The sequence below is a fragment of the Tachysurus fulvidraco genome, chromosome 18, assembly GCF_022655615.1.
Source record: "Tachysurus fulvidraco isolate hzauxx_2018 chromosome 18, HZAU_PFXX_2.0, whole genome shotgun sequence".
Taxonomy (NCBI): domain Eukaryota; kingdom Metazoa; phylum Chordata; class Actinopteri; order Siluriformes; family Bagridae; genus Tachysurus; species Tachysurus fulvidraco.
Window position 1 is genome coordinate 15,914,071 of NC_062535.1, and position 52,500 is coordinate 15,966,570.

At 39.6% G+C, this 52,500-nt stretch overlaps 4 protein-coding genes across 6 annotated transcripts in view; 3 read left to right on the top strand and 1 right to left on the bottom strand.

Moving 5' to 3' along the window:
* Nucleotides 1-5,567: 5,567 nt before the first annotated feature.
* otx2a (orthodenticle homeobox 2a) lies at nt 5,568-12,162 on the top strand. The gene is made up of 4 exons (XM_027179066.2): nt 5,568-5,983; nt 8,065-8,235; nt 9,668-9,819; nt 10,790-12,162. The coding sequence occupies exons 2-4, from the start codon at nt 8,139-8,141 to the stop codon at nt 11,603-11,605; spliced, it is 1,065 nt and encodes a 354-aa protein (XP_027034867.1). The 5' UTR covers nt 5,568-5,983; nt 8,065-8,138; the 3' UTR covers nt 11,606-12,162.
* Nucleotides 12,163-32,472: 20,310 nt separating this feature from the next.
* mdh1aa (malate dehydrogenase 1Aa, NAD (soluble)) lies at nt 32,473-38,965 on the top strand. Its single transcript, XM_027178890.2, has 9 exons — nt 32,473-32,622; nt 36,058-36,156; nt 36,237-36,333; nt 37,269-37,444; nt 37,682-37,804; nt 37,914-38,090; nt 38,193-38,306; nt 38,409-38,498; nt 38,617-38,965. The coding sequence occupies exons 1-9, from the start codon at nt 32,569-32,571 to the stop codon at nt 38,737-38,739; spliced, it is 1,053 nt and encodes a 350-aa protein (XP_027034691.1). The 5' UTR covers nt 32,473-32,568; the 3' UTR covers nt 38,740-38,965.
* Nucleotides 38,966-41,878: 2,913 nt separating this feature from the next.
* On the top strand, nt 41,879-51,382 carry LOC113663677 (UTP--glucose-1-phosphate uridylyltransferase-like). Of its 3 annotated transcripts, none has more exons than XM_027179073.2 (10): nt 41,879-41,975; nt 43,444-43,571; nt 44,669-44,776; nt 47,841-48,026; nt 48,767-48,900; nt 49,107-49,404; nt 49,505-49,702; nt 49,986-50,228; nt 50,528-50,632; nt 50,895-51,382. In XM_027179073.2, exons 2-10 carry the CDS (start codon nt 43,473-43,475, stop codon nt 51,000-51,002), a joined length of 1,479 nt encoding a protein of 492 aa, XP_027034874.2. In that variant the 5' UTR covers nt 41,879-41,975; nt 43,444-43,472; the 3' UTR covers nt 51,003-51,382. The 3 variants fall into 3 exon arrangements, with proteins under 3 accessions (XP_027034874.2, XP_027034872.2, XP_027034870.2); XM_027179071.2 differs by lacking the exon at nt 41,879-41,975 and adding an exon at nt 42,515-42,881; XM_027179069.2 differs by lacking the exon at nt 41,879-41,975 and adding an exon at nt 42,944-43,328.
* A 1,038-nt stretch (nt 51,383-52,420) lies between these two features.
* Nucleotides 52,421-52,500, bottom strand: part of spast (spastin) — a 13,894-nt gene continuing 13,814 nt past the window's right edge. The window contains exon 17 of the mRNA XM_047803424.1: nt 52,421-52,500. This exon is cut by the window's right edge and continues 1,104 nt beyond it. The gene's annotated coding sequence lies outside the window, so the exon portion shown is untranslated.

Sequence of the window (52,500 nt, forward strand, 5' to 3'; positions counted from 1 at the left end):
TACAATCCACCGACTTAAGGGACGTTTTCAATCAGGAAAAAACAAAGTGTCTGATGTTGTGTGTGTGAGTCTGATCTAAAATAAATCAGGACTCTGTTGTTCTTTCAGCATGTTTTAGACGTCTGTTTGTCCCTCTGTCAATAGTCTTACGCTGAAGATAAATCTGAGCTGCTTTTAGATGAACAAACACTTGGAGCATCTCAGAGAGCAGAAATGGGTTTACTCTGAACGTACAAACATTTTTTGTGGAGAAAAAAAAATGTATAGTTGTTTTTTTGGCACTTTTCTATAAACATATCATCTAGTATTGTAGATAAAAAGAGAAATAGTGATGAAACACTAAACATTCTTAAAGCCCTGAGTGTCTACTTTCATTTGAGCTTCATATTAACACCGCTGTGGAATGAGACATGATAAAGACATGTTAAACATATGTTTGTGGTGTTGACTCTCCTCCAGTGAACTTGGCTCTCTCATGGCTGAATGTAACACGTGAAATGTTTCATAAAATGATGGTTGAACGCAGGAGTTGAGTTGAACTCTATACAAATACAGAGCAACTTGGTGCGGCGACGACCAATGGGAGTGAACACCTTAGAGGTCACATGATCTGTGGCAAAGAGCACACTGCTTCTCTTCTTCTCCAGAATGTTCCAGAATCTTCCTCCAGAATGTTTAAGTTTAGCCGCAAGAAAACCTGATACGGAAAGGCAGTTTATAAGCAAAACCCGCTGACAAACCTTTTTACCATGGCAACCAGTCGTGTAGGCACTTGATAGCACAGCCACTTGTGACATGCAGCAATTAATGTATGAGTATGTGTAAAGGAAGCATTAGCATCTCTTCCATCATTACTAGCGAGTCATGTCTTCATCGCTGGGAGACTGTTTGTACGGGTTCTGAGGTGCCGATTACGACGTGGTGTGTGTTCGCGTGGTTCTTGTTCACAAGAATGGACTGCATGAGAAAGCCTGTCGTTTTTGGCCCTTTTTTTGGATAGTTTTGATCGTCAATGACAAGAAATAGTATTTTGCCTCAGGAAAACGAACAGAACTGAAGAGTTAACATGACCCGCCTTCAAAGTCATTGAAAAGTACAAGATCCTGAGCAGTAATTACGATGTTGTGGTTGCGTTCTTGCCCTTGCATTATTCCCAACAGCACTTTAACAGATCAGAAAGAGTGGAATTTGAGTTAAACAGTGAGGCATGTTTAGGTGACGGGACTCGTCTCTGTAGAGACTTCAACAACGCGAACCTTTTGCATGTCACTGTTCAGTTCAGAGCCTTAAATCTACTCTGAGGTTCTGATTTGTCACAGAACGTGTTGAGTCAGCACCTCCAGATCTCAGGTTTGTGGGTGAAGTTAGTGCTGGTGACTTGGGAATCATTTTGTAAATGTTCCTCACATTTGCTTTCACACTAGCAGTTGACCCTGAAACAGAATACATGATAAATTAGTAATGTGAAAGCTGTAGTGTGGCAGGTACCGAACCTGAGACTACCTGTAGTAGGTGGTGTGACCACGAGCTTGTTTTACCCAACGAACAAATTGTTTGTTTCAACAACACACATGTAGTGTTAGGGGAACTAGGCACAGAAGATAGTTAACTTACCGTGCATAATATAATAGCACCAAAATAAAAAATAAACTTGTGGTGAGTCACGATATGGTGGATAAAATACTGAGAAAATAAACACGGAAGCAAATTCACGTCCTCAGTTCAGAGGCAAATATCTGCTCATTTTAATTGTACTTCAGTATTACAAGTAATATAAAAGTAAACTAGTGTTGAAATTAAGAGAATTTCTGTTATACAAAACATTTTTCATTTTCTATACTCACTAAAAATCATTCGGTCTCTGTAAAATGTACATGACTAGTGGTTAGCAATTTGCTAAGCACCTCCTCAGAACTAAAAGCTCATGTAAATGACAACACAGTAATTTTGACCTTTAGCTTAAGTTTGACTTGCTGCCTACATATTAGCTAGTGGAATCAATGCTAATCATCCTGGCAAGAAAGCAAGTTAACTTCCTTAAGCGTATATATATAAATCAAATAAGAGCAAAGAAGAACATTTTAAGCGATCTTTCAATCAATTATTTTAAGTGTTTTAAGCAGGCATCTTATGGCAGTAATTGTTAAGAGTGTAAAAAACGTATGATTATATTATAAAGAATACTTAAGGATCTCCAATTAGAATCCACTTCAGTGCTGAAATCAGTATATTTACTATCTCTCCACACAAATCCTAAAATTGGAACAAAACAGAGAGCATGGCAAGGATCATGCAAAATTGTGACGTGTTCCCAAATTTACTTATTGTCATTTTGTGATTAAAGATTTGTGTCTTTTTTGTTTTTACTTTTCTCATGTCCTTATGCTTTATAAGCTTCTGGAAGGATTCACAGAGTACGAATTTACTGTGTGATGTAACAGACAGTTTTCTGTACACAGGACAATAAACTCTTAATTATTTTCTCTTTCTTTCATTGCATGCTCTGATTTTCAAATTCATAATTTTTTTAAAAAATCAGACAACTCAAATAAAATGCCTAATCTAGCAAGCTAAAGGCAGGAGCTAATAAACTTCCAAGTCACTATATAATAGATGCAAACTGATGGCAGCTATTCTGATGCTTGATACAATTAAATGAAATTCGTTTTTCTGTTGTTTTAAAGGGGGAAAATACCCAAAACATATAATACAATTATGTATTATTAATTATGGTAATTTGACATGAGGAAGGGATCAATTCCACTTCTGGGAGGATTAGAAATTATCCCTTTTCTACACCTGTATGCTGTAAAGCCTGAGTGTGCTGAAGGATGTTCAGTGTTACGATTACAGCAGCAGACTGTAGGTACATGAGTAAAAGTCTAGTAAAAGAAAATCTGAATATCCACTGAAGAAAAAAAAATCCTATAAACTATTTTGTAAATCTTTAGGGAGTTGCAAGTGAAATAATCCACAGCAGGAAGTGCAGAACAATCCCAACAGGGCATTTTTACAATCCCACAATCCTAATAACTCTTCACCCATATCCTATACACTATAGAATTTTTAGCATAAAATAGTATGAGGTTTGGGAAGCAGTATATTATCTTCCGTTGGCCGGAATTTTGCATTTTATTTTTAAACTTTTTAACTCGTCACCTGTTCTGTCTCCTTGGTGAAGTTTTTGTTTTTAGTTTATTTGCCACTTTTTGAAGTGATTTGGTTTTTGGTGAGTGTCGGACGAACCATCTTATTGGGAATACACACTCAGGCCAACACACACACACACACACACACACACACACACACACACACACACACACACACACACACACACACACACACACACACACACACACACACACACACACACCTACACACACACACACACACACACACACACACACACACACACACACACACACACACACACACACACACACACACACACACACACACGCCGTATCTGCGCCTCGTTCATTATGGTAATCAGGGCTAGTTGTGATTTGGCTTTGCACAAACCAAATTAAAGCCCTGTCGGTGTGTGTGTGTGTGTGTGTGTGTGTGTGTGTGTGTGTGTGTGTGTGTGTGTGTGTGTGTGTGTGTGTGTGTGTGTGTGTGTGTATTGAAATGTCACATTAGCTTACCAATACACACCTAGACCGACGTTTTCACTTGTCAGCGATTCTCTAGACTTGTTTAATACTGTGCCAGATTTTCCGTTTCAGTTTTGCAGTTTAATTAAAGCGCGCGCGCAAAATCAACTGATCCAGACAAACTCGTTGGGTGCAGACAGAGGAAGTCGTTTATTTTTTGCTTATATTGTCATCAACTGCAGTATTACATAATATACGTGAACAAATGTCGCATTGTGCGTGCGTTTTATTGCATGCATTAAATAAACAACGAGCAATTTAATGTAACAGCATCATAGATTGACATTATAACCAAAGATCTATATTAACTTTAATTAGCTATAATAAATTAACTATCAATGAGTAAACACGGCACAGTTTGAACAGCATCTTACCTGTGTCAAAAGCACAGCTGATGTGGAAAATTTGTCTTTCTTTTACAGCTGCGACTTGTTTTATTAGATTGTTTCCCGTATTGTTCCAGAAGTCTGTGAAAACTCTTTCCAGTCTGTTGTGGCTGTAATGTTTGAGCTGTTCCGCGTAAAAAGTCTACAACTCGGCTGCGGTAATGGATTTGTTCCTCAGCGCGTCTCCGCAGGTGTTCAACTGGCTGACAGCCTCCGAGAGGAAGAGGAGGGTGTTTAAAGATAAACCTATCCTCATGCTTTCCGATAAACTCGGGGATTTAGCTGGGGGATTTTATGCATCGTCGTTTTAATAAGTGCAGACAATTTTACAAGCAGAAGTAAAAGGGTTCTTGAGGAGGCCAATCCCAGGCCGGGGCTTTAGCGGCTTTAAGGGCTGAGGAAACTCCGGGATTACACACACACACACACACACACACACACACACACACACACACACACACACACACACACACACACACACACACACACACACACAAGATACAATAGCTTAATGCTGCTCAGATATCTTTATACACGGACATATCGATTCCACACTCCTTAAATCAAAATTTTTTTCATTATATGAACTTGTGTTCATGTGTGTGTGTGTGTGTGTGTGTGTGTGTGTGTGTGTGTGTGTGTGTGTGTGTGTGTGTGTGTGTGTGTGTGTGTGTGTGTGTGTCTTGGAATTTTTGCCTTTAGTAGCATGTCCATCATACAGAATTTATAAGTGACATGTGTTCTATTCTCTAAACATACTAGTAGAATTGTTGTCTAATATGAATATGCTTTAAAATGTACTTTTAACTAAAATCCAGTACCACCTAAAGTCAGTCAGGTTGGGTATTGGCGCTGTAAAAGTGTTTGTACTGTTAAATCGCAGTACAAACACTTGTATGATAGACACGTGATTAACAGCCAAAATGAAACAAATTTAAATAAAGCACGTGGTTAAATAAAACGTAGGTCTGAAGTGCGCTTCCTTGTTTTTGTTTTGTTTTAATTTATTTTATTTCCCCTAAAAATAATTAATAGAAACGGCACTCGGTATGAGTGAAAAAAAAATAAACAACGTAACAAAAATGAGTTGAAACTGTATTTTAAATTTAAATTGTCTTTTTAAGTTTGAATGATTTGTTTTTGTTTTATTTTTTTAGAACCTTTATACTCTAGGCAGAGACATTACGACACTTTTGAGGCAATTCGTCTCATTTTTTTTTTGTATTTTGTGTCTTGGTTTGTTTGGTTTGAAAAAGCGAAAATTTGATTTTTTTTTTCAATGTAATATTTTTTTGCAAAGTGTAGAATTATTACATGCTGTAGGCCCATAATACACTCTTTTATTTAAAGGTGGAAGTTTTTTCCACTTCAGATTCTCTGTACTAATCATCCGATTCTGTAATATATCAGTTTTTTAAACCGTGAATATTTTGTGTGTGGTTAATTCGCGTTGTTGGTGTATTACAACAAATCGTCCGTTTAATGAGTTTAAATAATTTTATCGTTTTAAAAGTGTATGCGTGTTGTTGAGCTTGATTTTCGATTCGCGCGGCAGGTCACCGTTACGTCACAATGAAACAATGCCTCTCTCACTCGTGATTGGCCAGCTCGCTCGATCGTAAAGAACCGCGTGCGCTCTGATTGGCTGAGGCAGGCGGTCCCGCAGGTATGCTTTTACTCATAGACGGGACAACGCACCAAAAAAGTGATCAATCTCAATTCGACAACATTGGCAGTCATCTATAGCGCGGCGCGCGGATGTGAGAGCAGATTGGGGCATTTGATCTTTTTTTTTTACAGCCAAGGAGTATGTTGGTGTTTGAGCTTATATTGTATTATTATTTTCTCTAATTTATCCTTAAACAAACATTCTGTACCGTTGAACATAGCCAGCCTCGTGGATATTCTTTACAGAAAGTGGATACGCGAGAGGTTCACCAGGTAAGAGACATTTTGCTGACGTCAATCGAAATTACGCATGAGTTTCTCGTCTCTACAGGACGAAATGGTTCGTTCGAAATCTGATGATAACATGTCATAAGGGTTATAATTAAAATGGGTCTAAATTTCAGCTAATTATTCTGTTCGTTTGCGTCAGAAAACCATTATGCGATATACAACGTATTTTCAAATGGTGTGTGAATACGCTTGGTTTTGCAAATTTGCGTTTTTTTGCAAATTAATTGTGCAAATGTGTCATTGTTTATGCAAGACGGAACGCATGCGTGATGCAGCTAGGTAAGTTTGGGTTTTGGGGGTTAACTCGTTTACAGAGTCGATAAGGTTTCTCGCTCTAAATGGAGTCCCCTCTGAGTCTAATCTAAATGGCTAAGACGGATAATTTGCACAGTTGCTGCTGATTTACATTTGGTTACAGCTCGTCTCGCAGTGTATTCTTTATCTGCGTGCTCTTAATGGGGCTGATCCATACCAATGTGAAAAGCGCACCACGTCATTTAACCAAACTTTTGTCTTTAAAACATTTGTACTAACTCCGCCATAACAAAACCTGTGTAACGAGTTCAGGTCCTCCCAAGTCATTTAACAAAGCAGCATATTTATATAAAATGAAAGTGTACGTGAGAACATTTTTGCTTTATACCCCCCTCAAGTCGAACAATTTGAATAATAATCATTTTGAGAAATTTTAGATGTAGTTTAACTTATTCACTGACGAGACACTCGTGTGCTTCTGTATTTATTTAGAAAATAATATATTTCAGATATTTACATGAAAAGTTTCTAGTTTTATCTATGACGCTAATTTTGCACACTAAATGCTAAGTAAAAAATAAAAACCATATTACATAAAATAAAAAGATACAAATATTTCTAAAATTTCCATGAGAAATTTGTCAAAAGAATGTTGTCTTTTAAATACAAGATTTATTATCTATTTGTAAATAAAATAAATGCATTTGTGATCTGATTCATTGCTTATTACAGTAAAGTGTCACTGGTCGAATTTTTCTATATCTAGAGGAGGTGTCTATATTTATTTCTATACACACACACACACACACACACACACACACACACACACACACACAAAAAAAAAAAAACAGTTTCGGCCATGACAGTGACAAAATGATCAAAGTTTGAGAGTTGTGCTTTAAGAGGTGCAGAAAGTGGGAACGACTAATTAGTGTTTGAAGTCCTCTTGATTAGTGAAGTGTGAAATGAGGTGATTAAGACGCTGTTTATATTTCTGATTGATCCTAACCTAAAGGACAAACTGGGATTTATTTCCTTACTTTTTTTCCTTACTTTTTTAATACTGCAGTAAGTCGTTAGCATAATGATGGAGATTGTATTTTTTGACCTGCACGTTGTCCTGAAACTCAAATTGAAAACTTCATACATTTCAGAAAATGTTGCCAATAGTAACTACACTAAATAAATTAAGAAAATATCTTAATCTAGTGAAAAAGCGGCTTTGATGTTGAGTATCGAGCTAGCTTGTGGTTTATTAACCTTCATCTGTTGATCAAGATCATCTGGATTTGTGACTCTTTTTTTTTTACTTTTATCGAAATCAACCTATACATCTGCAAAATATGCCCCACACTCAAAATCGGATTTATTAGTTTATTTTAATTAACATTTAAATTATGTTTGAATAATAAGTAATGTTTTATTAATTTGCGTAAAATTTTGTATGAAATTCAAAAAGAGTTATTCAATAAAACAACCAGGGAGCTTGCATTTTTATTGTATGACTTAACCTGGTCACAATAATAATAATAATAATAATAATAATAATAATAATAATAATAATAACAACAATAACAATGATAATTGTTATTGTTGTTGTTATTATTATTATTGTTGTTGTTGTTTTTATTGTTATTATTATCATCATCATCATCATCATAATTAACATCATTATTATTGGCGTGAATATTTCTATTTGGCATAATTTACTCAGGACCCCGTGTTCACGGCATATTTAAACATGACCTCATCTGCTGATTAATTGATGAAGTATTTTTGCAGCTCATCCTCTCCGCCCTTTTCCTCAGGTGTGTGTGAGCTCTGCGGGGAGACTCCGACTTTTCGGCGCGGACTCCGCCGTTACCCCACGCGAGCTGCTAGAATGATGTCATACCTCAAACAGGCCCCGTACGGCGTGAACGGCCTGGGGCTCGGGGGCGCGCCCATGGAGCTCCTGCACCCATCCGTTGGGTATCCAGGTACGCGCACATTACCATACGCAGGAAAACACTGTATTAACAACAGTAAAACAAATGAATAATTAAAACGCGAAAAATGAAACGAGAATATTCTGTAAGATCTTTTGAGGGACTTCTCGAGTATTACTGGCGAAATTGCAAACAGAATCGTGTTACAAAATAAAAAGTTTTTTTTTGTCAAGAACCTCTAAAATTTTACAGTTTCATTTGTACATTAAAACAGTATTATTACCAAAAGAATACATACATAAATTAATAGATAATATGTTTAAATGATACATGTGTTGACAAATATGTTTAACTGAACATGGCATGTTGATATTTATGTTTTATTGTTTATTTAAATATAAAATAACTGGTTCGTAGTTTGTTACACTAGTATCTGTAATTAGTTTTTATTTAAATTAAGTCGTCATTTTTTTCAACATAAACTTGTTTTCCGCCAGTTAAACAATCCAAAAAGATGTTATTTTTACTTTATGGTTGTTAGAACATTTAAGCTCGTTTTGACTTTAAGGCACATAAAACAGCTATTGTGACATAATATGTGTATTCTGCTCCATAGCCTTCACACACAACCTCCTGAACCGAATTCATTATTAACGCGGATCTTTGGTATGCAGTTTGACTTATTCTACACTTTTAAATCCAAGAGTTCAAGAGTGACTGGGTGTGGTGTTAAGTTCACACCAGAAAACAAACAAACAAACAAACAAACAAACAAACAAACAAATAAACAAATAGATAAATAAATAAATAACATACAGGTTAACTTTTGACCTTCTTAAGTTCCTTGCAAAATAATTGAAATATAATTTTAAGGCACAGAAGTCCAGACTAAACTCATGCAGAATTACATGGAATGGAATTCACACTATATGTGTGAAGTGTGGACTTTATAGACTATTATTGGTTGTGAAAAGCTCAGACCAGGGTTTACTCCAGAAGAGAGAATCTGTAAGAAAGAAAGTATTTAGTAAGACACGAATTGTAATTGCACAAATATATATATATATATATATATATATATATATATATATACAATGAAAATAATAAACATACAGACCAGGCTTTTCAATCCGTTTATCGTCAGCACGTATAATGACATAAATAAATGATTAGCGAACTCTTACAGGCATAGCGCTGTTTAACGTTTAAGGATTTTCTAAAATCCTGGAATACAAAGGACACAAAAGCTCAAAATTGACCCCTCCCCCCCCACAAAAAAAAAAACAAAAGAAAAAAAAACTAATAAATAGAAAGAAGAATTGATCATAGGAGAAAAGTTCAGATTAGTTTCAATAGTGATTGCACGTCTGCGTCTCATTGAATGCTCATTATTTCATTGATTTATTTAAACTTTCATCCCACGCGAGACTTTAACCATTAGACGAAAGCGTTATAATTCTTCTGCTCTTTTACGTTTTTAAAGCCAATCCCAGGAAGCAGAGGAGGGAGAGGACCACGTTTACGCGCACGCAGCTCGACATCCTGGAGTCTCTGTTCGCCAAAACGCGTTACCCCGACATCTTCATGCGCGAGGAAGTGGCTCTGAAGATCAACCTGCCGGAGTCCAGAGTACAGGTGTGTGTCCGTATCTGTGTGTTCACATGAAATTAAGACGTGCACAATTTCACCTGGATCTGCAGGAGAACTCAATGAAATGCGTGTCAAACTTTACTTTCACCGCCAAAAAAAAAAAAAAAAAAAAAAAAGACACGGATGTGATGGAAATCAAGAGATTTAAATATTAGACGAGAAAAACATTTCCTTCTGAACTGTCCATGCAAAAACCACAAATATATCTAGAGCTGAAACATTATGCAGCAAGCTCAGGCTTTCACGTGACACAATATGATTTTGTTGTGATATCTGAGATCTACAGCCCGACATGACTGTACTCGTACAAAAGCCTTATAAAGAACAATGATCCACAGACAGAGAAGAGTTACAGTCACCTGACAAGCCCTTAAATTAGTTTAAACTTGAGTTATTTTGTTCAAGCAAGTTATTTGTCCCTTTTTGATAATAAACACTTGTGATTGTTGAATTGAATAACTTCAATCACCTTGAACACTGAAGTTCTGTGTGTGCCCATCATACCAATGCATCTGATTTAGTCAATATGCCTTGTAATTTTAACATTTAAATAATAACTTTTACTGACAGGACTATGTAAATAGATAGATAATCTCCATTTAATTACAGTTTCTGGATGAGTTACCATTTGTGATTGATAACCTCAGCTATCTTCCCTATTGTATGGATCCCATTTTACTATTTTCCATATAATTAAGAGAAAATAAGTCTCAGTATTAGAAAATGTAATCTTACATAAAAATGAAATACACTGTACACCTGTATTTGTTGCCCAACTTTAAATATATCTAATATTAATCTTGAATTTTGTATTCTATTAATCTTTATATTAACATTTTGTTCTATGATTATGATCTGTAAACCTGCTTTGAGACAATGTCAATTGTAAAAAGTGCTATGCAAATAACCTTGAATTGAATTGAATGAACTGATATTCATTTCTCTCCTTGGCCAGGTGTGGTTTAAGAACCGGAGAGCTAAGTGCAGGCAGCAGCAGCAGAGCAGCAGCAGTAGTAACAGTGGCAGCAGTGCTAAAGTCCGGCCTGCGAAGAAAAAAGCCTCCCCATTGCGTGAGAGTCCTGGTTCTGAGAGCAGCGGCCAGTTTAGTCCTCCTGCTGTGTCCAGCACCAGCTCATCCTCATCATCTTCCTCCTCATCCTCTTCAAATTCGAACCTTGGTGGACTGGGCATGAGCAGTAGCTCCGCCTCTGGGGCCACGCCTGTGTCTTCTATCTGGAGCCCTGCCCCGATATCACCTCTTCCGGCTCCCCCCACAGTCCCAGATCCTGCACCTCCTAGCAGTGCATCCTGTATGCAGCGTGGTGTTTCAGGAAGCGGAGGGCCAGCTGGAGTAGCCTCGTACCCAATGTCTTACAACCAGACACCTGGTTATGCCCAGAGTTACCCCAGCACTGCGTCCAGTTCATATTTTGGAAGCATGGACTGTAGCTCCTACTTGGCACCCATGCACAGCCACCACCCACATCACCCTCAGCTCAGCTCCATGACAGGCACCGGGGTGTCTGGACACCACACGCACCCTCATCACCCCCACCACCTTGGACAGAGCAACGGGCACCACCACCCTCACCATCACCCGCATGCACACACACACCAGAGTTATGGTGGTGCTGCGCTGCCCTTCACCTCCTCAGACTGTGTGGATTACAAAGACTACAAAGACCAAGCTGCTTCACCATGGAAACTAAACTTCAGTGCAGACTGTTTGGACTACAAAGACCAGGCGGCTTGGCGCTTTCAGGTCCTGTGAGGAGAAGCTGTTTTTTTGTTTTGTTTGTTTGTTTTAGCATTTTAGTTTCGTTTAGAAAGCCACCACACCATAGAACAAAACAATTCCTGATTGTGCTCTAAAGACATTTAAAGAGCCATTTGGGAATGGATTTCAAGGTGGAAACCTTCTAAAAGAGGAGATACTCTAGACCACTCTGTACTGGTGTTGCAGGATTAATCCCATGCCAAAGGTCTTTGGCTATCAGCTCTGCTGTCTCTTTGCCCACACCGCCTTAAACAAGAGGATCCTCTGAAGACTTTTCTCTCTCTAGCTTTTGCTAATTTGTGAAGGGAAAAATACTATCTCCTCCTGAAACATAACATGGTTTGGCCATAATTTGGTATTTAAAAGACTAAGAGATCCACAAAGCCCTCTACATCTCCTTGCCTTCCTCAATCCACTGCAACTCGCTGCACTTGGACTTCTTGTGTGTCTATGAAGGCAATACATATAAACTACAATTATACAATATGATTGTCCTGCAACAGAGTAAACAAAAATGTGAACCAAACCTGTTGCCTGTGAAATGTTAAAAAAATGAGCTGATACTTTTTTGCATTATGTTCATTAAATAAAATATGTTTTAAATCAAAATTAATGTTTTTTTTATTCCCACCTCAAGAACGACCACCAAGACTGAAGAAAAACTAATGAATTTATATGAACAGAATACAGTCAGTAATGAAAATGAAAATCATGCAAAAAATATCATCGGAGATATCATCGGATGAGAAAACTCAAATATGTTTACTAACTTCTATAAAATGCAAAACCTGATTTAAAAAAAAAAAGTACAAGCATGTTAAAGAAAAAATAGTCCCCGTCAATCATTGTACTGCAGTTATTAGTTCACACCGAAGCATTGGTTTAAAACTAAATGACAAAGAGTTAAATAAATGGTAGTCGCCTTAAAAAGGAAACACTAACAATAAATAGACCTATATATTAAATTCCATACTACAATGTTTCAGTCGCGTGCAGAAGTGACTCCCGCGCGCACTCCCGAAAAAAAGAATCGAATCAAGAGAAAAGAATCAAAAACTTGTAAATGAATCAAATCGAATCGGCTCCTGATCCACCATTCGTTCTTTCACGTGTGTTTACACTGAGGACAAGTAAATTCCAGCAAATACGAACAAAGTTGGTTCACAAAAAACAAACAAAAAACAAAAACAAAACGATGAGTCAAATGATGAACAGATGAAGTGTGGAGTGAAGGAGTACAGTAATACTAATAAATAATAAAACTAATAATTAATAATAATAATTTGTGCTGAACACTACAAACCCTACTCTGACATTTAGGGAAGCTGTTAGAAAGCTTAAATACAATTCAGCGAAGTTTGAATTAAACTGAAAAATATACTGGTTAACACACCAATGATGACCTTTTTTTTATTTTATTTTCAAACTTAAAATAAAATAATAAAACAACTCCCTATGCAGTGTCCGAACTCCATCAATGCACTATACAACACTTCAGAAAGAGCACTGTATGATTAATCATTAAATTAATATTAGAACTGATTTTAATCAGTAAAAAACGACATATTCACCACATCACCTTGTCTAAAAGTTAGACTTTGCAGTTAGCTACAGCTTTACTTGTAGTTTTCACCCTTTACGTATACTTCTCTTCTTGAAGTATTGCCTAATGGTTTTCTCAGTATGACATGACACGACGTGATGTCTCAGATGGACAGTTGCACAACAGACCTTTGGTTACATTGGGTTTTATCTCTGTCGCTTTAAACGCGTAGAGTTTAATTTGCGCAGCTTTAAATATTCTCCATTTTCTCCACCACAGCTCAACTACAGTTCAGTGGAACAACAGTAAAACTACAAGTTATATCAAAAGACAAAAATGTTTTCTTTTGGCTCAAAAATATAGCGACACCGCTACTTTTAACAAAGGTCTCAATCTATAAAAACAATTAATCTTGCATCCAGGGCTCTTTGGTTTTTCCCTCTGGAAAACAATAAAAAAAAAAGTCAACTGTAAAAAAATCAATCAAATCAATCAATCAATCAAGCAATCAATCAACCAACGAACCTGCGCAGCAGGTTGTTTTATAAACATGAGCCAAACAATTTAAATTACTAGAAAAACACATTTAAATCTATAAAAATGTTTTGGCGTAGTGAAGCATTGAAACAGGACATAATTTTTAATTAGCATTCAAATTGTAGCTTTTATTATTATTATTATTATTATTATTATTATTATTATTATTATTATTATTATTTTATTAGTTTGTTTTATGTGAAGACATTTTTCACCTGCTTTTTTAATTACTGATCTTTGGTCCAAATTCATTCAACTTAAATGTTGTCAAACAATTTAGCAACTAAAAAACATGATAAGAAATGTAGTAATGTTTCTAACGAATGTTGTGAACAGGATGTAAACAGAGGCTTTTTAGAAAATTTAAAAAGAAAATTTGTTCTTTATTCTGAACTGAAATTTGTAAAGATTGATTCTTAATTATAACCCTAATTAAGGTTCATTTAAGTACCATAAATTATTTTAAAGGTCCGTTAGCATACCCTAGAGGACACAAAACTAGCAATATAACAAACCTATTCTCTACATGGATGTTCTAATTAATTTAGCTCTTAATAGAAATAAAATTTATGCAATAGTTTATTTGATTCGAGACACACATACATAATGATATTCTATGCTACCAGGGACTGTAGTTCATATATGTTATAGTACTTTGCTATTTAGTGTGATACTTGTTGTTTGGGGTTATCTCTATAGTGTCACGTGCAATTTCAGGGCATAGAAATATACTGAAACGCAACTTTACACGTGACACCATGTGGATCACATATGATAACGCGTGGTGGAGAAACGTGGCATGGCATAAACGTGGATTTCACCATGTTTGAATGACCTGAGATAGCACACACCTGGGGGTTACGTAAGCACGTGTCACCAGGTGAATACGATAACGTGTGATCACGTGTCTTAAAATGACGTGTGTAGTTTAACGTATGCTGTTTGGGTGCTGTCTGGACAGAAGTTCCTGACAGAAGTTGTACTCACGAATTGGATGGCCATTAAATCGCATCAAAACACAAATCCACACGTTTCCTTTCCCTGACCAACAAACACTGCGCATGAATTTATTTATCCATCCGAAATAAGAACAAATCCCGATTTTAATTAGCAACTTGCCGTGTTTGTTTGTCGCCCCCCTAGACGTGGGGCAGCTGGATAAACATGCCAGTTGCCAGTGTGTGTGTGTGTGTGTGTGTGTGTGTGTGTGTGTGTGGTTAACAAACAGCTCGGGATTTGCAGTAAATCTGCTCCAAACAGCGCCGCTAATCTTCTATGAGGCTTAAAGCGCTCAGTTCACTGATTTACCACCAAACACCTGTTTCACCAGCTCATTACTGCTCCACCGACATGATACACTTTATTTGTTTAACATTGCCATCAAAACTGAGTTCAGGGACATGATGTACAAGCAGCTTTCTTGCTTGCAGGAAGACGATCACGTTTATAAACACAATGAATGCCGACACTCACTCAGACAGATTTATTAGCGCAAAGGAAAATAAATTGTTTTGGTTTCCAAGCAAATTTTCTTCAGACGGTTTATCTTAAATATTAGAAGTGTTTTTGTAAGTGTGAAAGTGTGTTTACGTTTGTTTTTGGTTGTTTCTTTTTCTTTAAAGTCACTTTTTTGTCTCTTGTCTTCATAAAATAATTACCTTTATCGAGCATCTATTTACTAAAAGGAACAGACTTGATTTAATTGTGTTGTAGCTGTTAGACACAATTATAAACTTCATCTTTCTTTCTTTCTTTCTTTCTTTCTTTCTTTCTTTCTTTCTTTGAAAAAGAAATGTAGATACATAAGTATTAAACTGTACACATAGAAACACGGACTAAATCTATTTATAATGATAATGAAAAAAAAAAAATCCCCATAATGTTTTGGAGTCCACCTTTTTTCTTCTACACCATGTGTGTGCAGCCCGGAAGTCCTAGTAGATCGAAAACCTTTTGTATTTTTATGTTTAAATTTTAAAGAAAAAAAAAAGATTTTTAAAAATAAATTAATGATAATGACTTATTAAGTCTTTGAGGCACCAAATTACTAATATAGAACTAAGTATAAATAATAATGATTTATTTTAAATAACTAGACACTGGAATAATAAGTGTAAAGAGTCTATTTTTTCTGACACACGTTATTTTTTGTGCCTCATAATGGACTCTTCTCTTCTTCTCTCCTATCTCCTCTTTTTCTCTCCTCTCTTCTCATTTTTCTGTAATTGGTGTAGTGATCAGGACCACAGATCTTACTCAGTCACAGCACGTCATATAGTTTTTGACACATCACAGTGTCAACTGTGTGGACTTAAATGTAGCAGATATTTTGTGAGTGTTTGTGAAATGTAAGGAATAAATGTGACGTGAATGTGGTTAATGTACAGAGGCGAGGTTTTGTTAAGAATAGTAGTCTGCAAAGAAAACAATGATCAAACGAATCACATTAATTACATCACTAATCACTAACTACTAATCATTAATCACTAATCACCAATCAGCCTTGCATACAATTTTTATGACTGTATAAGCCACAGAATCAATGTAGATTTGCAATCTTCATTCAGTTTATCTTCTTTCTTTCTTTCTTTCTTTCTTTCTTTCTTTCTTTCTTTCTTTCTTTCTTTCTTTCTTTCTTTCTTTCTTCCCATCAGCTCAGTAATGCAGGCAGTGTAAGGTACTTCAGTGTATCAACAAAAATATGCATAATCAGAATCGACGTGTGTGTGTGTGTGTGTGTGTGTGTGTGTGTGTGTGTGTGTGTGTGTGTGTGTGTGTGTGTGTGTGTGTGTGTGTGTGCAAATAATTCAGCCTGAGAAATAAAAAAAAAAAGCATGCCTCTACTCTGATTGCTACTCTACCTGATCCTCAGCTCCACTGCAGTGTGACACGGAAAAACCGGTTTCACACACACACACACACACACACACACACACACACACACACACACACACACACACACACACACACACACACACACACACACACACACAGTGCCATGCTCGGATGGTTTAACATGAACCAGATTAAAATATTAGAATTTGAATATTGAAAGCAAAGACCTGTCTACACTCTCAGATCTTAGGCACCAAACACAAATACTCTTTCACTGTATCTCATCATTTATGTTACCCTCAAACAGACCCTCATGTTTATCCTTTTTTTCTAAGTTCTAAGGCTTCAAATGATGTATATTTGATGTTTCCTCAGCAAGTACACTTCAGTAGAATACACATTTCCAGTACCTTTGGGTGCAATTGATTTTTTTTCCATAGAATTATATCTTTAAAAACATTTTTAGGATTTAAACATGTGACACTCTACAGCTCAATACAAACTGACCTAATCTCAGGTTAATAAAGTAATTATATGAGCCATAACACAACAATATTTTATTTTACATTATACCCAATAAAGCAGTGACGATTTTTTATTTAATACATTAAGGTGACCTCTGTACTAACTCATTTATTCCAGCGATCTCTAAGTGGGTAGACATATCTCTCTCCTGCTGTCCAGTGGTAACACTGATAGCGACGGCTTTGGCTTAATATTGTTATACGACCCGGACTGCCATGTTTAAAATTACAGGTTACGCTATATCAGACAGGCCACTTTGTGGAAATATGAACAGGGTCGCAAGTATCGCAAACTCAGCATGGTATAGTCTTACATAAGATTAGGAAAGGTTAGGATGGGTTAGGTTAAACTATTGTTGTCATCAGAGTACGATTACAGAGAGTGGTAATGCAAATGGCAATTAAGATAAATGAAATAAATGAAAACCTCTGGCGGTTCTTGGGCTTGAACCACCAACCATCTGACCAGTAAGTCAGAGCCTTAATTGTTGAAACATCACTTGTTCGGCAAGTGCACGTATAACACAGTATAGTTTGGTGTTTAATGCGGATGAGTTCTTGAGGCTTTTTAGTGTTTAGCATATTAGAGTTGTGCAAAAGTCCATGGTTGGGATTGGAGGTGTCCTTGATAATATCCCTTGTTCTCACTGAGCAATGCTTTTGATAATGTTGGGTTCTAGTGGGCAGTTTTCAGTGCTGTAGTGTTGAAGTGTTGTACCATGCTATTTATAAGGATGCTTTCAGTGGTATAGCGATAGAAGTTCACTGTGATCTGAGGAGCATGCTGCGCTTTCTTCAGCATCCTGAGAAACTACAGGGCTGTTGTGCATTTATGAAGAGATAGGAGATGTTTAGTTTCCAGGAAGGTTGAGCAAAGAACTGCTGTGAACATCCAGAATGCCAAAGCAGGAGACATCCTCTAGCTCAGTCCCATAAATGAAGATAGTTTTTGTGGCTCTTCAATATGTTCCTGTAGTCCACAATCAGTTTTTACGGATGTTAAAGTTAGGGATATTTGCACACCATGCTACCTCAGTCTTACCTGTAAGAAGACATTCAGATTCTGATGGTTTCAGTGTCAAGAACCTCTCACTGCAGAACTAAAAATCCAGGAGGTGGGGTCAGATCTGATCCCATCTTGTTCTGTGTTATTGGAGCCATTTATGATGACATAAAATATTGGTCAGATTTTAATAACTAAATATTTCAAATCCGCTTTAAAAATTTTCAGACTTTTTTTTATAAGACTCCTGCTATAAAACACCGGTATTTTTGGTGTTATTAGGTAACATGTATATGATACACGGTACATATGTCTGGCCATGCCCTTTCTTTTGGCCACACACTGGTTTAGCCTACAGTACACCTTGTCCAAGCCAGGGTTGTGTAATGGGACAGCTGTGTCATGACAGGGACTCAAACCTGCCGTGCTGCCCCATGGCCTCAGCTTCAGATATGAGATTTGAATAATGAATGAATGTCATTCGGCATAAAAACATTATTGATTTACTCCAGTTGCGGTAAATAAATATTTCATGCTCATGTACAACATCTCAAGGTAAATAATGCTAATCAGGATCTAGAAATGAGTGAAAGGTACAGTTTTTTTCATGCTACACACTTTATGATATAAAATGTAATATACAATGTCCCCATTTGCCCCAAATGTGATTAATGATTATGACTCTTCAGTATTGCTCTGTTAGATGAAGAAGCAGAAGCAGAAGCATTTGTTTGTCACATATACATTACAGCACAGGGAAATTCTTTCTTTACATATTCAACTTTGGAGCTTAATGTCAGAGCACAGGGCCAGCCATGATAGTGAGGAGGGTTAAATGCCTTGCTCAACGGCCCAATACTGGCAGGTTGGCACTTGAACCATGTTCCTCTGATCAACAGTCTCCTCTGATCAACAAACTATGGATTGTTGATCAGAGGATCGGGGTTCAGAGGATTTCCACTCAGCAGTTAATGTCATACATTAATGTGCATATTCGTTGATTCATTCATTCATTCATTCATTCATTCATTCATTCATTCATTCATTCATTCATTTTCTACCGCTTATCCGAACTTCTCGGGTAACGGGGAGCCTGTGCCTCAAGTGTCATCGGGCATCGAGGCAGGATACACCCTGGATGGAGTGCCAACCCATCGCAGGGCACAAACACACTCTCATTCACTCACACTCACACACTACGGACAATTTTCCAGAGATGCCAATCAACCTACCATGCATGTCTTTGGACCCCTATGCCCCCTGTGCATATTCAGTGACTTAATAATAATAATAATAATAATAATAATAATAATAATAATAATAATTGTTGGGAACGATCTTAATCAGTAGATGCTCTCTGACTTTACACACTGGTGGTGAATTAAGTACTTTCTCATCCTGTTTAATCAGCAGTAGGGAAGTATGTTTGGAGAGCTGTATCATGTGCAGGACAGTCAGTAGCTTCTGGTCAGAAAGTCACTGGGATTGTCTAGTAATTTGTAGCTAGACTCTTTTCGAAATTAAGTCACCAAATCTTGCAACAAGTTCACTAAGCGTGGCAGACATTAGCCACTACACATTTGTCTAGATTTTTACTAGACTTCATCCAGAGACTAAGGGTCATCGTAAACCGCAGACCGGAATTCTCCTGTTCCATGTTTCTGTAATTTCTATGTAAACCAACCTGATACTGTAGTAGTCAAGAAGATCCTTTACAACCTCCAGTTTTTTTGTTGTCTCTAAGGTATATATTCCTCCTCGGCTGTAAGTTTGAAGACGCTTAGCACTTTATTTTATGAAGCTTTGAAAGCATATCAGTTCACACGTGGACTTTACGGTGTTGCGTGCTTTACCCGATGTCTTTTGAGCGTGGGCACTTGTATAAATATATATAAAGTGTGTGTTGAGTTCTCTGTTTGCCATGCGTGCCTCTGCAAGAGTGAAAGCTGATCTCCCAGAAGCCTTTGGGTGGTGCTGTCAGGGCTTTGATTGGCAGGTCCAGGCAACAGGAGAAAAGTGCAGGATTAATGGTGGCCAAGCATAAACAAAGCCTGAGGTCTGCAGAGAGCCGAGCCACTCACATACACAACACACACAACAAACATTAAACACACACACACACACTCCTGGTATATCAGGATATTACAGTTCTAGTTCAGCACAGAGTCACCAAGTTGGATTCATATTATTTTATTATTCTTGTCTATTATATATCATTTCAAATGTAGTCAGACTAAAATTGTAGTCTATATTTAAAGGTTTATGCCTCAAGATACAACAGCAATCTTTAAGGCTAGACAAGGCCACTTTATTTAGCGCATTTGATTTACAAAGGCAACTTAATGTTCATCCCAAATGTGTGCAGGCTCTGTGCTCTTATCCTCCACCCCATGTCTTCATGGAGCTCTGGGGCTTTGTGCACAGGAGCATTGTCATGCATTAGTGAATAGACAATGTCAAGCTACAGCTTACAGAGACATCCTAGAAAACTGTGTGCTTCTGAACATTGTGGGCACAGTTTGAGAACTGAAGGACCACATACAGTATGGTGGGATGAGGTGTGATGTCAGGGGTGCACATACTTCCCACTAAATGGCACATTAGATATCAAAATTGTTTAAAGGATCTACAAATGTGTAGGCCGTAGAGAGCAAGGATAAACTTTTGCCTTATTGTCTGTTGTATGTCAGGATTTAAAGATGCACAGTTTGGGGCTTATCTGAGATCTTTTGAGATAAACTCCTTTTCACTGTGCTGTAGGTATCGTGAGCTGACCGGATCTGTTCATTCTTCAAGTAGATACAAGATGTGTTTTGGTTCGTTTGCATTTCTGCACTCATATCGCTTACCTTAGTTTAGGGAGTCCTCACCAGTTAGAAGGCTACAGTCTGACAGATGCATCCAGATCGAATCGAATCTCGATCTAGATAAAGCTATCGATCTGCTTTTATCGTTAATTAGAAACAGGATGTTTTATTTAGAAGCCGGTGCTCAACCCACAGGCTCGGCACCTTAATCATGTTTAGATTTAATTATGGTGTTAATCTAATTTCACTCTGATTAAGAACAATTTAAGAATTATAAACAGGAAAATGCTTCAACACTGGGGGACTATGAAACACACACACACACACACACACACACACACACACACACACACACACACACACACACACACACACACACACACACACACACACACAGACACACTCACACACACACACACAGATCCAGTCAATTTATCCTCAGTGGCTAATTAAATGGGTGGGTGAAACGTCAGTGTCCTCCCCCTGCTCCTCTCCTGCTTTTCTCTATCCCTCTATCTCTTCACCTCTCCCTCCCCCCATGCTCTTCTTTTGCTCCCTGCTTTTGTCAACTTTAAAGTGGTCGACGGAGTGTTCATAATATGTTGCTCTCTGTTCTTTTTTCTTAGCCCCCCTGCTCTCTCCTTCGTCTCTCATCTTCCTTAAGTGGGCAGGATGGGGTCCTTTCAGGGCGTCACCAGCCCCTGGTCCCGTCGCTCTTTCATGCTTTCTCTCCCTCGCTCCCTTCGTTCTTTATCCTCTTTCATGCTCCGTGGCTCCAGTCCCACCCTTTCAATTTGGGCTCACCGCAGCGCCACTTTCAGGGCGACTGGACTGGAACTGTTGCTATCTTTGTGATCTTCCCTAGTGTGGGTGTAGTGTGTGAAGTGTGTAGCTTGAGTCAGTGTGTGACGGGTTCCCGCACCTCGTCCGCTTCAGAATTTTTCAAAAGTACAGAACGTGTCATTATCAGTTTGATTTCATTCCCGACCTCCCTGACCAGTCAAAGTTCTCTGCATCTTTGAACCAAGGTTTGAACACAATAGCTTGTCCTTCTGACTTAAAATTACACTTGGACACTTGCGGTCATGCTTCAGTGGCCAAGCACCCACTCCTGCGCCCTTCTGCCAAAACAAAAGAAAATCCCAAATTCCCATTTGTGGAAGTCAGCCAGTGGGCGATCAGAAGCGTCTGGATATCTTCTGAGGGTCGAGGGCTTGAGAAGGTACGCTTGCTCACACGTTGAGGAAGGCCAGGTGGTAATGGGACGCAACCCGTGGACCTGGGGAGCACCAGGCCGCTTCCCGCCAGCACCCACCTGCCCCAGGAAACTCACGCCATCTCTCTGTAGAGATTTCTGTGGCTGGGTTTGCATACACCAGCGGGTCTGACATCAAAATAATATCAAAGTGAATACAAAGATGGCTACAGTTGATGTTTGTCATTTTTAAAGACTGTACAGGACATTTGTAGCTTGGGCAACACAATGGATTTAATGGAGCTGCATTTTTCATACAGCAGGGGACTGTAAACATTACATACTGCGGCTGCTTGTGAAGCGAATTTATTAAATGCGCTTCCTGACCCAGAAAAGATGGCCGAACTGGTCACTGGGTTCCATACAATGGACATTTTCAAATGGGGTCACGTTTTCCCGCAACAACAAACAAAAACTTTCTGGAGGCAGAAACATCTTAAGAGGAGAATGATAAGAACCATGACAGGAACTGAATTAACCACTCTTTACAGAGGAGGTGAGCAAAAAAGCATTTCAGATCACTTCAAACCCTGACGAGGACCGGATTCTACTACTGTCAGCCAAGAAGAGGAACTTAAGGCTAGGGCACAGGATCTGAACAAAACGTTACGTTTATATGGACCGATAATGGTGCTTTGTATCATTGAATATAAGCCAGTGAAAATAAATGGACATATTTTATGTCTGTCCAAAGCCGATGACGGATCACTTGGTCAGTTGGAGCTCACTGGGTAATATTCTGGGGTAACAGACGGAGATTTGTCACAGTACAAGTCACATATGTTGATGAATGTCTCCTCCGGTGAAGGATTGACTCCATAGAAAAGAAGCAAAGACTTTAAAACCAATCTTTATACAATTTGTCTGATAGGGTTAATAATAATCATGAGTATAGTATGGGATTCAAATGTGGGCCTCACACATTAATTAGTGGTGTGTGTGTGTGTATGTGTGTGCGTGTGTGTGTATCTAACTGCTTTAGCAGTCAGGGGTAGAGAGCAGCAGCATGGGGTGAGTCCCAATAACATTTCTGTAATAGCGTCAGCGCTAAGCAGAAAATAGGCTTAGCATTCGGCTAGCTGAGGCAACAAAGAGAACAAGCATCCAAGCTCAGGCTGATTACAGTCTCTCAGTCTCTCTCTCTCTCTCTCTCTGGATCTTTCTTTCTTTTCCAACGGTGTCTGTCTGCTGTTGTCTGTCTGTCTCTTAGTGTTTGTCTGTCTCTTTCTGTCTGAGGACTTCAGGATCGATATCACAGAGCGACGACCAGGGGCTTGTTATAAAGCCACAATAACAGTCTATATTCATGAATACGTTCTTTTTTTATTGCACTCTGGTTCTTTCTGTCACTCCATTACTTTATTTTTTCCCCACACAGATACACACACACACACACACACACACACACACACACAGCTTAGATGATTTCACGCTGCCGATCTGCTCTCTGACAACACACACTTTTTAATTAGTGAGGTGCGCCCAAAAGAAATACACACACACACACACACACACACACACACACACACACACACACACACACACACACACACACACACACACACATTGGCTTAATCTAAAAAACATACATATATGTTACATACTACAGCACTTTCTCAATCCTAATTGGTCAGGAAATAATTTAAGAGCACCGCTGTTTTTATTAATGCATTTAATTCACTATATTATTCTGTCTATAGTAACAGCTCCATCACAGGCATTTATATCGTGAATGTGTCGCAAAATTCAAATAAACAGAGAAACAGAACTAAAAGAAACTTTTTTTCCACTATACCTGAATAAAAAATGCATATTATTTTGGAATGAATAAAAGACTGGAAGATTGCTGTGGCATGGCAGAATTTACACAGTATTTATGGAGAAAATAAGAGGGATAACAAACTTTAGGGTGTAATATATTAGAAAAATAATTGGTCTGGCATTACAGTTGTAAGTTACAGGAAAAAGATTGGCAGAATAAGTGAATTCGTTGCTGTAGTGTTTGAAGACTTTTGTAACTGTATAAATCCGAGAGTTGAGGAGTCGGCAAATCGCTATAGCACTTTGGCGGCTACAGGTGGTAAGAGTCGGTACTGCAGTCTGAAATAGTAACTGCATTAATGCAGGATTATATAGATGCTGGAAAAATTACCATTTGACAAATAACTTTATATGTATTTGTTAGTTAGTTAGTTAGTTTTACAAATGTAGTTTATTAAATTGATGAAATCATGACTTTTTTCAATCCACCTTCCATCCATTTGATCACCTGCAGGAGTGGATCAAGAGCCAGTAATTAAGATTAAGAGCCACTGCATGTGTAATCATTTTAATAATCAGTTAAATTAAATTGTACTTACACTAGGCTTCTAGACCGATGCAAACTAAAAAGATTCAGACAACGCATATCCATCAAGTTATTAATTATTGGTTTATTGGATGATTTCTCTCTCTCTCTCTCTCTCTCTCTCTCTCTCTCTCTCTCTCTCTCTCTCTCTCTCTCTCTCTCTCTCTGTGTGTGTGTGTGTGTGTGTTCAGTTTTTCATCCTTTAAAAATGTAAAAAATTGCATCTTAATTTGAATGCTCGGTTTATAAAGCAGTTGACACCCTGCAGCCACAAGTCATGAACTATGTGATTGAATTTTGTGCCAAAATTCCTCTGTGTTTAGCAGGCAGACATGTTAGCGGTTTGTTAAGAGAGTAATAAGTCCTTGTCTGAAATTAATTCATATTTGACATAAATTGTCAAATTCCTTGTAATGTTCGATTTATTGCTTCTCCACTCTGACTGCTGTAGCTACAGCATTAATATAGGTTTAGTTATTTCCACAAACTGCAGCTGTTTCTTTGCCTGTCAACGATCAAAAGCCCTAATTATACTTAATTAGGCCTATAGTTTTATTGAACAGTGTAATCTTTCTCTGGAAGCAAAAAAACTAAAGGGTGGATGTATTTTGCCCGAGGAGGTTTCTCGTTGAAACATGGAGCGATATGCTTCGAGTTTGTTGGCAGATAAACAGCGATATATTTGAGCGCTTGGCAAATCCACCCCAGCCTGGCATGCGGTGTTGTTATAGAACTACGATAGCATGGAGTGTGTAGCCAAGTGGAGTAAGAGCTGTGCATTTTTCACTTCTTACCCCTGCCAGCTTTGCTGAGTAGGACAGAATAAATCAGGTTAGAAAGTGAGGAATGAACTAGCGTTATAAAGTGCTGTAAAGAGAATCATAAAGAGCATGGAGCATATAAGAGTCAGTTGGTGGAGCGCTACATGTAACTCGAGTAACTCTGCATGAAAGTTGTGTATGGTTTCTAAGTTCATTGTGTGTGTGTGTGTGTGTGTGTGTGTGTGTGTGTGTGTGTGTGTGTGTGTGTGTGTGTGTGTGTGTGTGTGTGTGTGTGTGTGAGACACTTGTTCTTGAACTGATTGCTTCAATGCTCCAGCGGGTCTAAAGAAAAAGGGACGTCAATGCCCAATTTGTGGCACACTAATTTCCCTTCTAGTGTTACAGCCCTGTCTCACTCTCATCTGTACTCTCTGTCTCTCTTTCTTGCTAAATGTCTCTCTCACTCCATGTGTCTCTGTCTGTCAGTTTCTCTCTCTCTCTCTCTCTCTCTCTCTCTCTCTCTCTCTCTCTCATTCTGTATGTCTTTCTGCAAAGAAAGAGTGAAGCGTGAGAGAGAAAAAGGAAAAAGCTTACAAGGAGTAACAAAGCACATCATAGTCACTCAGTGACTCAGGATCTACATTCATCCTCTTGCAGGGACACAGTGGCGCCGTGTGTGTGTGTGCGTGTGTGGCTGTGCGTGTGTGTGAGTAAGTAAGTGAGTGAGTGAGTGAGTGTGTTTACATTCTCATACCATGCAGGGGTGTGTTTGTGACAATGTTAATCCTTTTCCACCAACAAGGTGCCAGTGCTGCTGCCTGATGTGGAATCACTCCAAGCTCTTTCACCGTGATAGAGCCAGGTCTCAGCTGCTGGTCTTGGACCAAGAAATGATGACGTTTGGGGCTCGGAGATAGACCTTGTTTTGTTACCATAGCAACAGTCCCACCTCACTACTCATGACATCCATTAAAATAGCAGTTTGTAATATTTAGGTTGCCTATGTGATGATATGTGAATGCAGGAAAAAACTTTCTCTTTCCCACAAGCTTTCCCTTGACCCCCAACAGACCCTCCATCTCCTCTATTCAGCTGAAAGCATTAGCATGTAGAACCTTTAATAGTTCCTCAGTTTGTCCCTAATACACAATGTTTTCTTACCAGAAATTCCAAATCTAAATTTCCACAACGTAAAACTCGGGAATTTGTGGTTCATTTGACAATTAAAGTTTCTTCTTTCATTATTCTGTAAGCTGGATGTTTCTTCTGTTCGAGTGTTTTATGGAACGTGATTCATGGCCTAGTTTAAGGTTCTGTGTTTTGTTATGTTTAGTGGTTCCTCAGCAGTTAGTAAGTAATCAGTGCTTCAGATAAATCAAGCATCGCATTAGTTCTGGCAGACCACGTCGTCAAGTGTGCATCAGCTGGTAATCAGCTGTCCATGACGCGCACCAATCCGGTTACGACATCCTATTAAAATTCCATTTAAATTTAAATTCCCATTCATCGAGCCGCTTTCTAGCCGCTTTCGCTGCTGCTGCGACTTAAACTCCCTCCTCCAACCCTGACTCCACCAAGCTGTGAACCTGTGTTCATTGTACCAGTTATGTCTTAAATCTCCACATATTTTCTCTCTCTCCCTCTCTCTAATTATTTAATTATTTATTCATCCATTCATTCATTTATCTGCCAAAAAAAACTCTATGCATGATTAATGGTTCTGTTATGGGGGGTCTATTCTATTTTCTAGTTGCTGCTCTCCCCGCTCGGTCCACGCATGCGCACGGATGGGCGCGTGGATTCCTGCCCAGAACAGAACCATACCGCCAACACTAACTGTATGCTATCATCTAATAAATTACATTAAATTTGACAAAGTGGTCCTGACAGAACTGAGGATTCATGCAAAAGGTGTAACTCTTTATTTATTTATTGGTTTTCACCTATTCACATCCACCAGGCAGCTACTAGCTGTGCAGTGTGAAGGCTAACATGTTCTTTACAACCTGTTGCTCATGCGGCATCACAGCCATCAACGCTTTTCCACATACATGCGCTCACAGACATCCACGATTGGCTTCTTTCTCTGTGATTGACGGGAGAGAGTGTAAGTAAGTCCCTCCCACCTAGACAGAACAACCAGTTTTTCTCTCTTGGTCTTCAGCTCACAGATGTCAAGGCAAACATTTTTCTCGGCGCTCAAGCAATGCCAACATTTAAACTCTAAAAACAAAGCAATTATATTTGTGCTGCTGTTGTGTTCATTTGTATTGTGTTGTGCTTGGAAATAATTCAGGTTACACACACATATTAGTTCATATCTGTTCATTAATCCCCAATGGATTGGGTGTGTTTCTTTTACATTCAAAACAGAACACCGAACACAGAGATTATTGTTCACTGTGACTTTGTATTCAAATGACCATTCGGAAAGAATTAACAAAAGATTCAAATAATTCAAAAGCTTTTTCTTTACACCACATGACTCCATGGCGAGTGACAAGTCGTAAACAGTAAACAAACAAATGATTTTATCACCAGTTGCGAGTCTGTAGTGATGTTTTTTTTTCCCTCTGTTGATGATTTAGTGGATGAAATAAACACCTTCAGATTTAGCTGCTTATGAACAAACACTTGGAGCATCTCACAGAGCAGGAATGGGTTTGATATCATGGTTTATCTTATTCCAGTGAAAAACGGAAACACTGATGAAACACTACAAATTCTGAGTGTCTACTTTCATATTTCTGCCACTGGGAAAAGTTATAAATAACATCAGAACTAGAGTTACATTTTTTTAATGATTGTTTTGGTATAACCATAAAGAAAATCATACAATGATGCAATTTCCACAGAAAGGCCCTCAAGCCATTGAACATAAAGGGATTTTTCTCCCATGCTACAGCTGACGAATTGTGTGAGCTTGTATGTGTTTATATACTGTTATGAGGCTGATAAACCGTGTGTGTGTGACAGTGAGCCGCTTCTCCGGGATGGTGCCGTACTTGCTGAGTGCTGTGTGCTGTAATGTAATGTAATGTTATCGTTATGTTTGCTCATTGTGTATGTGAGACGAGTCCCGTCTGAAACCATGGGTACAGAGCTCGCTCGACCTCCTGCTCCTACATGCAGGGCTGCCAGAAGGGAAAGCCACCAATCAGAGAGCAGATCACTGGCTCACGGTTCAAGTGTGTGTCAAGGAGAAAATACCCACAGTGCACCTCTGACCTCCTGTGGGTCTCTAAAGTAACCAGTGAAAATGCTGTCTGTTATATTGTCTATCTATCTATCTATCTATCTATCTATCTATCTATCTATCTATCTATCTATCTATCTATCTATCTATCTATCTATCTATCTATCTATCTATCTATCTATCTATCTATCAATGGAAAGCTCTTCACTATGTAGTCTAAGGCTCATGTTTATAAAGCTTGTGTTTTATGTTTTACTCACACTCATGTTTATCGGCGTTCACAGCGCGTCTTCTGTCTGTTCTTCACTGACTGATGCATGCTGCAGGATTTAGAGTGATAAAAGCACGATGCTGATCTGATGCTCAACTACCTATTAAGACTACATTCCCAGCATGCCTCACTCCGCTAATCCGCACACTGACAGCACCTGTCACTGGCAGTGTAATTGCTGAGAGCAGACAGGAAACTCTCGCTCTTACCCACTTACCTGTACTACACAAAACACACATACACACACATATACGCAAAGCACACACTTTTTTTTCCATTTCCACTAGGGTCTGTTGTGATTGACAGCAGGAGAGAGAGAGAGAGAGAGAGAGAGAGAGAGAGAGAGAGAGAGAGAGAGAGAGAGAGAGAGAGAGAGAGAGAGAGAGCTTTGCCAAAACAAATAAAATAATAGAAAATATATGAAGAATTATTTAAAATATTTTTTTTTTCAGTCTTGACAGAGGTTAATGCACTATTCTGCATTGTGGCATTTTTTTCTAGGTGACAAAATAGCATCTTAAACTGAGCTACAGTCTGTACTTTTTGTACTGACCTAATGCACATACCTGCTGCTCATAGCTGTCAGTCATTATTGTTGGTTGTACAGCATACACACACTCCTCATGGTGTCGTATCAGACAAGAGGGACAGATGACTGAAATGGTGTGTGTGTGTGTGTGTGTGTGTGTGTGTGTGTGTGTGTGTGTGTGTGTGTGTGTGTGTGTGTGTGTGTGTGTGTGTGTGTGTGTGGTGTGTATGTCCTGTATATATCTATGTTTGTAAATGTGTGCATGTACATGTACAGAATATTTGAATGTTCGAACATTGAAAAGGGTTTCAATGTGTGTGTGTGTGTGTGTGTGTGTGTGTGTGTGTGTGTGTGTGTGTGTGTGTGTGTGTGTGTGTGTGTGTGTGTGTGTGTGTGTGTTTTCAGGTTAGGGCCTGTGCAGCTTGAGGCTGTTAAATGAGGCACATTTTCTTTGTGCATGATGCCAAACAGGAAGTCGTCAATGGATTCATTTATGCACCGGCAAGTTTACTCAGTTTTCACCTGCACTCTTGAACTGCATACCGAAAACCATGTTACCTGCATATGAAAACCAAAGACGTGGAGAGTTTGACGTGGAGAGAAGAGAAGAGAAGAGAAGAGAAGAGAAGAGAAGAGAAGAGAAGAGAAGAGAAGAGAAGAGAAGAGAAGAGCAGAGAAGAGCAGAGAAGAGCAGAGAAGAGCAGAGAAGAGCAGAGAAGAGCAGTCTACATGTACATAATGTTACACAACTAGTACACATTGTTATAGAACTGAAGTGAATAACAGCAAAACATATCACAATAGAATAAAACAGAATAGAATAGATTTTAAAAGGGGCAGAAATTACAAGTACACAAAATTATAGAAGAAGAAAATAATAGTAAAACACAACACAATCAGATAGAATAGAATAGAAGGAATAAAGAAGAAATTATTAAGAAAATAGATTATTATTATTATTATTATTATTATTATTATTATTATTATTATTATTATTATTATTATTATTATTATTAGCACAATAGAACAGAAGAGAATCAAATTTTTAGAGCCGCTGTTATTTTAGAAATTATACAAACATTTGACCAATCAGATATGAGAATTCAGTAGGGCGATTGTATGAAGTCAAACTACACACTTTTGTATTTTAAGTAAGCACAAAGCCCGACCGTTATATTTAATCAAAATTCAGGCAACGTTTTGGCGCCACCTAGCGTTCGAAAAAGATATCACACACCTATCGATCTCACACTCTGCTTCTTCTACAGTTATTATGGCACATTAAAAAAATGTGCTTGTTTCCTGTGGTGGAGGAAAAGCACTGCTTTCTCGTTCATTCGTTCATTCGAAATATTTAAGAAATGTAGAGACCTGAGTGTAGAATAAAACAAGTATAATATAAATAGAAGATGTTATGTGCAATACCATTTGTATATATGTGCATGTGCAATATTGACAATAATGTTTGAATTATGCTGGTAAAGGTCAGGTTTTTGTTGTTATTATTTAAATGTGTGATAATATAGCCAGGTACAAGCTATATTTCAATCTCAATCTTAAAACACAATAGACTATTTGTATAACTCTGATGAGAAAACACTGTGTTGTACACTTTCTTTAACAAAAAGTAATACACTACATTTTCATGTCACTCTGGTTGTAATCTAAATGGACATTTGTACGTCAGATGACATTTTAAGTGGAAATATGAATGCATTGTACTTTTAAAAATGTTTTAAGGTACATACGATACAATACACATGATACAATTTTATCATCTCTACACTGGCTACCTGTTAAGTTTAGAATTGATTACAAACTGCTGCTACTTACGTACAAGGCTCTTATTGGTTTAGCTCCCATGTATCTAACTAGTCTTCTAACACATTACAATCCTTCACGCTCTCTGAGATCACAAAACTCAGGACTTCTGGTAGTTCCCAGAATATCTAAGTCTACTAAAGGTGGTAGAGCATTTTCTTATTTAGCTCCCAAACTTTGGAATAGTCTTCCTGATAGTGTTCGGGGCTCAGACACACTTTCCCAGTTTAAATGTAGATTAAAAACTTATCTCTTTAGTCAGGCGTACACATAATACATTCTATAGTATCATGCACTAGTACATCAGACCTGCACATTTTTATAAACAGCAGATATGTTAATCCCTTTTCACTGCTTCTCTCTTTGTACCCATCCCGAGGCATCCAGACACTGTACCAGCTCCCAACGTCCTCTGTGGGACGAAGCCTTTGGACGTTCACTGAGCCGAGGCCGACTCTAAGAATCCTGAGACATCTCCAGTTAGACTCTGTGATACTAAGGAGATCTGAAGTCCTTGATCCTTACACCAATACAACATTTAACTGACTGTATATTACAATCACACCCCCAGTGTCACCCATATGAGGATGGGTTCCCCCTTGAGTCCGGTTCCTCTCGAGGTTTCTTCCTTTACCAATTTAAGGGAGTTTTTCCTTGCCACTGCTGCCTGAGTCATCTCAGACTTGCTCATAGGGGATAAATACATACAGATTGTGAACTATATACATCTAATAATAATCTAGAATTTTTATTCTGTCAATTCTTTATTTTTATCATTTGTTATTTCCTTTATCATTTATTATGTTTACCTTCTGCTCTATGTTTATGTTCTGTAAAGCTGCTTTGAGACAATGTCTATTGTAAAAAGCGCTATACAAATAAACTTGAATTGAATTGAATTGAATAATTTGACCATATGGACTGGACCACTTCTCTACCATTGATTGGCATATTCCTGATACATTGATTGGTTTAATTTCGTTTTATGTTTCGGTTCCACTTTAAATAATGATACAGTGACGTCATCTCGCCGTAAGGTAATGTATTATTTATTAGATTGTTGATTATTAGATAATATAATGTGCTCTTGTAATTAGTAATAGGTAAGACAGTTCGTTTTCAGTCTCTCTAATGTGTGAGAATATACTGTATGGCCAAGTGAGACTTCCACCTCAATTTGCCTTCAAATAAATCATGCCTCTTCACTGCGGCATTATATAAGGTGGAACAAATTGGTTAAAGGGGCAAATATTTATCAGCGGCTCCTCATCTTAAGCCTGTGGTTTTAATTTAGCCCGATCACGGAGTTATTTTAATCTTCCCAAAAGACGCATTGAGAAACCGGATCACCGCGCGGCGGCGCTGTAGAGGAGACACTGCGGTCAGGAGCGCTGACGTTGTTCATCCATTATAACGTTAGCAATAACTGCGTCTTTCCCACGGCTGAAACATCATCTGGCCGAGGGCTACTGCTGCAGGCACACACTCTTTACAGCACAGGGGGAAACGGACAGGCTTTTACGCCGCCATGCTCACCCTTCTCACCGCGATGTACTTGGTGGTGCGCGCTGCCTCCGCGCAGGTAAAACGCTTCTCATTGGAAATCTATAGCACTAAATCAAATGGCAAACAACCAGAAACGTTGCATCTGATGCCACATCGGCTTGTTTTGTTTTGCTTTGTTTGGTTATTTTCATTTCATTGAACAACTCGTTTTAGTCTGGTTCTGAGTCCATCCTACTGAAATAACACCTTAGCGCGTGGGCTGTGGGTTTTATTTCTGCAGCAGTGGGGAAGATGATCTCTGTACAATGGTTCATTCATAATGTAACCAACGCGTCCAGAGCAGGTAAACAACCCGCGATGATCCGGTCCAGGCGTTTACACACACTTTACTGCAGTAATTATGAAAACAATATCAGCGATGTCCAGCACCGTGGACAGCGACCTCCGGTCTCAGGGGCGTGGCCATCCCACCGGCCACAACAAACTCTGACCTATTCACAACTTTTAGGGGTTTATGACCCCTACGCAATTTACAATAGCTTCAGTGAATCGTCTAGCTCGGTTTTGCTGTAATTTTATTATGGGAATCTATAAAGAAGCTCTCAAAGACATGTCCTCGTGTGGGCATTGTGTGACTGGTCATCTTGTTAAAGAAACTAATTAGGTGTTCTGCAAAAGCAACCTTGGCCTACATGTTGCATGTGTTCTTGCCCCTCTTTCTTGGCACAGATATTTTTTAAAACTGTACTAGCCTACAGTTTTGTGTACAGTCGGTACACTGTTACAACATTAAACAGTTTTATTAGGACCTTAATGAAAAAATATCTCCATTATTGTAGTTAACATTACCTGACAAATTAATTATATACCAGCCACGTGATATTGCTGAAAATATCTAAAACTGTGAAAAATGCTTATTTCAATAAGCTGGTTCAATACCAGTACCAGTTCAATTCACTTTCTATTGGTGTTTAATGTCTTAAATCTGATTCACAAGCAACTTTTATACAATTAATAATTAATTATCAAGTGTTTTTAAAATAGTTTCTGGATAACAGGCTACACTTTAGATTAACAAAAGCTAAAGAATCATTAGAGTTTAATTTTCAGGTGCACCTTTTGACCAGAGATTTAAGTCACAATCTATATAGAATTTTAGCACATTTACACTATCTATTGTTATGTTGACATAACATGTGTTTTTAATCTACGGAGGTTCCTAAGTTCCCATGCACACTTCGAGGAACAAAAGCAAACAGGTCCTGCACCTCAAAACAAAACAAAAACCCTATGAACTTTAAATTCTACAGACATTATTACCTGCCTCAGGTGTGTCTTGGGCTCTGAAAGAACAGTAATTCAATTCGATTCAAATTTATTTGTTTAGCATTTTTTACAATTGACAGTGTTTCTGAGCAGCTTTACAGAACATAAGCATAAAAAAAGGTTATTATAAAGAATAATATAAAGATTAATATAATACAAAAGTAAAGATTAATATTAGATATATTTAAATGTGTTTGTATTTATCCCCAATGAGCAACTCTGTGGTGACTCAGGTGACTGTGGGGAAGAAAAACTCCCTTAAATGGTAAAGGAAGAAACCTTGAGAGGAAGCAGACTCAAAAGGGGAACCTCATCCTCATCTGGGTGACACTGGAGGGTGTGATTATAAATATACAGTCGGACAAACGTTGTGTTAATGAGGAGGTTGTTGTCCTCAAAGACCACATGAACTTGGTAACTCCTCTTTAGTATAGCAGAGTCTAACTGTAGCTGGTAGATCTCTAGATGCCTCAGGATTATCACAGAGTCGGGATCATGTCAGTGGAGGTCCAAAATCTTCATGGCACGTAAGACAATCGGAGCTGGTACATTTTCTGGATGCCTCGGGATGGGTAGAAAGAGAGAAGCGGTGGGAAGGAATTAACATAGCTGCTGTTCATAATATTAGCAAGCACTAGATGATAATGTGGTCAGATGTAATAGAGCACAATATTATGGGATGCATTATGTGAATTAGCCTGACTAAAGAGATGAGTTTTTAATCTACAATCTACAAAGAGTAACCCAATTATATATACGCTTTTTCTTACATTATTCAAATATCTTGTCCAATATCAATATCATATCTCATAAATGAGGTCTAATAGTTCACACAATGCTGAGTGTTGATGTTTTCCTACAGGCCTGATGTTGGCCTATGATGTGCATGGCTTAGAATTACACTAATATTTTTTATTTTTTTTGTCACTATTACTTTATTGTTAATGATTTCAATACGCAATGTTTATCTTTAGAAGAAAGAAAGAAAAAAAAAACACGTCCTTCAGCCAAAGTCATATTTTAAAATCCAACCTATAGCTTTGTTTCCGGAAATGTCTTCCATATATGGTGCTGGGGTAGGCGTAACCAATAAGAAAACACGAACCGCTTAGAGTGGCGCACGGATTTCTGGGATATGTCGTTTTTTTGTTGTTAGGACACAAAGCAGCATCAGGTGGAAACAACTACACTTCCCAGCAGAGCTTTAATACGCACTGACTGACATTTCGGCATATGAACAGAGGTGACTGGTCTGGTCCTGAGTTGGGAGAGCGCAAGTCTTAGAATAACATCTGAACACGAAGAAACATTTAAATATGGTGAGAGATAAATATGTATTTTATGTAACACAGGTTTTCGACGCTGTTTGGTTGTAAATCAACTTTTCCTACGTGTTAATCCGAGCGTAATACTTTTTTCTTAAGTTTCATGTCCGTTTTTGAGTGAATGGTACGACCCAAATAATAATGTCATTAATGTGTTAGCATTAGCTCGTTAGCATTAGCATTAGCAGGCGTCGGAGCAAAGGAAGACTTTGTATAAACTTTGTAATTCAGAGACGCGAAAAAAACAACGATAGTCGAAAAAAGTGTTAAATGTCGGATTATGTATCACCTCTAATTAGCATACCGGCTAAATAGGCATCGAGTAATGCGCATGCGCAGACGTCCACGTTGGTTTTTGCCATAGCATGAAAAATAAATAAATAAATAACCAATTATTGATTTCATAACTTTTCTGGTTCGTTAGAAACAGGTTGTATGTCAATTCCAGGGTGTAATTATATACAGTATGTAATATACAGGACAGAAAGTATACAGTCCTCTGTGAAGGAATGAATTAAAGGATATTTGATGTTATTTTCTCACTTAATTCCACACACAACTATTCTAGGAGTGTAAATAAGTTGTTCAGCATTTTGGTTTGAAGGCAGCTTCGGTTTCATTGACTGATGCTGAGCGCTTGGTTATCGATTACAAATATAAATAACACTGACACAAAACCTGCAGAGGAAATGCTGCGTCTTTGTTTTTTTGTGCAAAGGTTTCTAAAGTTTTAGCACCATTATGTTCCAGGGCTTCTTGTCTGGCTCTGCTTGTTTGAGCTGTTACACAAACCATCATTTTTCATGTCTGGTTGCGTGCATGTTTTGGTTATTGCTGTTTTGTGTTTCCTCTCCTTTTAGGCCGAACCGATCCGTGTGCTGGTGACCGGTGCCGCAGGTCAGATCGCCTACTCTTTGCTCTTCAGCATCGCCAAAGGAGATGTGTTCGGCAAGGACCAGGTAAGAAAAATGAATAAAAAAAACACAACTGAAGATCTTCGGTAAATTCAGTGTGAATTTTATATTGTTCTGTGCCTCAGCCAATCATCTTGGTGCTTTTGGACATCCCGCCCATGCTGCCTGTGCTGGACGGTGTTGTGATGGAGCTGCAGGACTGCGCTCTCCCGCTGCTCAAAGGTCAGCAACACCCAGTGATCATGAATCAGCTTGCAGCACACACATTGTTCTCTTTTAATCCTAGGTCTAGTTGAATCGTAGATCAGGATTTAAAGAAGTGTTTCAGATCCAGAGTCATTGATTGACATGCAGTGTTATCCATGAACATTTGAAGCCTTCTTACACACGGCACTCTGATGAAACAGAGTGGATCTGATTCATGATTCACTGAAATACAAGCCAACCTTCACATCATGAATTCATTATCCTTGAATACACTAAAGGCATGACTCAACAGCACAGCCAACATCACGCTGCACACCGAGCTGCTTGGAGGTGTGTGTGATGTATCTCGCCTCCTATTGGTTTACTCTGAGCCAATCAGAACAGCGAGAGGAAGCGGAGGAGTCCAAAGTATGGGTTGCATCGTAAAAATTCAGCACATGGACTGAAGTCCATTCTGATAAACAGAGTTTCTGATTCATAACCCAGTGAACACTAATCAGATCTATCAGCTAATTGAAGGCAAATATGAGCTTAAAGGCCATTCTGGGGCTCTTAATAATTTATGATGTACTAAAATACTGAATATATTTTTAATACCTGCACATATCCAGAGTCTTTGAGTGACTCTGTGTAGGCAGGACTTTTGGATGGTGTTTGTTCCTTATTGGTTTTAAAGCTTTATTATGATCTTCTAAAAGGTCTCTTGTCTTAATTTATATACAGCACTGCATACAATCTCTCAGAGAGAGAGCAAAATATTTTTTTAAAACCATATCTCAATAATATTGTAAACATTTGGGCACTTTTAATTATCTTTTTGTTGCCACACATGAAGAACAAGAATGCTTTTGTGGAGGTTGTAGTGAAGTCGATGTTGATACAAGCTTCACAAAAATGCAGCTTGTGTAAATTCTGTGATCTCTATTTACACTGAGGATGTATGCTTGCAGAGGTGATCCCTACCGACAAGGTAGAAGTGGGTTTTAAAGACCTGGATGCTGCCATCTTGGTGGGCTCCATGCCCAGGAAGGAGGGAATGGAGAGAAAGGACCTGCTTAAGGCCAATGTGGCCATCTTCAAAACGCAGGGAGCCGCTCTGGACAAGTACGCCAAGAAGACGGTCAAGGTGAGTGCAGGGGAGGTTGGACTTTGATCAGAATTGGACTGACTGTTTATCACTGGTGAATAGATCAGTATCCCAGGTGTTTTCTCTTTGTTGGTTTAACAACTATAGAAAGAACAAAGTTCTCCTCGCTGTTGACTTTCACAATACTCACTTGAATGTGGTGTATGTTTAAGCAAACAGAGCTTTCATGCTGGTGTGAGGTCAATATAACACACTACTTATTGTCCCTGAACCCAGGTGCTGGTGGTGGGAAACCCAGCCAACACCAATTGCCTGATTGCCTCCAAGTCTGCACCATCCATCCCAAAGGAGAACTTCTCCTGCCTGACCAGGCTGGATCATAACAGGGCTCGCTCACAGGTTCTCTCAGTTATTAAGAAGATTTAAATATCTGGGCTGAAGCCTCTTCTCCTTGATGTGTTTAGAGGTTTCAGTAGGACTCAGAAGCATTGCTTGCTGTAATTTCTAGGTGGCGATGCGCGTGGGCGTGTCCTCGGACAACGTGAAGAACGTGATCATCTGGGGAAACCATTCGTCCACGCAGTACCCCGACGTCCACCATGCCACAGTCAAATTACACGGCAAAGAAGTGCCTGCCTACGACGTCGTGAAGGATGACGGCTGGCTGAAGGGAGACTTCATCTCCGTAAGTGTGGCTCCCGACCATAACCCGAGTTCCATCGGAAGCTTTTAGAGCAAACGGACCTGCTCACTTTTTTTTGGGTTCTCTTTCCTCTCTTACTCCCAGACAGTGCAGCAGCGTGGTGCGGCCGTGATCAAAGCCAGGAAGCTGTCCAGTGCCATGTCCGCTGCAAAGGCCATCTGTGACCACATGAGGGACATTTGGTTCGGCACTCCTGATGTAGGTCCTCAGTGAAAACACACATGGACTTACTGCTCTGTCCTTTTAATGTAGTGTGTGTTTCATAACATGGCATCAAGCATTCTGTCCCTCTCTACGCAGGGTGAGTTTGTGTCGATGGGAGTTTACTCCACTGGGAACTCTTACGGCATTCCGGATGACCTCATGTACTCCTTTCCTGTCAACATCAAGGTCTGACATCATCTGGTTAATTATTAAATAGTTAGCTCCTCATTAAAGAAAGTTGTTAAGAAATTATAGGTAATATTCTCTTTCTTCCTCTTTGCTTTTCTTTGTCTCTTCCGTACAGAACAAGACCTGGCAGGTGGTGGAAAGTCTGCCAATTAACGACTTCTCGCGCGGCAAGATGAACGCCACGGCGGCCGAACTGACAGAGGAGCGAGACACAGCGCTGTCTTTCCTCTCTGCGTGACTACATAATTCCACCACAGAATGGCAACCAAACTCTTCTAAACTGTAAAACTCCATGTCCACTTGTCAGTGTGTGAGAGTGTGACATTCCATAAGCTATAAGCACACGAGGAGCATCTGTACCATTTCATTCCAGTACGTTAACAGAGTAATGGGTGGAAACATTTGTTGCCCCATCCCAAAAATAATGAAACTGCACTATCAATAAAAGGAACGTATTAAACAAAGGTGGTCTCCCAGGCATCATGATTTTCAGTGGAGATATACTGTATGTTAATCAGAATCAGGTTTATAGGCCAAGTGTGTTGATGTTGACACACACAAGGAATTTGGTTCCAGCAGTTTGTGACTCTCAGAAGTACAGACATAAATAACACTATATAATACAGACATAAATAACACTATATAATACAGACATAAATAACACTATACTATACAATACAGACATAAATAACACTATACTGTACAATACAGACATAAATAACACTATACTATACAATACAGACATAAATAACACTATACTGTACAATACAGACATAAATAACACTATACTGTACAATACAGACATAAATAACACTATACTATACAATACAGACATAAATAACACTATACTATACAATACAGACATAAATAACACTATACTATACAATACACACATAAATAACACAATACTATACAATACACACATAAATAACACAATACTATACAATACACACATAAATAACACAATACTATACAATACACACATAAATAACACTATACTATACAATACACACATAAATAACACAATACTATACAAGAAAATGCAGATGACGAGATACAATATAGACAGAATGAGTATAAAATTTGGATATAGAATGAATAAAATATATAAAATTTGAATATAGAATATGAACAATCAGTAATGTACATAAAGTGTGGGAGTGCAAATAACAATATTGTGCAATATTATGCTTTTTGTACAATATACAGCAGCAGTAGTGTGTAATATATACAGATGATGTGATGACTGACAGTCGTGATAATGCAGTACTTATAGATATGAAGCAGTGAATATAATTATGGTGAGTTGTTAATCAGGGTGATTGTCTGGGGTAAGAAACTGTTCCTGTGTCTGGCAGTTTTAGTAAGCAAAGTTCTGTAGCACTGCCAGAAGGGAGGAGCTGAAAGAGGTTGTGTCCAGGGTGCGAAGGGTCAGTGGTGATTTTTCCTGTCCGGTTTCTGGTTCTTGTGTCTTACAAGTCCTGGGGGGTGGGCAGGGGGGCGGCAATTATTTTTTCTGCTGTTCTAACCGTGCGTTGCAGTCTGTTTCTGTCCTGTTTTGTTGCTGCACCAAACCAGATGGTGATGGATGGATGTGCACAGGACAGATTCTATGACTGCAGTGTAGAACAGCATCAACAGCTCCTGTGGCAGACCAAACTTCCTTAATTGACATAGAAAGTACATCCTCTGCTGGGTCTTTTTGATGATAGAGTTCATGTTGCACTCCCATTTCAGGTCTTGGGAAATGTTAGTGCGCAGTAACTTGAAGGCGTCCACAGATGACACCGGGCTGTTGGATATTGTGAGGGGGAGTAGTGTTGAGGGGTCTTTCTTGAAGTCCACTATCATCTCCACAGTTTTGAGGGTGTTTAGCTCCAAACTGTTCTGACTGCACTATAGCACCAGCCGCTTTACCTCCTGTTGGTATGCAGACTCATCGCCATCTTGGATGAGACCAATGAACGTAGTATCATCTGCAAACTTCAGGAGTTTAACAGTTGGGTCACTTGAAGTGCAGTCATTAGTGTAGAGGGAGAATATCAGTGTGGAGGGGATGTGTCATCCCTGTGTAGTGCCAGTGCTGATTGTCCGAATGCTGGAGGTGACACCTCCCAGTCTCACCTGTTGTTTCCTGCCTGTAAGGAAGCTGGTGATCCACTGACAGATGGAAGGGGGTATAGTGAGCCTTAGGAGTTTGGAGTGGAGAATTTTAGGAATAAAAGTATTAAAAATTAAAAATAAATAGTATTAAAAGCCGAACTAAAGTCAACAAAAATAATCCAGGGGTATGTCCCTGGACAGTCCAGGTGTTGCCGAATGTAGTGCAGTCCAGTGTTGACTGCGTTGTCCCCTGATCTGTTTGCACGGTATGCAAACTGTAGGGGATCCAGCATCTGTTCTGTGACAGTCTTAAGGTGGGCCAATACCAGCAGTTCAAAGGTCTTCATGACAAAAGATGTCAGAGCGACAGGCCTGAAGTCATTTAGTCCAGGAAGGTTTCTTGGGGACCGGGACGATTGTGGCGAGTTTAAAGCAGGAGGGGACTTCACACAGCTCCAGAGATCTGTTGAAGATATTGGTGAAAATTGGAGCCAGTTGATCAGCACATACTTTGAGACAGGAAAGCATGGGCCGGGGGCTTTCCTTGTCTTCTGTCTCTGAAAGAGCCGATTCACAACCTCTTCACAAATCGTGAGTGCGACTTAAGTGCTGGGAGGATTTGTTAATGGGGTTCCCAGAGGTGTGATGTCAGTCAGTGTGCTGGGTTGGATGGGAGATGTGAAGATGCTGTTCTCAAACCTGCAGTTAGAAGGTGTTGAGGTCATCAGCCAGGTCTTTGTTTCAGAGGGAGATGCTACTCTTGTAGTTTGTGATGTCTTGCACGCCTTTCCACACTGACGCAGGGTTGTTATCTGAAAACCTGCTTTTCAGCTTTGATCATAATCTACTTTTTTGACATGCAGTTTTGGATTAAACTAGTGAAGTTATTAACCTTATAGCTACAACAACCTTCATAATGCTGTCGATTATATCCAGTTTCTAGACATCAACTAGCAACTAAATACGAATAAATTTGTGGCTATAGCACGACATTTATTTGGAGAATCGATGCTGCATTTTTTAGTGAATTCCCTGCACCAAGACGTCCACTTTCTCCAGAATTTTTCTCGGCTCTCCAGAATTATATATATATATATATGTAATAATATATAATTAATATATAATTAAAAAAAATAAAAATAAAATAAATAAACAGATGCATTACCAACTCTGACCAGACGGTGGCAGCACAATATCAATTATATGCCTTGGTAGGGCATAAGTCGCTCACCGCAATCTGATTGGCCGCCGCAAATTTCCCTTCATCCTGATTGGTCAGTGATCACTTCAGCTTATAAATTACTGGATCTTGTGACAATTTCCGGGTGTTGGTGCGCGTATCAGTTGATAGTTTGGCGCAGTTTGGAGACAGTGAGTAAAAACCCGCTGTAAAAGCAAGTGATCAGTTTTGTAATGTGAAGTCTGAACACAGCTTTGTTTTAAAGGCATGTCGGCATGATGTGCTTGGCTTTCTGTCCCCGCATTTTGTGCTCGGTTTTGTCCGCTTGACTTACTGCCCCTTTGCCCTTGGAGTAAGTAGAGCTTTAAGGTACCAGAGCCAAGGAGCATCAGCTTGGCGAGCTGTAAGACTGCTTCTGCTTCGTTTTATTACCTTTGCCACATGCCACAGGACGCGTGACTTCTGGCTGTAGATCAGAAAGAACACAGAGGAGTGAACATTATTATATATATAGTGTATATTATTGCTGTGTGCAACCATTCACTCCACTGCCAGCAGATTGACAAACCTCCTCTGTTTGTCTGATTTTATTTACCCCCTTTCAGGGGTCAGGGGTAGAAAGGTTTCATTTGCCCCTCTAGGTGGGAGGAGAGGGGAGGGGAGGAATGGGAAGGTGGGAGGGTTAGGAAGGGGAAAATGGGCTGTGCTACAATTTGGTGAAAAGGAGGCTCTGTACTCTGTGTGTGTCTCTTTTCTTTTCTTTTCTTTCTTTCTTTTCCCTCAACATATCGGCTCAGATCATATATACATACTGTAGAGGATTCAAACACTGAGCTCTGTTTAGTTAAATATAGTTAGGTTTGGGACTTTAACCTGGATTTAACACGGATGATGAACGGTTGCTCTGAAACATCCTTTAATATCACGGATTTTTCAAGGAAAACCTCGGTGTGGTTTTAACTGACAGCAGGCACCAAGACCCGAGAGCGCACACCAAGACCCGAGAGAAATACCGCGTGATTTTAAAACAGCTTTAAGAAAACTACTTAGAACTTAGAACCTCATCGTTCTCATCATGTCGGTTCTGTCGGTTGCGGGTGAGTGGTGCAGTAATGACGTGTGTCTCATTAGATGAATCTCACCCGTTTGCTCAATGGACACATTAAGGGGTGTGTTAAGTATTTTAAATCTGATAAGAAGTTTATTTCGTACTACGTTTGGATTCTTTTTTTGGGTGAGAAGAGTTTTTGGACCAGGTGATCGGTGAAGAAGAGAGATAAGGAGAAAGCTGTCGATTGATCGGACCGTTGAGACATCACAAGTGGCGACTGGAATTCAAACCAACATACTCGTAGATATATTTTGAAGGAATCTTGAATATTACAAAAAAAAAAAAATCCATACAGGCTTTAAAGGATTCCCTTCAATCTGGGTTAGAAGAATAATAATGAGGAACAGTAGTGTTGTGAATAAGGATCCGGTGATCGTCTCCTCGGTTACTGTCCTGTGTGGTGCTCGGATCCCTGAAATCTGGGGATGTTGGAGTCAGTGTTGGCAAAGCACAGGCACAGTATAGGTTTTAGAAAAGAAAGCGTTCATGTTGATTTTTTTTTTTGATCTTCACGTTGTGGTTCTGTCTGTTTACCTGTCTGTGTGTAGAACTGAGTCGAGGTGGTCTGAACGGAGCGATGACGGAGTTCCAGGAGAAGCTCAGGCAGCAGCATGAAAACTCCATGCACAAGGAGCTCGAGAAGCTTCTCTCCACTGCTAAGGGTGCAGAAGCAGAGGTAGAACTTTTATAAACGGTTTGTCAACGTAAACCTAGTCACGTTCCTCTGAGCGCACGGCTTCACACCGGGGTTGTGCAGTGAGTGTGCAGGCTGGCGTTTATACTGGAGTCAATAGAAAAGGTTATCAAATGAAGGACGCTGCAGTTATTTCAGAAGAGACAGGAAAAGAAGACAGGAACTCGGGATTTGTTATGAGGGTAAATAAGAGGAACTGTCGCAAATTTCCTGGAAATTTCAGACTAGTATTATTTATTTATTTATTTATTTTATTTAATCTAGGAAGTGGGCAAAATGGCAAAAATATCATATCAGAATATTTTCTGTTTACTCTACATTGCTGTTTACTTTTAATCAGAGAAAGACAGCAGAAAACTGGTGACAACTTATGCTTATATTTTCATCTTGCAAAGAATGCTTTCATAAGTTCCTAAACCAACAGCATCTCCAGGAGCAAAAGATCCAGAACTGTGACTGATACCAGCTTGTGTTCAGGTGCTAAGAATAAAATACTCGCATGCTTGTTGACTCTGAGAACTATTCGAGTGGGCAGGATCTGATATGTTAATCAGCACCTTTTGATTGACAGCCCGTCCCCCTTTGGATGAGAATAAACGAAACGAAACGAAAGCTGACCTGGCGATGCTGTTCTAGATGATGTACGGTATAATCCTTTGTTGTCGTTTTTATTTTTCTTAATCAGATTTCTGTGGAAATTACAGTACAGATAAAATGCAGATATTTGACGAGTGCTCTATAGTATGAACAACACACACGCACACACACACACACACACACAGTCTCTGACCCGGTGTTCTAGCAGTTTCAGATTGAGTCCTAATTAAAGCTTTTGGCCTCCTGAGAGATACCGATCGCTTAATTAAACCCCTTTCCTTTTGCCCAAGCCGTCGGCGTGAAGGTCGAAGGTGACGGTCTTAATTACCCGAACGCGCTGATATGTCTCGATGCCTGAAGATGAATCCCAGAGCCTGGAGCTCATCATGCTTCCAGCCTCATCAGATATTTGTAGCCGATGTATTTGATCCTGACATGAAATAATGACGTGTACGCCGTGTGTTCCTTTCCTTTCCTGTCAGGTCTCCAGAAAAGATTTCGAGGGGTTTAAGCAGCTGTTCCACAGGTTCCTCCAGGTGAAGGGTCCGGCTGTGGAATGGCCCAAGATCAACAGACCTCCTGAGGACTCGGTGAGTTTAACGTATCTGTCATACAACCAGTACAGGACTTGATCAGGGGAAAAAACACGACACGTTTATGGGAAAGATTTTATGTGTTTTTTTGTTTCGATTCGGTTTTTAAACGTAGGTTTTGGGGGGAAATTGGCCTCCATGCTGTGATAAGAAACAGCACATAAACGTTACACTGAGTCGCCGCTCAAGTTTCCACTCATCAGCTTCCTCCTACCGAGAGGGACGAGAGGAAATCGGGGTTAAAATGAGCAGGAGGTTGGAGACTCGGATTGATGAGGTGTAGAAGGTCAAGATGGAGTTTTAAGTGCTTTAGAGGTTTAGAATGGAAATATTTCCCCTGTATACATTTTTCCACATTATTTTTCTTCAATCTACATTTTTACTGTTTTGTTTTTTTTTTGTTTTTTTTTAAATTAGTTTGGATTTTTGTTGATTGATTTTTTTTTTTTTAAGTTACATTTTTTTTAATGAAGTTTATTTTTTTTATTAATGAATATTGTTAATTATATGAATTTTACTGTCTACATTTTTGCTATGTGAACGATGTTTAACAGGAATTTCCTTAAACTAAATTTAAGCTGCTGCGAATTTTTTACCACATTCGTTTTTATTACAGAATTTTTATTTTTTACTACATAAAATGTGATCTACTTGATTTCTTTTCTCACTACATTCATTTTCTTACCACCGAAATTGTTGAGATGTGAATTTCCGCTAAATTGATAGCGCAGTAATTTTACTACCTTTTTTATTTTACTAAATATGTTTACGTACGAATGTTTTTGCCTTGATATGAGTACAGATGTTCTTCACTCGCTGGACTTTTAATTTCGAAGCGTAATTTCTCTGGGGCCGTTTATCTTGGGTACAAAAAAAAAATAATTGAATCGTGAATCAGTTTCTTACTTTTTCTCTCTAGTTTCTGAGAACAGAGTATTTGGTGCACTGGCACTTCATCAACTGCTTATAAAAGAAGTGGCAACCAGCTGGGAACTTCTAACAAAGAAAATTGTCTGTGTGTGTGTGTGAGGAGTCAGTATGGAGGCCCATGCTGGGGTTACTGTGAGTGTGAGGTAAAAGTGTGACACATTAATCTGTGTGTATGTTTCTGAAGTGTGTGTCACACACACACACACACTCACACACACACACACACACACCCTGTTCCACTGATATCCCCAGACAGAAAGCTGGACTATGAATAGCCTGACCGCTGCAGCATTCAGCCACAGAGACAGGAAAAGAGAACCATGATGGCTGACATTTCTTTCATCTGGATGCCAGTTGTTCAGCTCGGGTTTGGTTACTAGACCTAAAACAGCTGATGTGGAATCAGACTTTTCCCTGCAGCTCTAATGCACATGATACGACTGGATAAGGTTTTGTAGAAGCAGGTGGACACCTGATAGGCTCTCGGTCCAATTCACCACGGAGTCCTTATGATGATTGTGACCTCGAGAAAAGTCTGAGGTTAGAGTTAGGAGACGTGGTGCTCTGGTCTGCGGTAATTAATCTGTGCTTGTAAAAAAAAAAAAAAAAAAGTCATCAAGACTGTAACATTGTGCAGCAGGATGTGTGTGTGTGTGTGTGTGTGTGTGTGTGTGTGTGTGTGTGTGTGTGTGTGTTGGATCAAGGTCTCAGTCACAGTACACGCTGTATTTGTGAACCGAACGGAATTTGAAACCCAATCTCCGATAGCCTCTTTGTACTTTTCCCAGTCACCTTGGAGGTGCTGACCCTTAACCCCCAGCATGTCTACACAACCCTAGGTCTGCATACACATTGTCAGTGTGTGTAGTCATGCTGGTGTTCTGTTTAGTTGGACATCTCTGCCGTCGTAGGTCACCTTGTAAGCCGATCGACGGCTTCGGCCGTGTCGAGCGAGTGTTGCGTGACCTGTACGGATGTTAGCGGCTAACACGCAGCGTGGTTACGGTGGAGTTTAAGTAATCGTCGTATCTGAATAATATGTTGATGTTCTCTGTAGTGATGATGTCGCTTTGTAGACGCCAACATTCTGTTTTCCTATTTAAGCTTAGACAAAGATTTATCCAGAGTAACTTTCGAGCCACATGCACCAAATTCAGACATGTTGTAGATCCTGGTCTGAAGTTTGTTGCTATTACTTTTCTAAGCGATCCGAGTACCGGTACTTCTGGTACCGGGTCTCAGATTGGCCTTTTTCCCCATAGACTCCCATTATAAACTTTGGAGGTTTATAACTCGGCAAGCTGGCCTTTCGGTTGTCCCGCAGCTCCGCCCCCAATTTATGCAAAATCAAAAAACTTTTTACAACATGGACACGTGACATATCAAAACACTCAGAACAATGAGGGGAGTATTCGGATGATGCTCATGCACTTGCCTCCAAATGTTTTGGCACCCTAGCTTTCTGTCCACTCGCCTCCACAAAACACCGTCCTTTGCGAACGCTTGCTTTATCAAAGCCAACATCGAAGTTTGTCGTGAGAAACTTTACAAATCTAGTTTTAGTTTCTTTCCATAGTAACTGTAACTCTCTTAAACAGACAACGTAATGTAGGTAAAGCTAGCTTAGTTGTTTCTTAGCCCTCTCATGCTCCATTTCTCTATTTCTTTCATCTAACTTGTTTAAAACAACACATTTATTAGCTACAACTGCAAACGTCTGTGAGTTCGCTAAGCTAGCAGTTTAGCAGCAGGTGTTTAAATCTGTAAACATTGAAAGTTAACAAAGATTAAAAAGAAAGAAAGCTTTCAAAATAAGGTGGTGAAAAATTTAGCTTAATGAAGGAAGGATAAATGACAAAAACCTTCTCTCTCTCTTTCCTTCGGATTCCCTCTTTCCTTCACACAACTCGTCGTCCTTCCACTCTGATTTTTTTCCCGTCATCTGGCAGCATTTACACTCACACGAGGTCAAAAGCTCATGAGCTTCACCAGGAATCCGACACATTCACCAGATTTATTCTCCTACTAGTTACAGATTCTTTGACACGGTCCTGTAAATAAACTGTTTATTGTTGTCTCTGTTTTGATCTTGCCCTAAAGTTCAGTGTTTGTGTGATGCTGTAACTCTCAGATCCAACCGTACGAGAGGATCCGGGCGAAGTCGTTACCTCAGGGCGTCGCTGAGGGTCTGAACAAACTGGCGGTGGTGAAGCTGAACGGAGGTCTGGGCACCAGCATGGGCTGTAAAGGCCCGAAGAGTCTGATCAGCGTCCGCAATGAGAACACCTTCCTGGACCTGACCGTGCGACAGATAGAGGTGCTCGCTCACACACACGCACACACACACACACACACAGACACAATATCTAAGAGTGCAGGAAGTGAATCAAATGTTCTGTGTGTTCGGGGTTGCAGCGTTTTTCTGTAGATTTTCTGATAAGCTGAGCCGAGCCGTGACACGGGATTTTGCAGAAATGTCGAATGATGTGGAATGTGTTCAGAAAGTAGGGCACGGTGGCTTAGTGGTTAGCACGTTCGCCTCACACCTCCAGGGTTGGGGGTTCGATTCCCGTCTCCGCCTTGTGTGTGGAGTTTGCATGTTCTCCCCGTGCCTCGGGGGTTTCCTCCGGGTACTCCGGTTTCCTCCCCCGGTCCAAAGACATGCATGGTAGGTTGATTGGCATCTCTGGGAAATTGTCCGTAGTGTGTGTGTGTGTGTGTGTGTGTGTGTGTGTGTGCCCTGTGATGGGTTGGCACTCCATCCAGGGTGTATCCTGCCTCGATGCCCGATGACGCCTGAGATAGGCACAGGCTCCTGCGGTAGAAAATGAATGAATGAATGTTAAGAAAGTACAGCAGGATGTAGATGTGCATCCTGACCACTTTTATATCCAACACTGTACAGTGTCAAAGAGATGCAGATTCATTCATTCGTGTGTAAATCACTAGAGCCCTTCATTCGTACATATTTATATGGTTACACAATCGTTTCATTGTGTGTGTGTGTGTGTGTGTGTGTGTGTGTGTGTGTGTGTGTGTGTGTGTGTGTGTGTGCAGCATCTGAATAAAACCTACAACGCCGACGTTCCTCTGGTGCTGATGAACAGCTTTAACACGGATGAAGACACCAAGAAGATCCTGCAGAAATACGCTCACCACCGTGTCAAAATACACACCTTCAACCAGAGCAGGTACACACACACACACACACACACACACACACACACACACACACACATACTGTAAACTATATCTTTATTTTTTTCTGTCTAACTTTGTAACAGTGTCATGAACTGTACAAGGTTCCAATGGTTGTAGTTTTTCATCCTGACCACCAGGGGGTTCTAGGTGCTTGATGGCTTTACGCTTTTCTGGACTTATTACGTTTTCTCTGCAGATATCCTCGGATCAATAAGGAGTCTTTGTTGCCAGTGGCGACTTTTATGGGTCTGACGGGGGAAAACTCTGAGGCGTGGTACCCACCGGGTCACGGAGACATCTACGCCAGCTTCTATAACTCTGGCCTGCTGGATCAGCTCATCTCTGAGGGTAAGGAGTATATCTTTGTGTCCAACATCGATAACCTGGGTGCGACCGTCGACCTGCACATCCTCAACCACCTGATGAGCCAACCAGCCGACAAGCGCTGCGAGTTTGTAATGGAGGTCACCGACAAGACCCGTGCTGACGTCAAGGTGAGGTCCAGGCGAGTGAGATGGTGTGTGTGTGTGTCTGAGGGAAAGAGACTTTCCTTGGCTTTAGGCATGAACTTCCTGTGTTGTGTGTCTTCATCAGGGTGGGACTCTGATTCAGTACGACAAGAAGCTCAGGCTGCTGGAGATCGCCCAGGTTCCCAAAGCGCACGTCGACGAGTTCAAATCCGTCACCAAGTTCAAGATCTTCAACACCAACAACTTGTGGATCAGCCTGCCTGCTATCAAAAGGCTGCACGATCAGAACGCCATGGACTTGGAGATCATCGTTAACCCCAAGGTGAAACGCACGATAGGAGGATAAAGAAGTTATCACTTGCAACCGTTTAATAACACAAATACAAATGGCTTTTGTGTCGCCTCTCAACTCTATGGTCCTGATTTTATTTGTTTGTTTATTTATTTATTTAGATTTGCTTCCACCATCAACAAAAATCATGCTAGTATGTGGTTCCTAAGTGAACGTGTGTATGCTGACATCACGCTCAGGGTGTACAGTATTTTATTAAGAAGTAAATTGGTTAAAACGTTCTGATTTTATTATCTCTGTGCTGTGTGTCCAGACACTGGATGGTGGTCTGAACGTGATCCAGTTGGAAACAGCTGTCGGTGCTGCTATCAAAAGCTTTGACAACGCTCTGGGCATCAACGTCCCGCGCAGCCGTTTCCTGCCTGTTAAGACCACCTCGGACCTCCTGCTGGTCATGTCCAACCTGTACACCATGGACGCGGGCTCTCTCACCATGAGCGAGAAGAGAGAGTTCCCCACAACGCCACATGTCAAACTAGGCAGCTCCTTCACCAAGGTAGTCATGTGACCTAACATTGGATTAACGCTCGTTTCTGTAAAAACGTGAACCGACTACAACTAAAATTCTGTCGATATTCAGTTACTCCTGTAAGACTGCAGTGTTGCCCTCCATCGCACTTTGCTCAGATTTCACCTATGGACTTATTGCGCCATAAAGCACACAGCCGAGTTTGTGGTCTTTAAACTGTAAACAAGTCCAGTGCACACTCTGGATAATGCACGACTGGGTCAGGAGTCGATAACCTCGGCACCAGGTACATACCAGTGTATAACGTGTGCGTGTCGGTTCTGTAGGTGCAAGACTTCCTGCGGAGGTTTGAGAGCATCCCAGACATGCTGGAGCTTGATCACCTCACCGTGTCGGGAGACGTCACTTTCGGCAAGCAGGTCACAGTGAAGGTAAACGACGGGGGAGAGACGGATGGATCCTGTATTCAGATGAAAATGAACATGAATCTAATAAACGGTTGAGATCTGTAAGATATGTGGGCAGGGCGATGGATAGATATCGCATTAGGATGAGCGAGATGAAGGAATCAATATCAATCAATAAATTAAAGATGTAATTTGATGAATGGCAAAATCTTGTAGTTAAGAAAATAAAGGTCACATTTTATTTATTTGTTTGTTTGTTTGTTTATATTGTTTCCTCATGTTTCAGGGCACAGTGATCATCATCGCTAATCACGGAGACCGGATCGACATTCCAGCCGGAGCGATGCTGGAAAACAAGATCGTCTCCGGGAACTTGCGCATCCTGGACCACTGAGAAGACCACACACACACACACACACACACACACACATCAAATTACACAGATCTTCCTGTACTTTATTCCATCTGTGATCCTCAGGCCTGCTACAGTATACGTGTCTTCATGAATTTTAAGGCACTGACGGCATTATACGTCCCTTGCGCTTGTTTTGAATGTAAACTGTGAAGCTCTGCTGTTGGAGGTTGATTATAGATACGCTGAACGACTGAACACACTTAAGCTCCCAATGTGAATAGTTACTGATCCAGGATCTGATCCAGGAACACTTTAGAATAAGATGTGGAATGCTGACTCCATTATACAAACCTCTGCGTATGTAAACTGTTACACGGACGTCCTACATTTCAGAAAATAAAGTGCAATATGCAATTATACCCTCCAGTCATTTTTGTCCTTATTTTAATTTCAGGTATTTGTGGGACTCCGGGTCCCTATAAAGACATTACAACTGAATTCATTCATTCATTTTCTACCGCTTATCCGAACTTCTTGGGTCACGGGGATCTCAGGCATCATCTGGCATCAAGGCAGGATACACCCTGGACGGAGTGCCAAGCCATCACAGGGCACACACTCATTCACTCACACACTATGGACAATTTTCCAGAGATGCCAATCAACCTACCATGCATGTCTTTGGACCGGGGGAGGAAACTGGAGTACCCAGAGGAAACCCCCGAGGCACAGGGAGAACATGCAAACTCCACACACCCGAGGCGGGAATCGAATCCCCAACCCTGGAGGTGTGAGGCGAACGTGCTAACCACTAAGCCACCGTGCCCCCCCCCCCAACTGAATTAAATTTTCTTAAATAAATTACTCACAGCCTCAAAGGTAGTGTGTCCCCAGACCACTTAGTAGTCGTTAATTACATTTAAAGGGCCTTATAAGTATGTTATCCTGTACAGGGACATTGATTCATTTTACACATAAATGCAGTATAGTTGCCCTTGAACTAGCATAAAGAGCACTCAGCTGAAGCAGTTGGAAAAATAGAAGTCACTTTAGTACAAAAGGTTGACACTAGTTGACTATTTAAAATTTAAGTTATCTGTACACTCTATAAATAACAAGCTAAATCTAACTTTGTGATAAAGATCCTGTTACCAAAGTTATTTAAGGTCAAACTGCTAGTTTGCTAGCCAACGTTTAAATTCAATGAACCACCCAAACTGTTCGGCATTTAATTGAAAACTAGATAAACTTACTCTATTTGTGGAAATAGTTCAGGATTTACACAAATCTACATTTTCACAGGAGAAAAATACTGTATTATAATAACCGCTTCTTATGATGATTTGTGTTTATACTGATTTATAACACCGAGGTGATTTTACATGAATTTCCAAGAATTCAAACGAATAAGACAAAAAACAACAAAAAAACAACAAAGAAAAAACAAAACAGACAAATACTCAAAAATATCCTTTAATCTTATTTAATATTGTTAGTAGTTCTTCGTACTTTATTTTTGCAGAAACCCATAGATTTG

Excerpts from the sequence above, each read along its gene's own strand:
- otx2a (XM_027179066.2), top strand. The coding sequence starts at position 8,139 with ATGATGTCATACCTCAAACAGGCCCCGTACGGCGTGAACGGCCTGGGG. Across the intron at positions 8,236-9,667 it reads CCCATCCGTTGGGTATCCAG|CCAATCCCAGGAAGCAGAGG; the intron begins GTACGCGCACAT and ends ACGTTTTTAAAG. Across the intron at positions 9,820-10,789 it reads TGCCGGAGTCCAGAGTACAG|GTGTGGTTTAAGAACCGGAG; the intron begins GTGTGTGTCCGT and ends CTCCTTGGCCAG.
- LOC113663677 (XM_027179069.2), top strand. The coding sequence starts at position 43,232 with ATGAGGAACAGTAGTGTTGTGAATAAGGATCCGGTGATCGTCTCCTCG. Across the intron at positions 50,229-50,527 it reads TAGGCAGCTCCTTCACCAAG|GTGCAAGACTTCCTGCGGAG; the intron begins GTAGTCATGTGA and ends TCGGTTCTGTAG. Across the intron at positions 50,633-50,894 it reads GCAAGCAGGTCACAGTGAAG|GGCACAGTGATCATCATCGC; the intron begins GTAAACGACGGG and ends CTCATGTTTCAG.
- mdh1aa (XM_027178890.2), top strand. The coding sequence starts at position 32,569 with ATGCTCACCCTTCTCACCGCGATGTACTTGGTGGTGCGCGCTGCCTCC. Across the intron at positions 32,623-36,057 it reads TGCGCGCTGCCTCCGCGCAG|GCCGAACCGATCCGTGTGCT; the intron begins GTAAAACGCTTC and ends CTCTCCTTTTAG. Across the intron at positions 37,445-37,681 it reads ACGCCAAGAAGACGGTCAAG|GTGCTGGTGGTGGGAAACCC; the intron begins GTGAGTGCAGGG and ends CCCTGAACCCAG.